Source organism: Bombus terrestris, chromosome 13 (assembly GCF_910591885.1).
Source record: "Bombus terrestris chromosome 13, iyBomTerr1.2, whole genome shotgun sequence".
NCBI classification, from domain to species: Eukaryota; Metazoa; Arthropoda; class Insecta; order Hymenoptera; family Apidae; genus Bombus; species Bombus terrestris.
In genome coordinates, this window is record NC_063281.1 from 11,235,661 (window position 1) to 11,307,749 (window position 72,089).

General features: G+C 43.6%; 2 protein-coding genes and 1 long non-coding RNA gene across 3 annotated transcripts in view; 2 read left to right on the top strand and 1 right to left on the bottom strand.

The window, feature by feature from the left end:
• Positions 1-1,477: 1,477 nt before the first annotated feature.
• Positions 1,478-3,367, top strand: LOC100650899 (transcription factor Sp3-like). Its single transcript, XM_020866168.2, has 2 exons — positions 1,478-2,002; positions 2,075-3,367. Exons 1-2 carry the CDS (start codon positions 1,943-1,945, stop codon positions 2,951-2,953), a joined length of 939 nt encoding a protein of 312 aa, XP_020721827.1. The 5' UTR covers positions 1,478-1,942; the 3' UTR covers positions 2,954-3,367.
• Positions 3,368-5,388: 2,021 nt separating this feature from the next.
• Positions 5,389-31,619, bottom strand: LOC125386160. The gene is made up of 2 exons (XR_007226055.1): positions 31,190-31,619; positions 5,389-5,605 (listed from the first exon to the last, which is right to left on the bottom strand). It is a non-coding gene; the product is annotated as an uncharacterized LOC125386160 (long non-coding RNA).
• Positions 31,620-71,390: 39,771 nt separating this feature from the next.
• Positions 71,391-72,089, top strand: part of LOC100650783 (transcription factor Sp9) — a 25,805-nt gene continuing 25,106 nt past the window's right edge. The window contains exon 1 of the mRNA XM_048411217.1: positions 71,391-71,920. Coding sequence (XP_048267174.1) covers positions 71,834-71,920 — 87 coding nt within the window. The 5' untranslated portion in view covers positions 71,391-71,833. The remainder of the gene's footprint in view (positions 71,921-72,089) is intronic.

Genomic DNA, 72,089 nt, shown 5'->3' on the forward strand with positions numbered 1-72,089 from the left:
GTGGTGGCTATCATTATATATACCTGGCAGTGATCAGTAACGCAAAAGTTTCATCGCGTGGTCCCGCCAATAATCTCTTTACGACCACCATAAACCGACACTTTGACCAGCTTGCGTAACTCACTTACAATTGATACGATGTATTGTGAATGCGGTCTTCCAACACTGACTAAGATCTCTTATAGATTTATGGTACGACGTATACCACAAAGCGCACCGAGATCTTAGGAAACTGGTCTTCGTTATCGCGCGCTTCCGTGCATCAGAGCGATCGTCGCGGGTCTCTCCACGCTTTGATACGTCTTTGCAAATCTCGTCCGCCTCCATTCAACGCGGTCAAAGAACCTTTAAATACCGTAAAAATTTTACTTCGACTCCTTTCATCTAACTGCAATGCTTCGACTTTCCTAACCACTCGATTCTACAGAATTTAATTATTACAATTACAATCCTTGCGTAAATTTCTCTGGGCGACAACCCTACGTTGCTCTCAATTATTGTTAAAACGGTACGAGCATGACGAACATGTTGAAAAGGAAATTAAAAAGTTGAATGATTTTGTGAATTACCTGAAGAAATATAATTTCTTTGCGCAAGTTTCTTTGCAATACAGCCCTACGCTGTTACCAATTGTCAATATGTAAATGTTAAAATGGCGAAAGGATAATGGATTTGATAAAAAGGTAATTGAAGAATTGAACGATTTCATCGAAATGTAATTGTTTTATATAAAGTAAGATACGACTTCTGTGTCCGACAATTTGCCATTATATAATTGCGACAACGTGCATCGCATTCGACACGGAGAGACGTCGGCACGCAGGACCGCTAATTAAGCCCAAATTCCTTATCCACTAATTAAACTTGAACGATTAAGCTTATTCCTCCTACCGTTTCTACCGATAATTATTACCCTGCAGATCGACTGCTCCTCGAATCTTGGGCGGTCGAAGCAATGATTTCACCTGGAGGTCGATTGCTATTTAAGCAGTGCAGTACGAAAAAAGCCTGAACGGTATTGGGACTACGTGAACGAATTCAAGAAACGTTTCTTTAGCAAACAAATTAGCGATTTTATTTAACAATATTTGATATAACACGGAATTTATTTTATAGGTATATAAAAATAAAACGGATAAATGCAAACAAACAAGATAAGATTGAAAGAATGGAATCAGGTTACGTAGAAAACATTTACAGTCTTTTTCGAGTTTGCCCATCAAGAATAAACAATTGTACGTGCCTACTGTAAGACATGGCGAACCGTAGAAACTAGATGGTCTCAAGAGAATACGGTAGGATTCACGAAGACTTTTCTCGGTGGCATAAGGCAGCCCCCAGGGACGACCACAAAAGGTGCGTAGCCTCGATCCTCGATCCTCTATCCGCAGGGTTGATTTATGAGCGAGTGGAGGGGAGGGCGCATGCGCACCAGGCTGCGAGATTCACTGGGGTCTATCCCCACCTCCATAGAAAACCCGGCAGAGCATTCAGCCTCCTCCCTTCTTCGTCAGTTCCTTGTCCACTCGGTTATTAAAACCGAGGCGACACGGCCGGCAACCGGCAATTATCTGGCGAGCCTTCGAAGCCGCGCACGCTTCGATCCGCCAGATACGGCGTTTCTCAGTTTTCTTTTCATTCTCATTTTCGTTTTTGTTCTACTCGAGCGTGGTGGCAGTGATCAAAATCACGGAAATACTTTGTGTTCTATTTCACCTCACGATTATCCAAAATTAGCAGAGGATTTTAATATCATTTCTAAGGAGTACCATGGATACCAGGAAGTGAAGTGATGGCACAAGTGATACGGTATCAACAGGTCCGCGACAACGCAATCGTGGAAATATAGCGTATCATATCGGTGAAATTCTAGTGTCAAACGTGAAGATTATTTTTGATTAGTTCTGTGAAACGTTTATTCAGAAGTGACCGCTCCTGCATCATGCTATCATCAAATTATTCGAGTATCCGCTTTCAACATTTAGGAACAAGAAGCGATACTGTAAACTGAATTTCTTTACCAGATACGGTTTTTATAAAGTGTTCAATTATTCATATTTTGTTTATGTTATAGATGTGTATGCCGACAATGGCGCCCATGTCCGGTCTCCCAATGCCGATGCACCAACCTGCTAGGATCGATTATAGAAGTTCAAATATTCGTTATCAACCGTACAATCCGACGTTCAGCAGTCATCACCATCAAACCAGCCAATCGGGCTACTGGTATTCTGGATCCATGAACCATGGTCAAATCACGGAGGCGTTAACGCCGCCGGCGTACACGATGGCAAATGTTGCTACCAGTACGACCTCGTGGCCGACAGAGACTCATCTTGCGCAACCTCAGCTCACGAATATCTCAGCGATACAACATTATTCACTGCCGCCGAGTCCATCGGATCTACCACCCAGTCCACAAAATCACTCTCCGCCTTATCAATGGCCTCTCACACCGCCGTCTGAACATGTCTTCCTGAGTACGGAGGATCCTGGAAAATCTGGCAGAAAATGTATTAGATGTAGATGTCCAAATTGTCAAACAGACGGCGCAGCTCAGGTTGGGGTCGACGGCAAGAAACAACACCTTTGTCACGTTTCAGGATGCGGTAAAGTGTATGGCAAAACTTCTCATCTAAAGGCGCATTTGAGATGGCATACCGGCGAACGACCTTTCGTCTGTCACTGGCTGTTCTGCGGCAAAAGGTTCACGAGGAGCGACGAACTGCAGCGTCACCTTCGAACGCATACTGGCGAAAAAAGATTCGTGTGTCCTGTATGCGACAAGAGGTTCATGCGGAGCGATCATTTGACAAAACATCTGAAAACACATGAAAACCAGAAAAAGAGAAGTTCCGCGAATAAAACGGAGTCAAATAAAGAGAATTCGTTGCCCGTTACAACTGAACAGAATTTGTATCCACCGGCAGGAGTACAATATGCTGCAATTTAGGATTATAGATTTGTACAATTATTGTACGTAGACGTTTGTTATCTATATAATTCCTACGTGGTAATGTAGGGAAAACTGGAAAGATGACTAATAGGACGGAGCAGGAGAAAAGGACGATTTCTGATACTTTCTATTAATCCACTTTTTCATAGTGTACATTTAGAATTGTATTGGGTTTATCACTTTAGTTAGTCATCTTTTCAGCTCTGTGTTACAATTGTGTCCTTCTTTGTAAATAATGTCATTTGATCAGTTCTTTACTGTTGTTGTAAATATTACCATAATAATTATTGTATATAGAAAAACGATATATTTTTGTACAGAACATATCGTAGATCTATATTTAAATTGTGTAATCGGAATAAAAAAAAAAAATAATATAATAACAATGGTTTGTACCTGATAATTTTAAATTCGACGATACCAATCGCTACCGCTGCACGATCTAAAGCGAAGCAATAGTAAATTTTATGCGGACTGAAGCCTCGATATACCGTGAAAATTCACATAATAACGAATCATCCCCTTGTCGTATATCAGGTTCCTCCTTGACATCTTCCTGCCATACGATACATCCCAAATCCCACCCAACGAGTATAATACGATGTAGGTACTTCAGAATCCAGCCCTTCGCAGTCCTCGATGATTTTCTACCTGACAAGTGGCCCAATGAAGAAAAAAAATCATTCCACGGAAACTACCCCAAATATATCGATCGACTCTACGTAACGAAGAGACCTATATTTTGTGTCTAGCAGAAAATACAATTTTTGGACGTGATGCGTGAGATCCGTGACAAGGCCTCGCGAGACTTTTCCCTTTCCAAAGTTTTCGAAGCAATTTCCTGGTATTTGGGGGAAATCCTTGAACCACGTACGGCACTGTAACGGGTTGTTTCATTCGTATTCCAACCAAGAGATGGCTGCACTGTGAATGGAAAAAGCCCGCGTAGCCCTATTAAAGGGGCGGCGCGCCGTAGCCCCGTAGCCCCGTTGCCCCGGCAAGGATTCATGGCTGGCACGTAGAGGTAGAGGCGAAAGAGGCAGACGCGATGATAGAGGTAGAAGTAGCGCGAGAGAGGGAAAGCTAGATGGCCAGAAGAGAAAGAGAGAGGCGGTTCAAGAGGTAGAAAAGCGAGACGGTGGCCGAAGGAGGGCGCATGAAGGGCGAAGGGGGGTCACGAAAATGGAATAAAACAAAAAGGAGGCAGCCGCGGAGCAAATTATAGGGAAAAATAGGGAGGGACGAGGCAGAGGAGGCAACACAAGCCCCGTGGTGTGGCACTCACGAAGGAAGACGATCAGGTGGATGGGTGGAAGGGTAGGAGGGGAGGAGGGGAGGAGGGGTGGCGCCACGGCAATTCCAGGCTCGCGTTCAACGTTCGCCGTGGAGTACCGCGGATAGCCGCGAAGTTAGTACGCAAGAGATTCAAACAGAGTCCAGAGTGACGAGACCCGTGTCTCCTGTTTACCGCCTTCTCAACCGGGCGACCACCACGAGGAACGGCAAAACCGCGCACCGATCGCCAAAGAAAGAGACACACACGCGAGCTGAACGGCTTGTCGAGAGCGTGACAAAGCTGCACAGTTTCCTCTAAGGAGAAGAGGGAGAGAGGAAGAGAGAGAGACAAGTACACGGTACGCAGCTCTCTCTTACGTGTTACGCGCGGTCAGTGCGAGAGGCTGCAACGTGCCGCGAGCATGCGTCTGCGACGGACGGCCCTTAAGGCGGACACGCACCACGCCGACTCGTCGCCGTCGTCGTCGTCGTCATTGTCCATACCCGTGAATGCTCGCTTTTCACCATCGCTACCGGACGAATGCACGCGCTAATCCCGTCGAGGGGGCGAAGAATGGACGAACAGGTTCGTAGCCGCGCGCATGTCACCGATCGAACCGAGATCGGTCCCGATTCTTAACCGATCTGTTTCGCGATTCTCGCACCGCTTCGCTGCTGTCTATCGAGCCACGATCGCGTGTATAGCTATCTGAATCGTTCAACCCTCACATTTGTCGTAAACCTTTCGAAACGCGGCCTCTATGTCGATCTATCGATATCTCGCAAACATGTCGGTAAATGTCAAACGAGCAGTGCTTCGTTATAAATTTTACGTGTTTGGTAACCCTGAACTGTACTTTATCCAATTTCCTCGCAATTCTGTTGTGGTGTTGACAGATTAGTGCACGAATTCTGAGAAATGTTCGGTGTCGTAGTCGCTGTATTTACTAAACTTCCAATAACACATCGTGAGGTTAAAATACACGCGTCGTAAACAAGAAGCCAGGCACACTTAGTTTTTACTGGCACGATATTACCTCTTCGTCGTTTTGAAGGGTGACGTGGAAAATTTCTCGTTCAATTGAACACAAGCAGTGGCACGATATATCAGTGACTCGTGGAAAGAATGTTTCCGTATTCTGTTAACCGGTTAGTGATTCAAGTTTGTGACATAGTGTTTTTTATTGCTCGGTGTGGACAGTGGCGCATAGACAGACCGTTCTGAAGAACAAACGTAATTACACGAAGATCAACGAAACCGCATCGACGCTTTCTGTCGTCATTTTTTGGATCCACGAGGTCAGTCGAACCGGCAAGCTGGACGCGGAGGTCGGAGGCGGCGGAAGCCGCAGGGGTATCAGCCCTCCAACACACCTAGGCAACATAAACGTGAGTTTCTATTTCAGCATTCACATATAGTCCTGTTCATAAGTATTGGGACACTTAAGCTAACCAAATATATACTTTACTATCTGAAATCTTTGAAGATTATTATAGATATTATCGATACTATTTGATATTATAGTAATCTGTTCAAACGTATTTATCAAAATACCAACTTTTTATCATCTATGTTTATCGCGTCTTTCCATCAGTAATTTAATCAATCTAAATACTCGAATTATCGATTCTCTTATCACGTTTATTATAGTGATTTTATAAATCAAATTCAGATGCTCGATATACTTAGAATTTCTTATTCGATTTAACTTGAATTTGAATATCCGTGGGATTTAGATCACAATATTGTGATGGCCAAGGAATATTTTATTCATCACTATCTCATGATAGTTACAAATTAGTGCTTGTAAATATAATTGCGTGTTTTAAATGATTATCTTGCACGAATATAAAAACCTGGCATTCTAATCTCTTCTCTAATAATCTGTATCAATTATAACGTCCTACACGATATCAGCAAGTGTCGTAATACTTATGAACGGGAATGTACATAATACATTTAATCTTTTTAAGCTGATATTTCTTGCATAAATTAGAATAAGTATGTCGAAATTTACAAATTGATTTTTTTTGGAATATATCGTATGGCTAAAAGATTATTGTGCCAAATTATTACTATGAACGTTAATATTAGTTCAGTCAGAAGATATACTCAAAAGATTATTACAATTTATTAGTTGCGTCCTAACATTTTTCGCTATTATGTAATCGTTTAAGACACGTGTACAGAGGTGGAATTGTTAAAACAAGCTTGCAATTACGGTGAACGTATTATAAAGCGGGTAACCTATCCGCGTAGGTACATCGATCATCCGTTTATCGACGATATTTACCCACGTACATATATTTTCTCTCGCTTTTACTTTAATCGCGCTTGTTATTCAAAATGATGTATAATAAATGACATTTGTACGTTCCTTTATCCCATTGTAATTCGTTAGACACTTTCTACATATGTATCGTGTCAATTCGTGACTTATGACAAATACAAGCTTGTAAAACCAAGAAAGAAAAGACGACGACGCGATGATTTAATGCCCTCATCGTTTAACGATTCAGCATAAAGGGTTATTTAATTACTTGATGACAGATAATTATCGAGAGGGAAATGCATACGATGACAATACCATGCAAAGGAATTATTTTCGTGTTTTCTTCCATTATTTATCCCTGTTAAAGCGTGAAACGTTACACTTTTGTTGGGACCAGGCACTCTCTCGAGATTTAATCGTTAGAGCGAAGATCGATATTGGCGGTATCGCCAAAGTTAATTCCACAGCTGCGGTTTGGTTGCACGAATTCGTCTGGAGAACCGCTAGACAATCCTGGCCGATATAGTAAACGTTACTATGTTGCTACACCCGTTTCACGCCCACCATACATCATGCGTTATACTCAGACCTACCTGTCGACGTATACGTTGCTTCAAAGGTGTTACACGTGTTCTTGATAAATTTCCATCGCAAGAGTTTCATGCAAGGTTATTTTCCCTGTAACGTCGCTTTTGTAAAATATAGCTTATTTGCAAATGTTATCATTGACTTAAATATAATGGCGATATAAAGTGGACGTGGATATCTACTGTTTTCTATATTTTAATAATTCATGACTAGGTACATAAACGAATTTTAGATATTTGAAGTAGAGTCGATTAGATACTAGCGCGACTAATTTAAAGGAAACCGGCTGGACTTTTACGCGAAGGAATAAATATATTCGAAGGGTTATGAAACTATCTGTAGATAGCGGAGAGTAGGCCATTCGGTCGAGTTGAAACGCGCGGCAGAGCAGACAGTCGTAGGGCAAGAAACACAGTGCCGGCACTTTGCTGACACACCTCCACACAAATCTAATTAATTTATATCCTGAGAGAGGCGCCACTAGGGATGCTAAGCCCGACAGGAAAAAGAGACGAGTAAAAGGAAAGGTACCCGTGGTATCGGCTCTCCCTTACGAGTTACAGGAATCAAAGATCTTACCTTTCTTACGGCCAAGAAATCCTTCTCTTAAATAATCTAGGCAATATATATCAACTTCTTTTATTTCGTGAATTAAAATTATGTTTATTCGTCGTATTCTTGTTTATTTAATCGCGAATGCTTAGCTTTTTCATTGTTGAGGTCGTATGTTACGAGGGGCGGAAAACTGTTAAGTTTTACAACTAGTAAGCTTATCATTACTATATAACCTTGTAATTAATACGTATTCGTTGTTGCAATTACATATCGGTAATTATTTAATAGAACATTGTGACGAATATAAAGCTTTGAGGTAATGTCATAATTATAGTTATATAGAACAAGCTGTAAATGTGTTGTAATGTTTTTAGTCGAAGCATCAATATGTCTTTTTTTTCTAACAAACGATAAATTATGATACTTACTTGAGAAACGCTAATATAAAGTGTGTTCTTATAATTGAGGGTTACGTTGCAAAAGACATAATAATTACATTCTTTCGGTTCTCCAATTGTTATGATAATAGGTAAAAGAAATACCTCAATGTAGCGCAATTGGCAAAGAAAACGATTTGTTAGATCCAGAAATATAATACCACGTATTTCTATACAAATAGGTGATGTCATAATTAAAACTATGACTAACGTTATGATTACATGTCAATGTTTTTGAAATTGTTTTTGAACCAACTATGCGTAAAACTCGTACAAGACGATTTTCTTTTTTAGACGGGCAAAGTTATTTTCTGTACAATTATTACAACACGTTGTAATTCTTATCGTAAAGGTTAATAACAGGGTCTAAATTTTACATTTTATGACACTTTAAAATTCCACGTTCCGCAAAAGAATTCATAGATTGTCGCTTTCAGAGATGGAAAAAAGGGAAGTATAATTATAATGTTGCACGACTAACGAGCTATCATTAATTGAGAGAACGAACGCGCAACTTTGAAGCATTTGACAACAACCGCATCGCTCTAAATAACTGTTGGTTACATTGTCAAGCTGGCAGGAATTATAGAATGGAACAGACGCGAAAAAGCACACGCCATAATACAGGACAGCGGGGTAATTAACCTGCCCCCCAGAAAATCTACACGCGTCGCGCACACGTACCACTCGAACCCTCATTAGCGGTTTACCCCGAGCGTCGCGTGAACTTTGCACCTGCAAATTGGCACCTCCCTGTTTTGCCGCGCGCGAAACGCCACCGGATCGCCACGATCCAACTGTGTGTGTATCCTCCATTTCGGCCTGCCCATTTCTCGAGTGACTAGCACGGTTGCCTACCGGCTAAAAAATCGGACTGTGGCACCAGATGCAGACGATCCACCTCGCGGATAACCACCGAGCAAATCGCCGCAGCTGTTACAGATTATGCAACACTGTCGAGAGAATAAAGACATCGAGTCCTCTTCTTTGACGGCGAAGACACGGGTAGTTTCGGTGGTCGTTATTGAAAAAACACGGTCTCCAAACGACGATCGAACACGATAACACCATAACGTTGAATTAGGGTCTTGCCGCCTAATCTGTTTACGTTGCATATTTAACACGGTTGCACGGAAATCAAAAATACGATTTATATTGCGGGAAATTTGTTATGGGAAAAGGTAATACACGGAGAATGTTATTACGACGTTACTTTTAATTCGAAAGAAACGAGAGGAAATGGTGAAAAGTTAATCAACCCCTCTACTCGTAATAGGATACGCGAGATTAATAATTTGCAGAGGGCTGATGAGCCTTCAAACATTTACGGCTCGGCAAGAGCACGTGGATGGAATAAAATAAGCGAATTATGCAGATGAGAATCCGATTCTGTCACTTTTGATTTACGGCCGCTTTGCTTCAAAGATACGCGAGGGACAGAGGAAAGGATCAGAAAAGAGATATCGCGGAGGAAGAAATTTCTCTACAGTAGGCAAATCCCTCCTCAACCACGAACTATTTGCGTTCCTCGGATAAGTGTACTATTAACTAACCTCGCGTTAATATCTACGTTTTCTACCTCATTATGATAATAGCGGGACCAGCGGCCCTCGAGGCCACGAAAAGGCATCACCGCGGCCTCCACGCCGCTTGTACCAAACGTGTACTTCACGTGTATTCCTCCTTTCATTACATATTGTACATGCACGAGTCTGAACATCGTTCGAAATATTTCTTATTCGAATATCTGATTGATAAATTGCAGAATTTATTCAACAAATTCTAATTACAAGGAATACGTTGCTCAGGACGATTAAGAAATTCGCAACACGAAGGAAAAGCAATCTGCCAGCTGTTTTCCATTTATCGTACCGCGGTGATAACCGAGTCGAATCGAGTAATCGAATCTTCGATCGAGTACCTTGTCGTTCTTCCCTAATTCCATAGATAGACGTCGATAAATCTATTCATTGAAGGATATTCAAAGCCGATACGAAAGCGTGGACGCGCGAAAGTAATTATCTTGCGAACGTTTTAACACACGAACATCCTTAAGAAGTAGCGATGTGATGAAGCTTTAATGTATCGGACGACGGAATATGGTTGACGTCGGATGCATTTGGATCGGAGTAACGTGTAAACAAGAGCACCTTCTAAAGCTTAGAACTTCTCGAGGTCACATCGAAACGTTTCGTGCCACGGGTTCGACTAATAATTTTCCGCGTATTTGGAACGGCGCGACTGTTCCACGGGAAGCGGATAACGCTACGCCGCGATTATTACACACGGTGCATGGAAACGAAAAGAGAGCGGTAAAAACGGCGCCTTCGTTGCCCCCGGCGAAGACTGGAAGCCGTTTCGTAATCGCGGCCTGGATCATTTTCTGCACGACTGCGCGGGAAATTAGATCACCTACCTCTCATCCCGGTAGCGAGAGATCTAGGCAGGTTTCATCGCACGATACAGGAAGAGCTTCTTCTTCTTCTTTGTCCTCCCATTTCTCCTCGTCTTTCACCTCTCATCGACAGCTTGTCGCTGATAATTTAGCTATTAGTCACGATTTTTCCCTACCTTCCTCACCGAGGATAAATCCCCCTTCGTGCTGATACGTTTTTGCGTTGTATCGCTTAATTTCTTATTCCTTTTTTCCCTATGCAACTCCTTTATCCTCTATGCGTTTCTCGACCGTTATACTTACTTGTTCCGTTATCGACGTTCATCGAGCAGCTTGTTGCTCCTCGTTGATGCCCCGGGATTATCGTGGCGCTTAACTGTTTCCCAACAATATTACAAAATGAAGATACATATAACGGAGCGGCTGCTAAACTTAGACAGGAGCCAAGTATAATATATTACAGTACCTGGCCATTGAATTAGGGCCGCATACAGAAATCCTATATTCCAACTGACATGTGTCATATACACACACCATGTTACAATGGCAAATGGTAATTGATCGTTTGAATTATTGTTAAGTACGTAGATAAGTATGTATTGTTCTGGAAATCTGCGGCGAAAGTTAAAAATGGTTTCGTTAGAATCGGATTTTTCGATAAGAAATTTCTTCAAATAGTTTCTACAGGTTTCTGCATTCCGAAGTATTCGATTTCTTCTCTATGTTTGCCGAATAAGTCTCGTAAAGATCATAACGAAAGAATAATATAAGAATAAGAAGAACGATAACGTGACAATACTATAATCGACGAATGAGACAAGAGGTGGACATCGCAGCTGTTATTCAAAATTTCCCAGGTAAATACTTTTCTACCAAATATCAAGTCACACGTATCAGTCGATTACGCAAAATCTCCGAAGGGATTAACCGCGAGTGTATCCTATGAAGGATTGAACAAAACGTCTCAAGCGTAGGAACTCGCCCTCTTCTCCCGTTCTTTCGTTCCCTTCTTCTTAACTTTCTCCCTCCGTTGGATCGTCCTCGTCCTCTTCTTCTCTGCTTCTCGGCTCTGACTTTGCTTTTGGCTTGGGCCGGGTGTAATCGGTTCCCCGAAGCCAGGGCTCATTATCGACCCGTCGGCCTAGCAATTACCTGCGAAGCCTCTTTCGACTTCGTGTGTGCCAGCCAGCACAGTTTCCGACTCTCCACGAGGCCTTCCGAGATCCTTCCAGGATCTTTCGAGCGTAGAACAGAGAGAAAGAGAGAGGTAAACCGTAGAAGAGAGAACGGAAAGCAGAGAATATCCAGAGATACGGCAGTCTGCTTCGATGTTGCTGCTGTTGTTGCTTCGCGAAACGGCCAACGTTACTATAATCTCGACAGAGATTACGACGATAAACGACCGATGATAATTACTGGACGTGCCAGTAGTGCGCGATAATTGTTGAGGCAGCCAAGTTCGCACCAGTTACGAGGAAGAATCCACGTTAAGCAACGTGGATCGGAGAATTTCCTTTTTTCCATAACGACGAAGCTTTTCTGACTTTATAATTGTCACGGGAATGATGATGTTTTCAGCGTCCGAATGAAAAGAATGTTAATCTTATTACTGAGCTTATTACTCAGTGCAATCTTTTATTCGCTTTAATAATTAAAATTGTATCGTAGAACCGTGTATTGAATTATTGCAAGAAACGAGTATATTTTTGTCGGTTACGTTTTGCCTGACCAGTTGACCGGTTGCTTCAACAAAGTAGCATATGCACACAGACACATATACATATCGCAAACAAGTAACGATAGTCATGGTAATTACGGGAAGACCTAATTTTACAATTTTATCGTGACGGCAAAAACATACTTCATCTATTTACCCATTTTCTTTTTCTCAACCGCTCTCGCATGGTACTAGAAGTATTGGAGTGCGAGAGTGTAGTTTTTTGTCGCATACAACACCTCGAGTTTCTTGCTTAGCCTATAGTCAATTGGAATTCAATGTAACATCGGGGAATAATTTTTAAAAGTATCGCGGAACCTGTTCGCGTCTGTCGATTCGATCCATCGTGTTCCCACGACTAGGAGCAGAAAGGAAATTACCGGTGGAGACCGATAGACGAGAGGAAAAACAAGTACACACAAAATATAATCGTTAGGTGATTATGACGCACATGTCGCACAATTGTATTCGTGGAGGAAACAGGAAAATCAGGATAGTGCAAACTGTCGTGAAACGCGATATCTGATTACAGTCCCTTATTAGCTAGGTTTCATAAAAATCGCAATCCACGCACATTGCTCTTTTCTTTCGCTTTCGCCGACTCATGTAATCGCCGAATGACACAAAGACGAATTTACGGAATTTTCTTGAAAGACGCGCATCTGCGAACGAGCCAGCTCGAAAATTGGCCGAGTTCGCGAACGCGGCGAGTCCAGTTCGTGGAAAAGCGTTAAGTGTATCTCGTGAGACCGCGACCTTAACGAAGAGGACGGGCCACGACAAGAAGCAATTTCGCAGATGGTGGCCCGTCAGTAGCACGGTCGCTTTGCCCCAGCGAAAGTAAGTATTTATGTACAAACGTTCAATTGTTACGTCAGGTTTGACGAACAAGGAAAGTTTTTGGAAATCGTCGTTAAACAACGGGAAAATAAAATAGTGATCGAACGTAACACTCATCCCTGAAATGTCGTGGCCGTTTCTTATTAAGAAACCAGCTACCAAGTTGCATCGAAATTAGAAGATCAACAAAAATGCATTTACATTCATTTTTCGCATTACTCTTCTTTAATTGGAATTGAATCGAGAAATCGTATCTTTCACGGGAAAAAATTTTCTAAGGAATAGAGTTCCATTGAAAATGGAGTAAAAAATCTCAACAGGGTTGCTTTTGGCGCCTGATAATACAAACCCGCGGTTCATCGACTCCCGTGTAAGGGGATCGGTGTAAAATAAATAAAATCGACGAACGATCGCGCCACCATATCAATTTGTGTCATCGGACTCTGCAATGTTCCATGAATTATCGATCGTCTGCTTCCTTCGCGAACGGTATTAAACCGATGAGACTGAAAAGCATGTCGATCATTTTCCAACAACGAACCCATGGTGGAAAGATTATCCTCTTCCCGTCGTTAATGCGGTTTTACGTTGAATCCGACCAACAACCGATAGACGATCTTTCGACGAGCGTGCGTAGATGGAAGAAGTAGAAAGTTATTCGGACCAGAGAGTGGAAGAGTCGAAAGAAATACGGTTCGACAGGTTCTGTTTTCTCGACGATGTTATGCAATTTTACGACCGACATTCCTTTTTACGAGCGGTAGACTCTCCGTACGCGTTTGCATCCGCGACAACTTGGCCATTTCGCCTGCTCGAATTAATTAACGCAACGGCCACGTGCAAATTAGCGACGCTACTGTTCGAAATCGAGCAAAGTCTCTGTGCAGAGCGGTGGAAAGTAATTAGGTGTCATTACCGCATCCCGGTAACGGGTATACGGCCTGGAGAGAGTCTGGATTCAGAGTTTTGTGAAGTGATTATTTTTATTGTCATTTCCGGCTGGTTTCTTGGAAATCTCGGAAACGGCACGTAAGCTCGTACATACACGAGAACCGTGAGCTTCTTCGCCATCTCTGACCTCTTTCTCTTTTTTTTCCACCGCTTCTTCTTCTCATTCTTCTCTCGTTTATCTCGATTTTCCATTCACTTTGAAGCGATCCACTCGAAACGTAATTAGCTTAACCCGCTCGAGGTCCATTTAGTCTAATCTTTTTCATCGATAATGGCGATAGTTACGCAACAATTCGACATAATTACGTCCGATTCAATTAATGACGCATTACCCATCGGTGGTGGTTAAGTATCGCGACTCATACCGCGGACACGACAGCCGGTAATTTTCGCGCAGTACATCAACATCTGCCAGTTTTTAATATCGTTCGGCACAGTATATCATCGTTTTGTTTAAGCCGTGTTCTCTTGGTACTTGGCTTAACGCTCGCGGTACGCCCGAAGCACCGTAAGAAAAGTGGCAGTACGCGTAACCGCAATAAAACTCGCATTACGCTCCGCGTAATACGTGCATAAAGTATTCGCGTGTGCAGTAACGCGTATAAAATGCTGAAGTTGTTCGCGTTCTCCGGGGCAACCTCGTTCCCGGCACGGACGTAATAGATTTATTTCGGAGAAACTGGCGTCCGCGTCCCCGTTGCGTCGATGGCTATCGTTCTTTCTTGCCCCGATAAAATTAAGAACGGCTAAAATTCGAAATTGCGGAGCTAGCGTGTCGAAGGTAATTTACCGCTTTCTATTCGATCCAATTTGTCGGTACAAATGGCAGTGATACGACTTCCGTAATCGCTTGGAGAACACCGCACACGCGTAAAACGTGGGTGTGGAAGGCGCCAGCAGCTCTTGCTACAGCTGGATCGTGTTTCTGGCGTGGCGATACCGGTATCCCTTCATTCCTGAGTAATCGTCAGGCCCAAGGCACGCTATCCGCCATTTTCTAAATACGTTGGCCGAATATCGAATGTACGGGAATCGTGGGTCTGTCGAAACCTCGTGTTTCCTTTAAAATACGTGCCACCTTTTCCAAGATTGCCCTTTCCTTTCTAGACCTCGGTTAGTATTTTAATAATATATCTAATCAAAAGTCGCGAATACTTATAAATCTATACCTAAATAAATGATAAATACTCGAACATTTAGATACGTAATAAGCAGCATTTTGGAAAATAAGGGTATGTGGCAACACTTATCGCAGCCACTGTATAGTTTATTTTCGCCGCAGCCAAACAGTCGTTTATTATTAGCTTGATGTCTCGTTACGAAGATGCATTCCGGGAAGACTTGCAACCGTCGGGTTGCAGCCTTTGGATTTCTGGAATTCAGAGGTTGTCGCTCCGAGCTAATTGGTTAACGCAATGAATTTATTGAACAAAGCGGCGACGTAGCATATCTTCAACCGAGTCTGACATCCCCTTTCCGGAAACGGGAGAGATTAGCGCCTCGAACGTCTTCCGCGTAATCGCGCTGGCTAACGCAAAACAAAGACGATCTTAGCCTCTTAACGATCTCGTACAACAACCCAGTTGAAATTACGGGAAACGGCCAGGGAGAGAAAATCAGAAAGTCGTCTGGCAGATATTATCACGGATCGTGAGCTCGTCAGCGATTATCCGTCTCTTAAGAAAGGATCACTTGGCGAAACCAGCGTTAAAACGTCTCTACTCGGTCGATCGAAGAGGCTCGAGCGGACTTGCCGAGCTTTCTCATAACCAAAGGATTCGTTGCTTCAGGTGGACGTAATAACGAGGATAGGCTGATGCAGGACAGTTCGCCGGCCAGAGCATACGTGCATCAGTTAGGAAAGCTTAATCACCGTCGAGGGATCTCAAATAGCACTGACTACGTTTTAATTACTCGCCGCATCGCGGGGAATGTAGAATGACATCAAGATGCCCGGGGTGACGAGGAGTACGAGAGAAAGGGAGGGCGCGAAGGAGCGTTGACCGCATGTAAAAAGAGCTTCGCCAGTTTTTCAGTCCGCCCCTCTCTTAATCACGACCCAATGCAAATACGAACGACGCAGCGCTCGCGGCGCCGATAACAGCGCAGATAACAACACTGGATAACCAGGTGATCGCTCTTTCGAACGTTCTAACTTTATTAGCTAGAATTGATTGTCGAGTGCGTGTCGCGAACTTTGTACCCACCTTCGTAACCGGCAAAAACACATGGAGTTGTTAGCGTGTTTCCGGAGATTTCATAGTACGGCAACAAGTGTCCCTATCGCGTTATTTGACCAAGAATTTCAGCGTTTGAGCAACTCGTCGAACGAGGGATCTTTCGTGATCACCGTGTTCTTCTTTAGTTCCTTTTCTTTTCCTTTCTTTTTACAGAAAGAAACCTTCTTCCGTCTAGCTAAACTTAGCTCGCGAGGAATAATTCACCTAAACGTGAGCACCGTTTAAACATTCGCCAACACGAAATTCGTCGCTCTGTCTAAAAAATCTACCTGATCGCGTGTTCATCTATCGCGAGGACCTTGAAACGATTCAAATTAAACCGACGGAGAGGTCTAAATCCTTTCGTGTGACTTTTTCAATCCGTTCATGTTCGCTGGCTATTTCCTTCTTCCACGAAACTCGTACAAGTCGGAAATTATCCCACGATTATCCACCGACCTATCACGGATCGTTTAAAAATTCTTTTGACAAATTTCTTCGGCCATGGCGAAACCTATTTTCTCAGAAAAAAGATAAGTTTCCCATTAATTCGAGACAAAACGTGTTTGATTAATTATCAGGCATCGGCTGTACAGACCGCTTTCACGCGAACCATCTCAAAAGGCCACCTCTCTTGGGCATTCGTAGCGTTTCCTAAAAGCGAGCGTTAGGATCGTTACTTCGCAGCCCGCACGACTAGCTTCGGAAGAGAAGTTCCCACGTAGTCCACGTCCGAACCTTCGCCGTTCCAGAGATCGTCGGCATGAAAACGGGGATAATTGTGGCTTCGTAAATACCGCTACTTAATACCCAGCGTGCTGCTCGTACACGCGTACATAGATTGTACAGCTAGTTGTAGCGCGCATATTAGCTCCTCCGTTGGTTCGTGGCAACGTCAGTCCGTTTAGAAATCGTTCCTCTCTTCGCGCAACATGTAGAAAACGAGGTAATTGTACGCGGCAGTTGTGTACGTTGTAGATATCCACTTCCGCCGCAGATCTGGCTCGGTGCAATTTCACGCCATTGCAGTCACCGATTTCCTTACTAAATCTTTGTTTCCTATTTCGATAAGCTTGCTTAATAAAAAGCTTCCGATATGCAGCTCGTCATCAGGTGCCGAGCGTTTATGCAAATTTCTATTTTTCCCGGAGAATCGAAGAAATGGAATCCAAACGTAGAATATGAGATGCGTTAAATATTATATAACTTTGGGTAATAACTTTACGTATTTTTTAAATGAAACAATGATCCGTTTCATTCATTAAATATCATAAAAGACGTTATACTTAGAATATTTCATATACATTTATGATTCGCTCGTATCTTGTGCACTTTGCATACCTAAATCTGTCACGAATGCATTAACAGGCTGTATCGGATTACATCGCAGTCTATTTATAAATGAAGGCAGACTTCACTTGTATAAGTGATTTTTTTATCAAATAAATATGCGATAAATCGAAGTGACTTTACGTTATTGTTTTAGTATATGGTAGGTCTGAACTGGAATCATTAACGTAATCCGTCTAATAATCTTTTAAGTCTATCTCATTTTTTCCAAGTAAATATAGTATTTATCTTAATTACTTATAAGAGTTATAAACATAATGGAGTGGTATTTGATAGAAACAATGTGAATGTCGAACCTATTATTTCCAATCATTTGTCATTCTTTTTGTTCGCAAACACACAGGAAGTGTCAACTGGTTATATTGAATCAATTGTAAAATCGGATAAAAAGGACTGTTGATTGCAGTCATTACGCAAATTGACCTGACGATTCATGGCCGAACTGATTTCTCGACGCTACGCACGTTCCTGTAAGATCGATCGGTCGTGTATCGAGCTTTGTGCCGTTCGCGCGACACGTACGCACGATGATTATAATCGCGCTCGTCAGATCGATCACGATACCGAATGCACCAGGATCGTCGTATCCTACATTGAAATCGAAATCGTTGGAGAAGGCTTGGCCTAATCGGAGTCGCGAATGTGTTAAATTCACGTAGAGTTTTCGAAGACCTGCCCGCTGCGGTATAAGTAAAAAATGTACGACTGTATTTTAATTGGAAATGTCATATGGATCTATGGAGCTTAATTGTGGTTAATTATACCGCAAATTACAACACGCGTAATTAAGAATAATGAGATCTTATTTCGTCTTATTTGCCCGAGGAAACAGGTTTGCAAACACGGGCACTTCGGACAAGCGAAAAAGAAAAAAAGGAACGTTAAATATTTTAATGTATGCCTCTGTTTGCTTGCAGTAAAAATGTTGCACTTTCTGTATTTTGACTATCTTTCGCTGATAATAATTCATTTTTGCAATCGGTTTACCCTTCAGAAATACATCCACGTGTGTTCAATATGAATACGTCTGCTCATTGTTGAGCAATTCAAATGTAACTTCGTCGAATAATTAGCTAGTAAATTTAAACATTTTAAGATAATAAACGAATACAATTGCGATAACCGAAGCACGCGAACGCAACAATGTTCGTAGACTCGTGCATGTCATTGACAACAGTTGAAGCACAGTGGATCAAACGAGTATTTGTACAACCAGGTTCTAGCTACTTTCAAGAAAAATATCTAACAGTACAGACCTACGGCGAGTGATTCTCCAAGCGCGAACAAAAATATCGAAAGGATTCAACTAGAAACTGATCGAGTCTATGCGAGGAAGACTAGAAACCATTATACAAGTTAAGAGGATGCAGACCAAATATTAATTGCAATGGGGTAATCAAAACTATCAATGGAAACAGTTATTTATTCGAAAAAAGACTAGGAGTATATATACTTTTTTCACCCACTGTACTTTGCAGCGGAGATATGCGTAATTTGTTTGCCCGATAATTTATGTGCCGGCGCTTGTTTTACGTAAAAACTGAACATGCAAATGATGCGAGATAGAAGTTCCGTCTGGGGAAACGCTTATTTATTATTCTAATATTCTATGTATTATAATATATTATATATATAAGATAGATATATATATTATAGAGAGAGGGAAGGAAATGCGATCAGTTTAATTACACAATTGCAGGGTTAATCGACCTAGCTCTGGAGATTAATCGCTCGGAAACTTGTTCGTCCGTACAGTAACAGTTTAGAAATAACGAAAAGAATATATATTAGAATTAGGAAGTTTCGTAGCTAGTATCAGCCTACGATCTCTCGGTGAAAACTTAATTGAGAATGCTCGTCTCAAAATGTTTCACGATAAGCCGAACCATAATTAATTGTCGATTTCTGCGGAGAGCCGTAGCTTTATCGCCACTGAGAACTGGTTTACGCAGTCATTTTTTTTCGACCAACGAATATATACTTGGAGAAACGGGAATGCGAACGAACGGTCACTCTTCGCGGCGAACCACATGAGATTACCTTGTTCTTGATTAATGTAATCTCTGTTTGCTCGCTTCAATTCGATCGAATGTGAGAACAAAACGCGTCTCGAGGAAATCGACCGTTCCTCTACATTCATCGGTTCGCTAGGTCCGTTTTATCAAGCTCGGCTGGAAATCGAGTAAGCGGAAAAGAACGCAGAAATAAGGAAAACAGGGATGTCGAATCCCTTTCGAGACGTTTAGCTGGCAGGCTTCCGCGTAACACAGCTACCAACGAATCGTGACTCTTTGCGAGGAGCCGACAGAAAATAACGTTATTATATGTCTTAAAGTCTCGTATACACATAGACCAGCGAAAACTTAAATTCAGCACGCGATCCACGGATTTCTTACCATGGCGCCACGACCTTGAGTCATGGCGCCAAAGACGCTTAGGGAGGTATGGCCTCTCAACGTTGGAAATACTTATTTTTATTGCTTGTTCGTTTCCTTTTCTTTTCTATTTTATCCGTCTTTTTTACCTTTACACAATCATCGTTTTATAGTAAATAGAACACCAGTTTTTAGCTAGATTTTTTTATCGATGGATTATATAAAAGATCTCTGCGTGCAGGAACACACAGGAAAGACGAGCACGTTAGCGGATGTTGTTCGGAGTTAACAGGAAAGGAAACAGAACTTTGAAGCAAAGCTCGTGTGATCTTTTAACCGTGTCTTTTTTTTCTCTTTTTTGAGGTTAACAAGTAAATAGGGTATTTACCGGTGTTCGTAATTACCTACGACTACCTCATCGTTACTTTCAAACGCTTAGGGCTGTAAAAACTTTGTACGACGTGTAATTTAATTTTCCGTCAATTTGTCTTTGACATGGATCGAATGATTGAGATAAATGACGAAGGATCGGAAAGTAAATATTGCGACACGTAAAAAGATAGATGCCAGCGTAACTAATGTGTAGCATCATTAATCTTGACGATTATGTCTTGAACTCCTGAACTTCGGTATGTGTATGAGGCTGTACAATAGCTTCAAGATTCACGCGTAACAATCAAAAGACACGCGTCTTAAAAATCGTGTATTATCTCATAATAATGATCCCACGATGATAGAGAATCATAGACAATGTGGAGATGAAAAACTGAAAATCAAAATTGAGATGAAAGAAAGCTTGAATGAAGAAGTTGTTTAAAATTAACAGGAAATTAAAATTATAATAACTCAATGAAAAAGATGGTTGTTGAATTAATTCCACGTAAATCTGCGACACTATACTATTATTTTCTTTATATATAGGGCTTGATGTTTGGATAATCGCTTCAATATCGTAATTACGATCGCAACTTGTTATTAGCTTGATATAACTAGCCTGGATCAGAATTGCAAAACGTTTTCGAATAATTATATCTACTCATTGTAGAGTGTTTATCTTCCTATTCCTCCGGCGGCGGATACAATTATTTGTTAATGTGCCATGATAACGATGTTAAGCGTGTTAACGTCCCCGAAATTGCCATGGTCATTGGCTAAGGGAACAGTTCTCATTTGCAATGATAAATTGGCCGATCGAAGTTCGCGTTTACTTGGAAGCAGTTCACACACGAGATTTTTCAAACGAGATTGCTTCGGTTGTGTAACCGAACATTTCCAAAAAAAGTTACATAAAACTCCGGTTTTATCTGGTCTCCGTAGTCTGATCGATTCGACGTACCGCTTGTAGAATAAAATACGAGGGCGATAAATGTTCGGTTAATGAAATTCATGAGGATAAAGTGGACTGCCGTGGCGGAGCTGCTGTACATCACTTAAGGATTCAAGTGCATTTTCATTTTTTTTTTCTTTTCGCCAATTCGATCGCGTGCTCCCCTCTGGAATAAGCGTGTTCGCTCGCCACCGTGAAAAGGGACATTTATTACGTCGTTTCTGCACTTTTGCTCTTCCTACGATTTCTCTTCGGCTAGTTACAGCCAGACGACGGTTTTCTACTTCTATGACCCACTATTTTCCTTCGCTCCTTCCTTTCTAACGTGTACAACGATCTTAAAATAGGGTGCACCAGAAAGAGGACGGTTGGGTCTCATGGTCGGATCTCGAGATACGGGTAAACTCGACGATTGGAAAGCAACGCTGGAAAACGATAATATAAAACGGTTATCCGACGTCGCGTGAAAGACTTGCGAATTACAGAAACACTGCGTCAGCATCCGAGCGCACGATTTTCCAGAACGTCCGCATCGATTCCTGCGGTCACGTCGCTCACAGTTCTCTCCAACCATTCCCGTTTTCAACCCTCCTTCTCTCCACCCCACGGAATCGAGTCCTCCTTCGTTGCCAGCTCTTCCTCTCTCACATCCACCCTCGAATCCCGCGGCATTTACCGACAGTGCCACTCAGGGAAACCAAGATGGTTACCGCGTCAGCACTTCAACGTCGTTTCATCCCTCGTTCGTCGTTGTACCTCCATTCTCGGTATACCAGGGGTGACACGGTATGTGCTTTAACATCCAGTGGTTTCGTCGACATTATTCTTTCGAAGATTGGATTAAAAATAATAAAAACGTATGATCTGGAAACAATGTTAACTCTACTAGGGTCCTCGAATTTTTGTATTTCAATCTTCCTCTGATTTTATAGCAGCAAACACTAAGGGTATCTTAACCTTTGATATAAAATTGAAACGACGAATCGTGTTTCGTAAGTTATCCGAACGGAAGATACTTTTTAACGTTAGGAAAATATAATTAGGCGGGAAATGTTTAAAAGAATGTAGCAGTTTTAGTTCGTGGTCTAACAATTGAGTCTCAATTAGCACCTTCGTTCACGATTATGGCCTCTAATTACGCGTTCGTCCGTTCTTTCAGCAGCTCGTTCTTCTTATAATTGTAATTAAATATCCAGAAAATGTTCGAGTTCCGTTCGGTTGCCGCGATAAAAGGCAAGAATTCTATAAAAAAAAAATTGTAATCGTTCGTAATCGCGGACTTGCACGCCTCGGCGTGGGGCGAGCCTACGATTTTCCATCGTTCGCCGATCCTTCGTCGATGATTCGAAGGAGAGAGAGAAGGAGAGAGGAAGGAAAGGCGCGGAAGAAACGTTTAGACTAACTCTTCGTCGAACGAACGGATAATAATCCGTGTGCCATGTACATTCTCCGTTACTGCTGCATCCACGCTACAGCCAATTAATCCGGCAATCACGAGCGGTTCTCCGCTCCACTCCACCTGCTTTATTTGCCATTAAGAAGGAACGTATACCACGCAGGCCGCGCCATTGCGTCCAACGCGAAGGAAGGGAAGAACGATGAAGAAGATGGAGGGTAAGCAGGTCGATTCTCGATCCGACTGATTCGATGTGGGCGTCGACTTTGCGAATGCGTTCCGACGACGTACGAGCGCACGATATTGCTGGAAATTCGGTAACGTTCTCGTATTCCACCATCGTGATAGCAGCAATGATACGACTAGCGTTCAAGTACGTCTCTTTCCCTTTTATTTTCTCAAGATTTTCCGCTCGTATAGAATATTGGCTTCGTTTGCGTTCTTATTTTCTTCGTTCTTCCCATACTCGTTCTTCCTTCCTTTTCTCTGCTTCTCTTTCTTGTTGTTCGAGTCTTCTGCGTCTTATCCACGTCCGTTTTGCGAGCCTTCCACCTTGGTGGCCGACTCGGTGCGCACACAGATGTATCGTACCGTAATATGAAGTACGAGTCGAACGTGTTCTCGAGACTCGTCCCATCCCTTCTTTTTGCCTTTGATTTTCTCTTCGTAAAATCTTGTACCTCCGAGGATTGGCTTGCTTAAGAGAACAGAGAGATGGTATTAAAAGGCTCGCATTCGCATCGGTATTCTGCGATTTCCTGTTAAGCTGATTAACCAAAGGCATCAATCATTCGACTCTTACACAGCTGGTAATTAATTTTAAAGAACGTAAAATATTTTCGAGAGTCTCGCCTTCCTGTGAAATTTAATTCTTGTACGTTCTTCAGGTCACTTGCGACGATCTTTAGAATAAGAATAGCATTCGTCTGTCGTAGAATTTCTTATGATTCAAGAAAATATTGAAAGTTTCTTTGCAAGTATCGACCATTACGATAGAACTTTGATTTTCTCCACTTTCGATATAACGAATAACAGATCTTACGTAAGCTAAGACAAAGAGTCAAATTGGGAATCGAAAGGAAGTCGGACAAAGAATTGAGCCTCCAGCGAGGCACAAAGTCGTGACATTTTTTTCGTGCAAGGTGCATCTTCCGCATGTGTCGATGCAACGTGACTCCGGCTCGTGCTCGCCAACGAGGGGAATAGCAGTTCCCTCTCTCGAACTATAAACTCCGTCACTATTTTGATTCCCAGCATTTGGCATGATCGTACGCGCGTCCGTGGTCCCCTCATGCAATATTGATGACCCGCCGCGGATCAAATGCCCCATGATAGCCCCCACCTACCATCTCCCTAACCGGTATCCTGATTGCGAAGCGGGTCAGAGCCACTGATTTTCAATGGATGGGAGCCGAATTTAAACTATGATTATACCCCCCGCGTCGTCTAAGTACGGGCCTCGAGGTCGGCCTAATGAAGCTTCTCCGAATTAGCGCTGCGTAAATTGCGCACACTTTTCAACAGGCTTAGATAACGACACGTGCCGCTATCACGAAATTAGCTACACATGAAAGTCGCGATAATTATCGTTAGTTAGGTAACTCGTAATTATTCCATATACTGTGATCCGATATATACTGACACGAATTTTTCATTCTTTGCTTATAAGTATGTGCATTTGTAAAGTGACTTTTCTTGGATTCGGCACGACCAAAATGAACTCTTTCAAGCTATTGGAAATTTATCGTGACACGTTCTGCTTCGAGGTAAAGACAAAGAATTATTGGATATTTCCGCTACCAACTGAAAGTCACTCTTTTCTAACCTGGTTTAAGGAGGGAAAAATTTCCAAACCTTTGCCCCGCGTTATCAAGCGTGCCGGTGTCTGCGTGTTTCCGCGTTTTGGACTTTCTTTGTAAATAGCTCGCGGTGCGCAGCACGCATTTCGAAAAGGCAGAGCCCGTCTCAGATCGAAAATGAGGTTGGTTTTGATATCGCTGTCGATAAGACGGAGAGGCAAAGGAAAAGGCAGTATCTCGCGGTTAATATGGCGCTCCAAATTTTGTCGTATTTGACTTTAACGCTATGGAAACGCTTCAAGTACTATGCGAATACGATTAAAATGATAGTTAAAAGACGCAGTTATATTTTCTAGTTAGCTGAAATCTACTTATTATTTTATTCGCACTATATAAATCTGTTATAAATTCTCTAAAAGATACAACGAGCCAGTGTTCTAATATTCTATGGTCGGTAGTGCGTGAACGTCTTAAAACATACTTCATACGACTTTCACAATAACCCGATAGTTGGGTCCGTTTCTCGCGAAACACACCTCTTATCGACGAAAATCTCTTATTATAGGAGACTCGATAGCCGAACGAGATTCTCAATTTTCACTTTAGCGTGGCCAGGTTTAAATGCTGTTTAATTACCTGTCACAAGCACGTAGCTCGAATGAAAAATATACACGAGCAAAATTAATACGGCAATTAATCTTGCCCGTGTCAGACGCGAAAATTATGATCGCTTTATGTAGCGCTATGTCCGGCTGACAAGAACCCGCCGTAATGTCAGGGTTACTACATTTTTCCGCAAATGGAAAAAGAAACGAGCCACGGATTTAGCTCAGTCTTCGGGATGAGATAAGTTTTTTGCAAAGATACGCTATGTACGATATGAACCAGCAACGAGAAACGGGACACTCATCCTTACCGTAATATTCCGACGTCACTTCCAGAGGGTGTCCCTTTAATAATTTATTAGCAAGCCTGGTAACGGAACAGGGAGTCCCTGATTGTGTCGTGTCGTCTGTCCCCGGCATTGTCGGGCCAACTCGCCGCGGGTGGTCCTTGACACGATCCCGGTACTTGGATGCTGTAGCTGTTATTAATACCTGAACTGCCGATCAATTATTTATGATACGATCGTTGTCAAATTACTTCTTCCGATGACTTGCCAAAAATTTCTTTCTTCTTTTGTTCCATGTTTAACGTTAGAAGAGTCCTTTAGTATTAAAGAACTCATATGCTCATATAAATGCGTTGCTCATAGTTAGTCGGAATTAAAATGATACCACGAGGATCAATAAGTACACGAACATCACAAGAGGAACACGTAATAAATATATTTTTCTCTACTTTGTCACTTCAATGTCACTGTTTATAATTAAACAGAATTTTAATATCACATATTTGCATATGTCTGGGAATTCCAAAAATTGCAATGAAACAACCTGTTAAGAATGTCTTTTAAAAATGATTTATAAGTTGAAGGAGTTTTATGAAAGGCAAAGGTAAGAAATATTTTAACGTACGCATAGTTCTAATAAATCAAGTATGTAGAGAACCTTGGCGACGTGAAATGGCTCGATAACGTATTTACTGAATGTTAAAGATACTTTTCTATGGATTTAATTTAAAGCTTGCTCGTCTAGAAAAGATAAGGAGAATGTGATTTTGCAACGTTTTTCAACCATGGCCTTCTTATGTAAATCATATTTCTGTTTCAATGCAAGTGAATATCATCAATCATCGATATTACTAAAGACATTTCCATGTTTGTATTAGCTACGACAGTAGAAAATTATCGGATATTTTTACTAACACGATAATTCTAGCGATAAAAGGCGTATTTCGAAATCGTGAACGCTGTACACGAGAATTACTTGAAGTTTCTTTAATGTACACCGGACATAGGTGAAATATTATCAGTTCGCAGGAACGATCATTGTATAGTAGATTCCAATTGCATCATCGATTATTAATGTCGCAGGAGACGCATTAATTATTTCCGCCCGTATCTCTCGAGTCGATCGCACACACGAACGTTCATTATTCGAAGCTATCAATTACGTGTATCCGTAAAAAAATGTTGCTATTAATCGGCCAACGATTCGGCCGTTAGTTATCCGGCGGTGTTTCCTCTTTTAAAATGTTAGACGACTCGATACACATACCTCTACGCGATATCTCTTTCACGCGATTTTCGCGGCCTACGCGATCGAATTTTTCTCGTCCATACATCGTGTACATCGATTTGCGTTACTATCTCGATAAATCATTTCCACGGACGTTTATCTAAATATTAATTAAATGGTCGTTGGCCACGGCCAGATATTTAAATAAAGCGGAATGTTTTCGCAAACGTTCGCGCTTATCGATTGATAGGGACGATGGCGCATAGACGTGTTACGATAAGGATCCTGGCTAAGGATAAGAAAGACGAAGATCTTCGGTCGTAAATCGAGTTTCGTCGTGCAAGTGGCGCGCCTCCCATCGTCGTTCGCGATCGGGCCGCGTGCGAATTAATCCACCGACGGGCCGTACGTGTTCCACGGCGAAAACGTGTGTGCGTGAGTGATACATGCGTATTTCGGGCCGCGTATATAATAACAGGTTGCCAGTACGGGGCCCTCTCCTAACCCCTCGCGGCCTCTCAACCAGTGATGTATGCGCTAATTGTGAGGCCCTTCGCTCCGGCTCGAACTCTTCCCCACTGTGTTTCTCTTCTTTTCTTCTTTTCTTCCCCACTACGCGATTCCTCAAGAAGGTTAATATCGGCTCCGATTCAATTTGAGAGCAGGAAAAGACGCGCGGTGGACTGCTCGATCGCGTGGCTGTCGTTGGTGCGCGAGTGATCGATTCCATCTTGCAGATGAAGATCGTTCGTTGGCCGGTTGTATCTTTTCGATGTCGTCCACGTTGAACGCTCGTTGCGTAAATTTATTTCCAAGGGGACGTCAGATAAGACGGGTACTCGTTCTTCCTTTCGCCCAAAGGGTTTCGACATCTGCCAGCGCCAGCTACATTGGCAGAATGTATCGGCCGGCCCGAAGCAGGCAATTAAGTAATTAAACAAATCTGTCGAAGGCGTTATGAATGAGTGGACGCACGCCCGTGAGCGTCTTTGTAGGTTGAAAAGGTAGAAACATCGCGTACCATGGCGTACGATATTTTTATCCAACGACTCTCTGTTACGTCTTTGTATACAGCTGCCAAGCAACTAGCGGCGAGTATATATTCGTTCGATGGGAAAGGCAGGATTTTTGTCAAGCTGCAGCTGTAATTCAGTGGAGGTGACAGACAAACTACGCGGCCATAAAACACGAAAGCGAATCTCGGGTAGAAAAAAAGGAATCAAAAACTAGGCTCTGTTTTACGACGCGTGTCGCACTCGCCATGTCAATTTCGTTGGCGCGCAATCAAGCGCAGACCAAGCATTAACATTGCTCTCACTCCCAAGTTTAATCAAACGCTAACCAGCGGAGATTTAATCTACCACAGACTCCCCCGGGTTTTCCCTACCCACAAAGCGTTTCCTCGTTCACCACGATCCTGAAAGCCTCGCGGCGTCATTGGTATCGTCGTTCCTCGTACATTCTCTCTCTCTCTTTCTCTCTTCTCTCTCCTCGCCTGTTCGATTCGTCGACGTAGGTAATATAATCACAACACTCGGGGTGGCCTCGTTATTTATAGGCACTCTATTTGCGCCAATGGAGCTCGAATTTGGCGACGATATTGACTCCGGTTGCGATTAAGGGACGAGTCGTAAGCACTCGATCCCTAATCTACTCTTTCAGTCTCTCTCTTTCTCTGCCACCCTAATGTATCCCCAGGGGATGTTAAACGTCGCTTTTCTTAACGTTTGGTTTAGGAGCGAAACAAAGTCACCGGTTTGTCGATCGGTGGTTACAGGGTCGAGGAAACCTCGCGTTAATTGATCGGTCTCAAATGGGATTTCCGTTTCGCGGATCGTGATAAGGGACTATCAAACAATTTGCGGGATAGATAAGGCCAGCGTCAGCGAAACGAGCGGTCGAATAAATGCACGAGAAAGTTTGAAGCGAGGAGTATCGAGGATGAAAGAAAATTAACGGTGATACGATCGACACGAAGAGCAAAGTTCGCTTCCTTTCGTTTGTACGGCCCACAAAAGTTTCGCGACCCACGTATCGCCAACTTTACACGCCCACGTAATACCCCGTGTCAACGGCGACCAGGTTGCCGCAAGGAAAAAAAATGCATGCGTCACGTGTGACTTCCGGCCGCGATCAACAATTGCAGTTTGCAGATAATACGTTACGAGACTTTGTCCTCGAGTAAAAATGACTAAGCTCGAACACTGACAGTTCTAGCTACTTGTAGTTGCGACAAGCGGTGAAAAGTATCGTGGACAAGGAGACATATTGCGTATGTTTCGAAACGGGCCTTTGCTTTAATGTTCCAAACTTTGTAGTTACTTTATCCGACTATCCTACGGAAATATTTATTCAACCCCTTAATTTTCACGTTCGTGACACATAAAAATAATACGCAGAAACGATCAATCTGCGAAGAGTCATGATATTCGTATATTCGTTACTTGTTTGCGCCGAGACGTATGAAAAGCACGCGGAACAAACGCGAGTCCATTTTTGCTGATCTTTCGACGTTCTCTTAATCGATGTCTAAGAAATAAACGATATTAATCTGAAATAGTCGAAGAGAAAAAATAACCTGATAATTCTGAAAATAGGTGCAAAAATCCATTTGATAGTTTCATAGAAAACAAATAATATACAATAATAAATTTTTCTCGATACGTACAAAATATTTAATCCTCGAAGGGATAAAGACTACGCGAAGGATGAAGCTCGATAGCCGAACATCGTGCAATCATATTCGAGATATCGTTTTTCGTTGCAACAACATTGCCGCAACAATTTTGGAATCGAAGCGCACGCGGTTCTAGCGTCATGCGATTTCCATCGGGAATCACAAATTTACAATCTGCCCGATAGCCATACGATCGTCGCAACATCGTTGATGACACGTTGCTGCGTTTCCTCGACGCTCGGAATATCGTGCAACATGCGTTTATGTGCAATAAAACTGGCCAACTGCAGACACCGCGCATCGAGCTGTCATCGCAAAACGAATGCATTTATTTTTTATATTCGACCTATTCTGAAACGACCGAAATAATTTCGTATTCCGCAAGAGAAAAATTGTCGAAACGTGTACGTGGCTTTTGAAACATTCCGGGCCGTGTCGAACACGAGGGCAACCTGGGTGGTGGTTGTGGTAGGTTTTCGTTGAAAAAATTTCTCGAGTTCCTCAGAGCGGTAGATCGGTATCTCTGTCAAGATAATTACCAAAGGTTGCGGTGGCGGTACGAGGATCCGACCAAAGATACAAATTTTGGCGCGTGGACTTCTCGTTCTTCCACAGGTTTCCAACCCCGGTATTGTATTTGGGGTGGAAGTGGGATAAAAGGGTGCCGCCTTGCTTCGACATACACCTGCGAATGTTCCTCAGAGTCGAACTAAACCTAACAAGCCTGCTAATCGATCTGAAGAATAAAAATATTTCATTTGCTATTAATAATACTACGTTGCTGAACTAACACGATGAAAAGAACAATTTCAAGTGGTTCATTCCCACTTTCACACATTTCACAGTTCGCGGTAAGATCTTTTTGTACAAATGAGATCCTGTGTTCATAAAACACTTACTCTTTGTCCGAACTTAGAAGTGAACGTATCGCGAGTAGATTTTACCAGTTTGACCGCGACAAAGTCAAGGCGAGATACAACTGGGATGCATCAAATGACGGGTTGATAAAAAGAAAAGTTTGTCTGAATACAAAGGGTTAAGTTTCAGCATTGACGAACATTTCGTAAGCAACGAAGGGAATAATATATTCCGTGTTGAACTCTGTGTCTAATTGACACTTTGTTCTTGGAAGCGTATGGTAATACATGCACATTTAAATCCTGAATCGTATTTAGGCCTGAAGTAGGCTAAAAAGTCTGTAGTTTAGTTCGTCATACACCTGCTAGTATTTCTCAGACTCGAACCAAGTTGTCATAGTAGTCGACTTCCAGGGTATATCGAGTCTCATTTGGTATTCCACGCTGCACGATAGTGTAGCCACTAAAGGATACGGCTAGTACGCGAATATAGAACGATTAACAGAAACTGGCAAAGTTATCCACGAGAAAATGGAAGATTTACTTTCGCTATGTTTTACTCTTCGCTGAATCGTACCGGCGATATTTTCCACGACTACGATCGTAGCGTCTTCCGAGAAACGAGTTAACCGAGCATATCGCAGTGTCCGAGTATTTTTACAAGCGAGAGCACTAATTTGCATTTTAATCGCTAGCAACGAGCAGAGGCGATGCGAAAATGTTACCTGTCACCTTGCAGAGAAATTTTAATAGAGCGCGTGGTACAGGATCGATATTATCGCCGGCGGTCTCCTCTCGATTGAGACATCGTCGATGATCTCGATCCAGCGTCCGATCGATTTGTAGCGATGGGACAGTTTCATTTCTCGTCGACGCAACAGTACCAATAGGAGCCCTGCCCAAGAAGGTGGAGCTCCACTTGGCGCGAACTTGCCAATTACGCAATTAAATTGTCATATATCCAGCTCGTTGGCGTCATTACAGTGCGAGCGAACTCGGTCGAATCAATCGTACACCGCCGAACATATTACGCAATTACTAGAATTCAATGTGTTTGAAATTCGAGGGACAAATGTACTTACATTTCTCTTGTCAGCTTTACAATTTTGTCCGCTGTACGATTATCTACAACGATTGCACGCACCATGTATCATCGAAATTGGCATCGGACACTTTGAGAATGTATCTGGTCGGACGGTGCTGGGGCACGAGAGGAAAAAATCCCAGGCGATTGGTTGTTGGAGCGAGAGTCGCGTTGCTTGGGAATTAAAGGCTTAATTCCAGTAATCTTCGTGTCAGACTGGCTTCTGATCCAGGCCGGATGGCCCGAAGAGTACCGATGCTGGATACCCGCGGAGTCCGACGGTGCTTAGCTAGCCAGTAGGTGCACACACCGAATAATAATACACGAGTCGGAGAGAAATAAGGGGCGAAGGAGCCATACCGACCGAGTAGGGCAAAAGAGGAGGGCAAAGAAGGAGGAGGTAGAGAAGGAGGAGGAGGAGGAGGAGGAGGAGGAGGAGAGATTCGATAATTACTACCGGGAGTCGTGGAGGCGGCCATGGAATCCTCCTCCCGCAACGAGCGCAAACGCGCAATTATTCCCCATCGCCATCCGACGGGATCTCTGATTCCGAGTTTCCTGCCCCGGTATAACGTGCACGCGCGTACGGATAAGGAGCTCCCTGTATTTGATCTTACGTAGCACTCGTTTTCCGCCTTCGCTCGCTCACTCGATCGGCCGAAGATAAATCTCGATACGATTGCGAGATATTCCATCGTTTCAGCACGCTGGAATAAGCTACGTTTAGACGAGGCAGGTAGATTTTGATATCTTTAAATCGAACCTTGAACTTTGCATAGAATAAATGCTGTTTGTTGTACATTATGGGGCGTTGTTAGTCTTTAATATAATAACGAAGGAGCGAGAGAATATTGTGTACTTTAAGAAATATCGCATCGTTTTATCGCGGTAGGGTGAGATATGGTAATTTAACCAGTTAGCTGTTACGACCACTTTGAAAATTTTGAATAGCGCGTACCTGTCGCAGAAAAGCAAGCAACGAGTATACTCGTTAAATACAGAGTATGTGCGGCTGTTATAAAATACAATTAAATTGTAGCGAAGTGACAGTTTAGTTTTTTCATTTTATTACTGACAGCTTATAACACAAAATATTTCCTTTTCTTCGTGACGAGTATAGTCGTCGAAACAGCTAACTGGTTAAGTTAGCTGAACTTCGATATACTTGGTTGAAATATCCTGTCTAGCACTTTTTTCCATCAACTCTGTGTATTCTTTTTATCTTTTAAATAATGATATAATATTAAACTGTTACAAAATAATAAGCAAATATCTTAAATTGAACGACGATATTCTGACACTCTTTTGCTTGCCTGTGAAAGAAAAAACATGGACAAGAGTCATATTTCTTAGGAATCCTTCAAGTACAAGGGAAATTGCTTGAATTATTTTTAAATTATTTCAAATATCCTACTGACACAAATAACATTATCTTAGCCTATCCTTCTATGGCTCAATCGAGTTTTAATCGCCTTCCACCGTTAGGTCGGGTAATTTCCAATCGCATCCTTTAAATACTCGGATAAATTTCACTGCCAATGAAAAAGGAAAATTTCTCCCATGGCATATCTTTACGGCCTAGCGTGCGTGTTCGTCGACAGTTTCTCTTCTTCTTGGTCACGGTCTGACGCTTCTAATCGTCGCTGAATGAAGTTAACGCGTTCTCTCAGGATCTTCAACGACTCGAAACCGCAAGATTCGCTCGAGTATCAAACATCTTCAAGCATCCGCTCCCACTTCGCTGTAAAATACGATCAACAAAATATCTAATTGCTCGGTGGAAACGGCGCTGAAAGTGCGCGTGACGTTCCGCCGATGTTTCCCGGCAACGAACCGTGGCGATTTTTCTTTAGCACGTATTTCTGGCACCGGGGTGCATCCACCCTTTGGACATGTTTGCGATGCAAGACGACCGACATCGGCGTCTTTGCTTCGCGTCATGGACGAACGAGTGCGGTCGCGATGGGCGTGGTGGCCCGCAGTCAGAGAACCGTGACGCATCGAGCACACGCTATTCACGCGCACGCACGCACGCGTACACACGAGCACGGGCACGAGCATGACACGGGACACGTTTTATATATACGCATCCGTGGCGCGTGCGTCCACTTCGCGTTCGTTTGTCGCTTTTCCAAGATCGTACACGGTGTACGCCTAAATTCGTGTATATTCGTGGTATAATCGAAGTCAGAAGGACTCTTCGGCTTGAAAGTTAAATGGAAATCGAATTAAATCGAAGTTAAATGAAAATCGGATTGTACGAAGAATAAAGTCGCGCTGGGGGCTCTGATCGCGAGAAAATCGAGTTTAAAGACTTGCCAGACGTATGCGTTGGGTTGTAAATGGTTCTAGATTATCTTAGAATAACCGAAAATATAAGAAGATATGAAAGCTAGATCGTCCGAAAAGTTTCTGTCGTTTTATAAGGAAATAATGGATGCACAACATTTTCCGTTTTATATTATTTTATCGAATTGCCGTATGATCCATTTTGTTCTATCAAAGTAAAGATCACAACGTTCGACAGATTAGGTTTCGTGTTTGTATAAAAATGCATCGTTGTAAAAGATGCGTCTGTAAAAGAAAGACACTTTTCGGACAACCTAATACTTCAGTACCTCTTTAAGTATACGAACAGTTTAAACGAATTGATTTGTGCTAATTTCACGATTTCACGTGTATATTTCCAACATTTGACGCTCTTTTTTTTAAATCGGAATACGTACTACGAAATATGTATTTACATGGCGTCATGAAATCTGGACATAATGTCACTGTATGCTACAGGTTCACATTGTGCAATACGATCTTTGTAGGACGGATAGAATTTTTCGAAAAATTGCAGTTAATTTGCATCCCTCAGGCGAGAAAAGAAAGTCTCTTGACGCGTACTCAGGTTAGACACGGACAATTAGAGGTAGTTTGTCGAGGCGATCGTGTGGAAGCTACACGCGTACCAAAGTAATTCGCGATCCGAGTGAGCTCGATGACCGGTGATTTGCACTCAACCTTGGCAATTCTCTTTTAAAATCGCCGAGTGATGATGACGCGTGACGAACTTAATAAATTCAGTCGTTGTCAGGGCAAAAAGCGTCATTACCGATCGCACGTAAATCCTTGGACGCATTAAAGATAAAACCGCGAGATTTGCCAGATTTTTGGTCATCTCGTGGACATTTTCTCTGTAGAAGGGAACGCTTCCCTGATAACGATGCCTCTTCGCGTTACTTCCATATGCGTATCGCCGTGATCGTCTCTGGACGTGTTTGCAGTAATTGTCCCACTGACACGAAAAGCAATTTCTGTAGTAACGGTACAAGAACGTAGTGTCGATTCGTTCGTTTCGTGACGTAAGCTCGTTAGTGAGTCCCTAACGTGCATGCCCCACTAGTGGCAGAATAATTATGGAAAATTATCGTCCCACGCTGGACTGGAGATGCTCGTGAGGCATGAAAAAAAAAATACCAGCTATCGTAAATCACGTAAATCGCTGCATCAAAGGAATACCACAACCCTCCTCAAATTAAACGAATAAATCCGTTACTTCTGCTTGGGAATCTGCTTGGAGTACAATTTTATTTCGACGACTTTTTATGAAAAAATTCCAATCCTATGTACCGTACCCACTCGCTTAGATTAAGCGAAAACGCTTTATTCGAAACTGTTACTTGCGATCCTGCATATCCGGTTCGAAAAGCCATGAAAAACCAAGAACCCACGCAGTGAAGTACGCGAGAATCGAGATCTTTATCGAACGAACGTCTCGACGACCGTACAAGCCCACGTTGTATCATCGAAGACTCTTCTCTTCAACTATGACTCGACTTGCGTGGAACACGCGTGTCTATTCAACTTACACAGGTGCTTTCAACCCGTCAAGCGACTGTAAATCTTTCGACACACCTTGTTTCGTAAATTAATCTATAGAAATTCCAGTCCCTTTTTAGATATTAAAAACACTTGGCAATTCTCTTTTAAAATCGCCGAGTGATGGTGACGCGAGTGATGAAACACTTCTTAATCTTCGTGCAGATCAATTCTTTATTTAATTCTTTGCTTGATTCAAAATATTTCTTCAAACTTTTACTCTCATCCTCTTCTAATCAAGTCGTTTAATTTCAAATGGTATAAACCACCTGAACCACTCAAACGACTTTTATTCAAGTACCTAAATTCAAGTACCTTGACCGATCTAAACGAAGTTTCATGGTCCGAAAGCGTACTGACATTTATAATGTTGAAAACCGCGAATTTCTTCCCGTTTTGTCCAAAGACGAAGGTTTTTCTTCTCGCTTACCGTCGATGATGGTCGATCTTTAAAAGGGTGTTCGACACCCGCGGAGTCCAGCGACGTACCACTCCCAGGGTTGACCGGGCTCTGTGTCAGTCGTAAGTAATGACAATGCGATGACTGGCTGAGCGCTAAACACCTGCATTCACCACCTTATCTCGCGGATCCCGCTGTTAGGACAGGTTTTCGCTATCGTTAGCCGTCCTCGATGATAGTCGGTGTTCGTCCGGGACCATCGCTTTGGGTGGTCTCCCGGTCAATGGTACGCAACTTTGACGCGTCTCACGCGTCCTCCTCTGCCATTGTAAACGACGTGTCTCACTGTCGACCAAGCTTACGACTCATCCCACGTTGAACGAACCGAAATTCGAATCCTGCTCCTTTCTTCCTTTTTCCCTCAACTTCGAGTGATCGCTTCTTCGATCATTACTCGTCGGACAGCCATCTGCAACAACGTAGCGTAACTCTAACTGAAATTTAATCGAGGTTTTTTTGAGAACATCTTGAAAACTAAGGCACGCAGTTGTAGCAGTTGTACCTATCTATTAAAACTAAAACTCGATTTAATTGTGCTGCACTCACAGAAACCGAATTTTAGTTACTGCCTTATTAAACGAACTTCTGGAATATTAATTAGCCTTCCTTATCCGAACGTCAACTCCTATTAGGTTTCTACTTTTATTAGCATATGAAACGTCGTTTCTTTGGAGTTTGAATTTGCCGATATTATTTTTATGATTCAGCTTCGTCCTATCGTTAATTATCAAGCGTATCGAAAAAGGAGATTATAAGTCGGTATATTCGATGTTAAGAAGATTTAGGCTTATGGTGACATTAATGCACAATCAGAATATTCGTGCGATTACGCGAACACAGCTTTGGGAAGAGGTAAGGTAATTTTGTTAACGTGAAATTTGCATTTAGGAAAGGTTAACACTTTTTTAATGCGCGAATTATCTTAAAGCGATGTATAAATAAGAAAATTACAACAATAGCTTCGTTCTAAAACATTTTGAATTCTAAGGTTGCTAATTTTTTTGAAAGATATAAATCTACGATATTTTGGAGAAATTACGAGCAATTAAAATTTTATTACATAAAACATTTTACATGCACCGACCTAATATTACATGAAATGAAAAATCACTTCATCGATCATCATCCAGAATCATCGAGCTCCTACCATATGAATTCTAGTTACGTTAAACTCTAGCGAATTGTTTCTCGGTTCTGATCGGTTCGGATAAATAAGCTTTTGTCGTGTAAGAAAAAATTGCACAAATTGTCAAGCTGAACAATACGTTCCAAAGCCATCGAAATCGGCGAAGTGTACTTTATTCCGAATAATTGCTGCTTCTTCTTTCACTGGATCTTGGATTCGCGGCAGGAAAACTAATTGTGACAATTCGTCCTTAGGCTGATGCAAAAGGGAGGGAACGAGGTTCTCGAGGTACCCTCTCGTATTTACGGCATTCAGCCAAAAGTTTGGAGACCCTCGAAGGCTCGGCTTTAATAGCGACACGTTTTCGCGAAAACGGAAGTAATTAACGGTGTTCCTTCGTTGAAGCGTCCCCTGTCGCGGGATTGACGATCGATATCAGCGACGATTCTGAATTCCGGCTCTCCCTTGTCGTCCCCCATGACGACGACACGCACACCTTCATCTTATTGATCTGACATCTACGTCCGTGTTAATTATACTGCGCGTTATCGTTCGGCCAATATCGTTGCTCCAGAAACAATTTGTTAGAGGACAATATTATACTTTTAAATTATATGTAGGAAGCACGCCGTCTCGATGTTACTAAGGAAGCCGTGCATGCAAGAAAAATGCAACAAAATCTTGTCCCTTTATCATGGGAGTTTTATAAAAGATGTTTCTTCGAGTTGTGTCGTTCGTTTTTCGATTATTATCATTATCATTGGTCGACTCGTTAATCATCGATCTTATTTTTAACATTAAGGTTGTTAGAAAGAATTCCAGCAATTCGTTGAATATTTCTTACACGTACTCTACGCGCTTTTGCGTTTCCAAATTTTTGATAAATTCGCAAAAATCCTCCACCGACCAAATATTTGCTCGTCGTTAAACCGAGAAAGCGTATGGAAATTCATATTTTTTACATCACGTCGAATACTTTACTATGCACGCCTTATTTATTTTCGCGTGTTATATATTTCATACATTTATGCACCTTTAAATTACCCGTAAATACATAAATGTCCGTAAAGTATTCGTCGTCAATTACGAAGGAACTACGACGAAATAATTCACCCGTATCGATGAAATTTGACGAGCAAAGATACGTTCACCTTGCGTTTCCTTGGTTAATTGAGAGTTTTTAAGCGGAGAAACGTCACTACGTAAGATTTAATGGCGTCAGTTTTTGGAGAATCGACGCGTGCGAACGTCGCAGGTGCAGTCGATTCGGCAAGCAAATGGTACGTACGTACGTAGCCGCGAGGACGACGACCATCGTCCGAGTTCACTTCCTGGGCCCGTTGAATATTTATCGACGTTCGTCTTGTTTGTAGTTCGTCGTAGTGGCTTGCTTGAATTTAAATATCGTAGCTTTCCGCGTGTGTGCGAGTCCTCCTTCTTCACCTCCATTTTTCCTCGACTGGTACTCGCCAGCTAGTATTATTTATAGGCACGGCGTGCGTGTGCCGTTCGCCAAGAAACGTTCCGGCTCTCTTCGAGTAAAAGAAAAATCGCGAAAACATCGTGTGCCTGAATAACAAGCTGACAAGTCCAGCTATGTTTAGAAATCTCTTCGTGCAATGTAACGTATCGTCGGTGCACGTGACTTATAATACATACGTCGTCTTTATTTATTTGCCATCGAGCGTAATACAGACAACGCAAATGAAACCATCGCGACGTCGATAAATTTGAATTTTTATTTTACTCCTTTCTATTCCATCCGCTGTTTCATATTCTCGCAAAGTGAAAAAAGATTTGATCGCTTGAGCGACCTCAGAAGATACCCCGATAAATTTATTTCTGCAAAACCGAACGAGATTTAAACAAATAGGACCCTTCCGAACTGAATTACTCGATTATCCAATTCGACTAACCGATCGTGAAATTACTGGATATTGGCAAAATACATTATCGTAAATCGCCGTAAAATCTGCACGTACTTAGCAAACTCGATACGAACGTTTCAACAATTTCGTCCACGTTTTCCTCGCTTTTCGAGGGTCATGGAAATCATTTACCGTAAAAGCACCGCCGCATCGACCCTCCATCCTGAAAGCTCTTGAACAAAGCTCCGAAACGCTCGCAGAAACGCTGCCCTTTAAACCGGCGAGGAAGCGCTCGGTCCTTTAACGACTAAAATTCCAACGGAAGGAATTGGTTCACTGACGCATCCGTTTTCTACTCCTGGAGAAATAACGAGATAGAACATGGTCGCGTAAACCGCGGGATTATTGCGCGGAATTTATCCCGGGAGGAGCGTTGGCGCGGCGCACCAGCTAAAAATTTACCACGCGCAGACTACCCTTGGCGCAGTTTCGCTTCTACCTTCCCCCAGCTGGGTAACGAGACGAGACGAGTCGGCACGCAGCAGCTCGAGAAAGGCATCGTGAATCGAGGCAAAGGCAAGGGTACACGCAACGGAGTTTCTTCTCCCGCGGGAAGGCGTGGTCGGGAGACGCGCGACGTCCATTTGTCTCGTGCGCCTCCCGCACCAGGAACGCCCTCGCATCCCACGGGCATCGATCACGTCTTCCTCTTACCAGCCGCATCGTACCGCGCCTGTGTACACTTTACGCGCACCTACCTTCCTACGTGTACGTACACGTACGAGTACTAGAACGTTCGCCATCCCTCTCGGCCCCGCTTCCCTCGCCAGCACAACGAGAGACCCCGACACATTCTGCCCTTCCATCCATTCGTCCGTCCACGACCGAGGAACCCAGCTTTCGCTACACTTTGCTCGGCATTTGCAGAGAAAAATACCGTGAAGCGATCTTACTTGAACCACTGCCGGCTCGATAGCCCCGTTAAGCGTTTTAGCTTTCGAGCGAGTAACAGACGATTCTTCGGCCAACTTATTTTCATTTTTTAGCTACCAACGTTACTCTGGCGCAACGCTAATTTTAAGGATAAAGCGTAGAGAGGAAAGGAAGGATATAAGAAAGTCAGGCCTTTGGTGTTATCGAGCACTGGAATTATTAAATTCATTTTACTTTGATGATTTTACTTTTAACACGTTGCACTCCTATGTCGAGCGTAACTCGACATCAGTTTTTATCTCAGCTCCTTCGTCGAGTCCCACTCGACATTCTTTCAGTCTCAGCTTTTTTTATGAAACGTGCGAAAGAAAAGCAGGATTGTATTCTGGAAATTGTTTCAAGATATATCACACACTTAAAAATTACAAAATACGACAATAGTGTGAATAAAACTGGTATTTAAGTGAATTTGTTTCTTCCTTTATTTATTTTAAATTGTCTTATTTTGTAGTTAAAGTAAATTTCAAATGAAACACTTAAAAGCGTTGATAGCTGTTGGTAACGAAATTAAAATAAAATTCGGAGTGCAAAGAGTTAACACATTGCTTAACGATTAGTGAAATTATCGTGTGCCTTGAATTATATTTGTTTAAATTATTATTGAAATCAATGTCTACTTAAAATTAGTAATAAGAAAAATGTTTGCATTTCCTTCGGAATACTAATTTAACGTAATTTCTGTTTCAGCCGGTGAGTAAATCAGCCTTGCCACAGCCTGTGTCGTTGCCAGTATGTATAGGTTTTAAAATATCTCTCTATTAATACGGAATCAAGTTAGATTTCAATCGATAATATAAACACGCGAGAGATTATCGTTCGCAATTACTTCTTGTCACGCCAATTAGTAGACTCGTTGATCGTTGATCGCGTTTCCGGCGTGCAAGGTACGAAAACTATGGTATTCAGGTATGCAAAACGTCGGCACATATTTATACATACGTGCCGGTCCGTGAATATTCATGCCTGTACGAATGATATAGCATGGTTCGCCGGTTAAGCGCCATCGCGAGCCACTCGAACGAGACCCAGCGAAATTGCGTTATCGCAGAAATCGCAACGCATCCGGGAAGATACACGACGAGTTCGTCTAAGAAGAAAAAGAAAAACGCGCTACAAAGTAGAATTGGCGAATTGATGGAGAAAGAAAAGGAGATGGAAAAAAATTGAGAAGGGTTGAGAAGGGTTAGACCCGTGGATCAATCGTTTCCAACACGAAGCGTCGCGTTGTCTTTTTTTTTTTTTCATCGTTCACGACGAGAAGGATTTCCCGGGAACTACTTTCAACCTGACCACTGATTTGTCGGCGTAAAATATTCAACGTCGCGTCTTATGCAGACTCCTTAGCGTCGAGTCGAAGAATTCTACAGAGGAACGCGTTGGAAAATTGTCTCGCACGCAATATTTCGCGGAAATACTTACAACATAATTACAGCCGCGAGCGATGCAGGATGTCGCAGTTTGCGATTGCGTGCGAACCACGCGGCTCTTCGGCTTTTTGCGGAACTCGTCGAACAAACCAAATTCTATTCGTCTTCTCGTAAAACGCAAACCACGTTAAGTGATCGAATATCAATCGTTTCATCGAATGAGCGACCGAAAATCAATCATTTCCTTGGTGTCGTTAGATGTTTTCAAAAAAAGTATTGCGACAAGTAGACACTAAATAATCTCAACTTTCCTTTAAATATTACTTCAAACTTTATATGCATTCTGGACATTTGTGTATTTTTTAACTTACCATAAATGTATAAGAATCCGCAGTTTAGTAGCAAGACTTGGTCATTGGATGGACTTATAATCACATCGACAGTCCTCTGTTACCTCGACGAATTAATCTCAGCGTTTGTTCACGATATTCTGGTCTTCCAGGTTAACGTCTTCGCGAACGATGTCGGATTTTTATGATTCCGGTATATGCAACTACGCAAACAGTATCTCCGAACGAGTCGATCTCTTCTCCGGATCATACCATAAATTAAATCGATCAGCATTGATAATGTAACTTCCTTCGTCCATCTTTTTCCTTATGTATTTATATTCTTTTTTATTTTCTCTTCTTCGTCGTACGTTTCTTATTCATCGTTGCAACTCCTTCGCCTCCTTGTACCCGCACAGAGCTTGCACCTGTGATTTGTCGAATAGGCGAATAGATCTTCAGATTTCTGAAAAGTCTGATGGAAAGAAGCGGAAGAGAGCTTATGGAGAAGAAACTGGATCTCATAGCGCGACCTCGATTTGGTCGATCGACTCGCGATTTCGGTAATCGAACGACGACGATTAACAATCGCACGGTCACGCATGCCTACACGCACGAAATTTATGCGTCGGTATTTTTCTCTCTTTCCTCGTCGCACACACGTCAAGTCCGCGCCGGCAAAGCATGGACGGGATGTTGCATATGCATGCCCCGATTGATATGAATGCATCGCTGCATACTAAACGGCCTCGCTGCTATCTGATCCCATTTTCCTTTCGGCTGCGAAAGGTCTCTGCTCGGTCGTCGGTTCGATCGCGACGCTCCGAGCCGCCTTCCACGCGGAAACGCACCGTGCGAATCTCTAATTATCGCTCATTCCCTCGTTCATTAACGCCCGGTTATTACCACGACCACGATGTGCGACGTACCTCCGAACAAAAGTCGATTTCCAAGTTTTGGATCACGTTGCTGGCACCGATGGCCGATCAAGATGGAATTCGGTGAACATCCTGGGTACAGGTAATGGTAAAACGTACACAGCTTCGTTTACAAGTGTTGGAACACATCTTGCTGTCGTAATAATTGGCTCGAATTACGAAAGAAACGAGTAACCGATCGTAATTCCACAATCGTAGAGAATAAAAACGAAGAATAAAGATCATCGTTCGTAAGATTTATCAGAGGAGCATGACGAATTAACGAACGATTAGTCGAAGCGGAAATTTCGCAACGCAGATCCACCGCTGCTGCCAATAATACTTGCAAAGTTTCATCCGGATCGGCAACCGATACCTTTCGGAAGCGGAGCCGGAGTTCTTTTCTGGCGTCGAACTTTCTTCGCTTTCCATCTCGACCGGTCTTTAATTTCGAAATATCGTTATCGACCGACGAAAGGCGCGTAGATCGAACTGGAAATAGAGCCGAGAGGGCGGCCATTATGGATATATTGGTCGGGCGAGCGAACCGCCGATTTTATCTGCGGAATTTCGAGGTCCGTCCCGAGCTGCGTGGGAGGATAATGTTTCCCCTTCTCGCGCCTTTCGCTTTTTACCTCCTCCCTGCAGCTTGTCTCGTTTCTTTTTCTACTTTTTTCCCCTCTTCTCTGTGTTCTTCGTCTTCCGTGCTATCTGCCCGGCTCGTAAACCGGACGATCTTGCATGTACCAGTGACGTCACGAGTCTCTCTCTCTCCCGCCATTCTTCTTTCACCGACTCGCGGTCTATCGGCATCGACCTCCGGGCAGATTCGCTTAAACGCCGCTATTAGTCGAATAGACTCTTATCGTAATACGTTAAATCGTCGGGACTCGTTCTTGCTCTCGAGAACATTCCCCTTTTTCTCGTCCCGTATCGATTGCGTAAAGAGGATTTCGCGACAGGTTACATACACGTAGGAAAGAAGACGAGCAAACGAATCGGCAACGAGTTAAAAACGGCAGCTGTATCAGCCAATAGAGTTTAAGGATGGATCGTGATCGGTGGAAACAGCTGCGTCCTAGCAGCCTCCTTATCGGTTGACCATCGACGATAACGACGAGCTCCGTTCCCGATGCCAGCTCGTACGACAGTCGCTAACAGCATCGTGCCTCGTGTAATTCACCGGCTAGACGACCGGAGAACACCTTTTTGCTCGATACAACGATATTACGACTCGTTCGTACCTGGTCTGTTGGTTGCACGCATAGTGCTCGCATCGGCCAACCTCGGCGCATTCACCCTCCGCCGCTTTTATCGTATCTAATTATCGAAGGAATTATCCGATATCATTGTCGAATCACACGCAGCTAACCCTTATTGCGATTATAATTATCTGTGACCATTTCTTCTCGATTATAGTCTCTATCCGTGTGTCTATCCGCGCTCTTTTTTACCTCTGCTTTTGCCACGCTGGTTTTATCGTATTCGGCTGGCATTCCGTGTTCTCGAGCAATCGGCGGTATGACTGGCGATGAAACCGCGGCGGAAATCGTCTTCACACAGTGACACGTTGAGTGATTGATAACGTACATCCGTGAGATCGATAATTGAGATGCTAAAGCAGCCGAGCCACGCCGGCCACTTTATCCAAGCCGCATCTCGTACGGTTATAGAAGCTATAGGAGTTAATGGGCAGGCATATCTATCGAGAAGATCGATACCTAATTGGGTCGACTCTCGCGGGGATGTAACTGCCATGTACTTTCACGTATCGGCTCTAATTATCGTGGAAATTGAGCGGTATCATTGACACGTACGATACGCTCGCCCCGATATTCCTACGGTTATGATGGTAATTGTGGTTTTCCACGGTAGGTGTTGAGTCCGATCTTTGGATCGTTGACGTTGAAAGAAAAGTAACTTGTTATGGGGGTTAATTACGAACGTGTGGTATTTAAGCTACATGATGGCTTTCGACATATCTTGACGCGCATCTCGCTTCTCATGGCACGCACTTCGATACACACGCCATCTCAAAGTCGACAAACCATCGTCGATTGTGTCTATACTGCATTTATTATATTCTTATAGATATATTTATCGTGTAAGGACTCTGAACCCGATATTACGTAAAATTATTGTATCGAAGTGAACGTTAATACGATATCCGAGCAAGAGTATCAGAGTATAAGAATGATTATTAATTAGAACTAATTAAAAATTTAATCGGGAAGAATCTATGATATCGGTAATTTCATTTGCGTGATTATACAAATTGCAGGATCATAGGATCTGAAAAGCCCAAGATCGAGCTTGAACGCGTCAATGCCGAGTATCGAAGTATTTTCCTTCGTCAACGAGCGTACGCGATTTTGTTCTTAGACTGAAACCTAACGTTGAAAAGTTCGCCTCTGACGTATAATTTCGTGGGCCGTTCAAACGTCGAAACTCATGCTGGTGCCACGAGGGAGATATATGACTGAGCACCCTCGTCACTGAAAAAAATCTTGCGCTAGACTCGGCCGTCCGAGACTCGAAAGAGTTTTCGGCCCTTGGGGCCAGACGCGATCGTCTCGCGTGCACCATAATAGGCAACTTCGACGAGGTGTTATTAAAGTATCTTTTAATTGTTCCTTCATTCTGCACGTGGGAACCGGCCGAGACAGTCTGAAAGTCGTTTCTTTACGTCGGACCGTCAGCCCGTCTCGTTGCATACAGTTCGCAGTTTCACGAATGCAAGCTCCAATTAGATATTTGTTTCGAGGAACAAAAAGATGGTTGAAACGATCACGCCATCGAACGATTTCGAATGTATCGCGTATACTTACTATACATTGTATCTGGCGAAAGATCGACGAATCTCGGCAGCTTTGGGAGCAAGGAACGAGAAAGAAAAGACAGCGAGGAATCGAGCGGAGAATGAATGGACTTGGTAACGTTATACGTGGACCGGTAATTATGACTCCTCTAATCACCGACAATTACCGCAGTTACCGGCCTCGCGGCGTTATCTCGACCGGTCCATCTCCGGCTCGGCGTTTCGCTCTCGAGACGAGGAAGAGGAACGAGCGAACGAAGAAAAACGAAGAGAACGCGGTACAGTTCGGTTGCTGTGCAGTCCATCATGGAAAGAGAGAAAATATTTGAAAAATGTCTATTATTCACGACAATTACCGGTAATTAATAACGATTACTGGTAAACGTCCTCCTAAAATCATTCGTCATATTCGTCGTCGTTGCAACTAATTTATGACGGTTTGTCATTTTCTCGGTTGAGTAATTGACATTCAAATTGGATCCATTAATTGTACAAATAGAAGTGAAAATGCATACCTACATGGAGGATATCGGGGAAAAAGGAGATAAAGAATTGATAAAATAGGAAACAAAAGATTCCATGAATTACCCTTTCTTATTTCCGTGACCGGTAATTAGTTAGTGGCCGTGGAGGGGGCGAGGTGGAAAGGAAACGAGACTTTCTTCTGAAACAAAGTCTACGACCGACCGATAATGAAAGCGCTTTAATCTGCGTTTTATCGATTACTCGCTCGATCTATGAAAAAGTGGTCGAGTCTTTCCTCGATTAGCAAGCTATACTTTAGTCAGGGATAACTTTTTCTTCGAATAATTAACGAATGGTCGATAGTGAATCGACATTTACGACGACATTTTACAAGTTAAAAACGCAGAATTACAAGCAACGAGTTGATTAGAAAATTATTTTATTACTTCGTAAGTGAATTTCACTGATCCGATTACACTACTTGATGGTGATTATGAAATTACGATACAGATATCTATGTATAAACCTCAATTTATTATAATAATAAATGCAAGACGATTGAGATGTTGTAACATTTCTGAACGCGGTTATATCATCTTCCCGGCAAATCGTACAACTGCAAAATTCCCGGGAAAACGTTCTCGCAATCAGGATTCCCTTTCAATGGTCTGATTTTCTCGATGACCGATCCGCGCTTCGAAAAGCCTCTACTGGAAGTAACGCGATTGAATTCGTGTACGATAGCTCGAGGGCTTTTACCCACGATGGCTATCCATAATCCTGTAACGCGATCGTTCCCATAGAAAAGTGTTCGTTCGTTTGGAAACATTGCTGTCATCGAGCTCTCGTTACCAGTCTCGTAACGTACGCTTTAAAATTCTCAATCAGCGTATTACCAAAGATTTCGAGGAACTTTTTACAACGAAAATTGATCGAGAAGATAATAAGCAGTGTTTGGTATTATAATTACTGCGTGTTAATTAGGCCTGCCGTCGAAATTGTTATATCTTCTCCGATAACATATCCTTCGAAATTCTTATTCGACGTATTATCAAACCCTCCGTGAAACTTTCTATAAGTAAATTGATCAAAGATACAACGGACGATCTTTGGCAATGGACGACTCGATAGCACGTTAATTAGACTCGCTGTCAACATCGTTATATTTTCGCGAATAACGTACGCTTTAATATTCCCGATCGATGTATCGCCAAAGATTTCGAGGGGCTTTTTGGTAAATAAATTGATCAAGAAAACGATAAAGAGTATTTGCTAACGAAAGACTCGATGGCACGTTAATTAGACGCGCTGTCAAGATCGTTATATTTTCGCGAATAACGTACGCTTTAATATTCCCGATCGATGTATCGCCAAAGATTTCGAGGGGCTTTTTGGTAAATAAATTGATCAAGAAAACGATAGAGATTCTCTGCTAACGAAAGACTCGATGGCACGTTAATTAGACGCGTTGTCAAGATCGTTATATTTTCGCGAATAACGCACGCTTTAATATTCCCGATCGATGTATCACCAAAGATTTCGAGAAGCTTTTTTGTAAATAAGTTGATCAAGGAAACAATAGAGAGTCTCTGTTGGCGAAAGACTCGATGGCATGTTAATTAGACGCGCTGTCAAAATTGTTATATTTTCGCCAGTCATTGCGCCTCACGCAGCAGCGTTACATCGGTCGAGGAGATATCAGATCGCCACGCTCCGATGTCGGCTATGTAATTCGCTCGGGCGTGCAGGCCCGTCTGGTTTCGAGCAAGAAGAAGGGCGCAGGGGGACACGGGGATATTCAAATGCCGCCACTCTTGTATGGAAATACGCGAGATGTAAAGATGACGGTAAGATACGCGAGTCCCGTCGCGGAGATATTACCAGCTGCTAACGCGTCGACTAAATCACCGACCATAATACGATAGCCGACGGAGTTCACCACTTTCGCCTTGCCGACCACTTAACCTCGTGCGTATTAATTCCTATAATAGTGTCCGTAAACACACGTTTTAATGAAAATCTTCCTCGGGTTCATTAGAATTGCCCGGTTTCGCGTGATTTTCACGCCTTTCGTTTCACGCTCGTCTGTCGTTGCGGTCGGCGATGAGATCAAAGTCAATACGAGGGGGAAAAACACGATAAATCACATTTCCTACCTTTTATAGGCAGGCATTACAGTTGTGAGATACAGTAGCAGTTTCAACATTATCTTTTTATTCTCTTTCGGGATCTGATTATTGTTATTCGATGTCACGTGAAAATTGAAAAGATTATTCTTTGGAATTTTACAAATATCGTAATGATACGAAATATCTCGTAGAATGCTCGCAGTGTATCGGAGCTATTCGACGAGCATTCAGGCGTATAGTCTATTTAAAACTATCGCTTCTTTTTCTCGAGATACTCATAAAAGATTCATAGAATCTGATCAATCGATCTATAAACCTTCTTTTGCTCCAACTCGTCACAAGTTATAACGAGTTTCAAGTATCAACATCAGGTAGCTTTACACGTGGCCGAGTAAACGATTCGTTCCGTTCTTTGTTCTCCCTCTTTCGCTTAAATTATCCAGATCTGGCAATTTTTCTTCCTCCATTCCCCGAACCCTGACATCGTCTAGCGAAAAAAGAAGTATTCGAGTCCGACTGAATCTCGACGAGCCCGTAACGAAACCACGACGCTGATTATAAAACCATCGCACAATATGGTCTTGATGAAGCCGGCTTTTCCCGCAGTCGTTCATGTGAGCTCGTTCCACGAACACCCTTACCCCTATTCAGCGTATAGCTACGCGGACGCGTGAGTTATTTCTGTTGGCCCCCTTTTCCTTGCCGTTGACGGCGACCAGCATCGGGATAGCGTGGTTGTATATAGATGTCGCCGCTGATGACAGAGCAAAGGCAATAATTATTGCAGTGCGCGAATCGCGATTACAGGGCAGCTGGTTCGCTCGCACGAGCAGAGTCGATCCGGGCTCGGCGCGACGCGATGTAGCGACTCGTTTCGTTCAGCGACATCGGTGCATCCAAGCATCGCGGATGCTAGATAGGCTGTGCGATCCACCTACGTACACATATCGACGGAAACTGTGCACGAAAGCGCCCACGTATACCGTCATTTGCACGTCGATATCGATGTTTATGTATCGATATATCTTGACCTGTCTGGAAGTCGATTCCCCTAGAGCGTACCGCGTCTCTCCTTGGCGTCGCCGTTACTTTCGCTTCTCCTTCCCCGTAGCCATAAATTTGCCAGTCGTATAAAACGTTTCGGAGAGTTCCTTCGAGGATCCGGACTTTTCCCGTGGACACGAACAGGGACGCGATCTGCGCGTCGAACCGCGTTCGTGCATTACACTTTGCAATCGTTGTTAGCCTTTCTGTCCTTTCGTCGACGGTCGACCTACTATATGTAGGTTGTAGCCACTAGGTTGTCCTAAAAGTTTCTTTCGTTTCGTATGGTGATAATAGATGAAGAACAATTTCTGTTTTATATTATTTTATTAAATTAGGTATGATCTATTTCGTTCTATTTCTATTATCATGTTCGTGTTCGATAAACTAATATAAAACAGCAAACATTGTGCGTCTATTATTTCCTTACAAAACGAAAGAAACTTTTCGGACAAGCTAATACAACGGGGGACCAAAATATTCGAATAGTCGATACGTTGGAATAAAAGGAACGATATTTTCAAGTATATGTGACTGTCTATCGTATGAAACGCTTACGGTAATAAGTGTATGTACATAAGCAAATACAGGTATTTATACAAATATAAGTAAATATACAAGCAAATTAATTAATTATGTTACTTTGCAATTTATAGCAAGACAGGATTCGCGTTACGATGACATCTTTATCGATATATAAATAATCAAATAATATAAGTAACGTCCGTTCATTAACATTTATTACTATAAGTGCCGGTATGTACGATTACATCGTTTGAATACATTTAATAACGTAAAAACGTATAGTTGTTTTTATTTCTGGCCATAAGATTTATGTATCGGCGATCTTACCTTCGTTCGTCTTTCTTCTCCATTTTTGCAGCGAGTGAAGATAAAGATCGTGCGATTTGCTTGAAATCTGAAAAGCGCGCACAGCTCAAACTCTAAACAGGGCAAACTCGGTATCTAACACGATAATTATCGCACGCGCAACGCTATCGACAGAATAATTACCAGGGCATACAGTATAAATTCTGTAATGAGTGTAAACATCAATATTTATAACGCGGTTGCTAGCTCAATTTCCCACAATGTTATAACGAATACGATGAAGATACGTCGATAACCGACTTCTCCACTTTATTCCATTGCACGTAATTACGCTCTTACTCACCGACCATAAAATCCCGATCACGTGATCGTGTTGCGGACATCCGTTTTATATTTTCTTTTCTCTCTTTCCAACTCCCTCGGTCTTCTTTCTCCTCTCTCCATCTCACCATCTTTTTCTCCCGTTCTGCAAGCACAAGATCTACCAAAGAAGGTTTTACACAGCCTTCCTTGGTATCAGGAAACCAACAAGATACGTACGCGTAAGGTGTTGCGAGAGATCACCGATCTCCCGTACCTTTCTCCATTGTCTTTACCCGAATCTTTAAAATTCTGCCGATTTTTCATCTGTTTGTAAACGAGACACGAAATTGGTATCGCGTTTCGTTTCGTCTCGTTTCGTAAGACCTAAATTTCATCTTCTCGATAGAAATAAGGAGAAAGGCAATGATCTATTAAACGACTATTCGAGGGGTTTAGAAGGCAGACGATTCTTGCCAATTTTTCCAACTTTATCGATAGCGATGCATTTTAGTAATAAGAAACGGCACTCACAAGATGACGTGGTCGTGAACAACGATCTACCTCTTAATTGATCGTCCAATGAAAATTAAGTGATTGTAGAAAAATAAACTTACTGTAGATCCACAACTTCGTGCTTTAATTACGTGTAATTCTTCTGCCATGCAATTACAGACACAGTTATTAGCTTTTCTATAATTGGATATTATAGTAGAGTCTCCATTATCAGAACTGCCATTAACGATTCGATCGATTATCGGAGCATCGGTTGACTTCCATCCAACGTTATAACGAGCATCGAGTATTTTATTTCATAGCGATAGATTTTTTACAATATTTATTTCAAGCTACGAACCAACTGAAAAAAAAGCTCTTTTACTGCCACGTGATAATTAATGAATCAATGGAATAAGAAAATCGTTCGATAAAACGATAATTCGAAATAAATTTCGAATACGGTTCTTTACGACAATATCAATATTTATAAAATAGTTGGAAATAAATCACCTCCTCTCGTCTAAAAACTAAGTTGCTCTGTTATCCGAAAAGTTTGATTATCCGAACAGCGTGCGTCATTAGTTGGCATAATCAAGATTCTACTATACTTACCTCGGAACGTTACAATGCCCGAATGTCACAACTAGTAGCAAAGTCAACGATAAGCGTCACGAAATCTAGAAATTTTTCTACGGCGCAGGATCCCTGGAAACGAGGTTAGAAAAGATTCTCCGCGATCGTTCGACGACATGGTATTCGCGTTCCTGGCGCCGTGTCAGTCCACTCAGGCTCCATATTCTGTCGGACACGGCAGACACCTCGGCTAATTGTATAAATTATGTATGCGGCTTGGACCTTTGCCGACTCGTGTCGAGAAAATACCGTGTCTCGTGTTCTCCTCGTCGTCGGTGGTATTCTCGTGGTCGTGAACGACCAAGCCAGACGTTCGACGAGAAACCAAGGGGGAATGAATTCTCTGGAAGAAAGGGGATGTTGCACAGGGGGTACCGATTTACGAGCTTGCGCATCCGCTTTGCGCGAGCATTATTGAGATTAACAGGCGTCCATACGGTTGCTCTCTCTCTCTCTCTCTCTCTCTCTTTCTGTCTCTCACCACCGAAATGGTTTCTCAATCGTCGGGCAACTCGGAGCCAATCCGCTCGGAAAACTGAGCGAGAAAATGCAGACAGTTTCCTGAATCGCTATAGAATGACTTATCTAGACCACCCAGCACGGAGTAAATAAATTAAAATAAATTAGTTAGAATGATAAATTGTGAAATTATATAATTACGTCTTGCCAACTTATCTTTAAATAACATTGACTGTTGTTCGAACGTAGAAGTCGATCCATTTCGATAAAACGTCTATAATTATACCAAAGACGCGTGAAAAATGTTCATCCAATCTGTTAAGTAGATCTTAATACATTGGAAAAGGTTGGAAGGAAATTATAGTTTTTCGTGTCATTGTAACATCATGATCGAGTGCGTAATACACGTTCTTCAATCAGATACTATCTTATTAATTGTTAAGGACATAGAATTCTACATACACATACACACATACTATTAAAACTATGCTGTTCTAAAAAATGCAACAAAAAATATCGATTCTTTCCTAATATACATCACCCCTGCAGAGTCGCCCCCTTAAAGAAGAAGCGGATCGGTTGTTCTCGACGAGAGAAATCCGAGCGTTATACGAAATACCGCGGATGTTAATAACCACGAGATAGAATCGCACGCACGCGTGTGTTCGTTGAAATTCACGACGCGAAATAATAACACGCGCGCGGCCACAACGAGGGAAATTTATCCTCGAATTACCAGCAGCGAATCTATTGACAGCCCCTGAACGGCGATCGAACACGAACGGTCGCAGTTGCCCTGGACAAAACATGAACCACGCTACCGGCCGAAGTGGATGATTTATCATGGAACCGTGTGTAGCGGGAAAATGATACAAAATGATGCCGACGATTCTCCGTCTTTCTCTCGATCGGATTTTTTTTCTCTATCGAAGAGGAGCGATCGAGTATCGACGCGCGTCGCATATCTATAAGACTGTCGAACGTACGTGTCCAAGAAAAGACAGGACGCGACGCTCGCAAAACGCAGGAATCTGTTTTCCAGCGTGATATCTCCGTGATAAATCTGACGTCAGACTACAAATGAATTTAAATGACGAGTATTCGTATGCGCATTGTTAAATGGTCCGCATAGTTGGAGAGACTGTAAGACGCGCTTATTTTCGCCTATTCATCGGACGGGCTACGAGGTAGTACGATCTTGGATCACGTTACGGGCTTCGCTGGCCAGCCCCCTGGTATGGTTATTATCGAGATGACAAATAAAGCATTTTATACGCAACGCGATAATTCATCGCGGCCACGGTCATGGAATGTGGCGAGATGTTAAATCGATAAAGCGTTTCGCGGCGAAGAAAAGGAGCGGGCGAAAAGTACGGACAGGGGAAGGGAAAGAATTATGAGAGTTATTATCGAGTTCGTCGAACAGTGTTATTTGTCCAAGCCAAACTGCCGGATCTTGTACTTTCGGCTTTCTCGAGGAAAAGTACATTGTCGATGTTGCACGCGTGCTTATTTTAAGAATCTGTCGACCGTTGCGACCGATTAATATTTAACGCTTTCACGAGGTCAGTTTGTCGCATTTCTATCGAAGTAGATCTCTGTGTTTTATTTTGCTCGGGTAGTTTCATAAAAACGAACATTCGCTCGCGCTTTTATCAATCTAGCCATTTTATACTCTCGGTGAAAAGAAACGAGGCACAACACAATGACGTAGAATTTACGTATAAAACTATTCGTCATTACCATACGATGCACTTAAGAAATAAAGCTATGCACGTAGACTGTGAATTGAAGATTGATATTGTTGCGCTAAGAATCGTGGTAAGGTCCGAAAATTTCGCTGGTATATGATCGTTGTAACGAAGGAATCAGAGAAAAGAAATGGAACGTTCGTGCGGCGATAATCCATAACGGAGGCAGGTGGTTTCTTAGAAATCTCTATAAAATATGTGCTGCGCGCGTGTGTCGTACGCGCATTTACGTAAGCGTCGGACATGCGAAGAGGGAATTGCAAATCGGTGAACGAGGGGAGATTTACGGATCGCGTTTATGCAAACAATAATGCGCCTTGGCTATATAACCGGTCTGAACAGAGGTACGCCGGTGTTCGAGTCGGCTGGCAAAGGATATCGACGTACAAGAATTGGTGCTGTTAAAGCTCGAACGTCGGAGGTTAGGTCGTTCCCTCAATGATTCACCGGATAATGGAGACGAATGCGGCCATAACTCCTCGTCTTCGTGCAACGTGTGTACTGAAAAGCCACACTGTTCCTTGCCTATTGGCCCGGTACCGTTTACCAGCGTCCGAGTTAACACGGTTTGCGATCACTTTGCTCTAACCTTTTCGTTATTTCTTATTTTCCACTCATGGACATGTTGCGCAATCCGAGCAGCCCGAGTACGGCAATACGAGACTCGTTTTCACACAGCCACGTTCCTAAATTGCCACGAAACGAAGTGGCAAACGATAAAATTGGAGCGGTTAACAGGGTCGCGAAGTGGAGACCGAAGCACGCTGAATAATTGTCCGTTCTTGGCACGAGCGATGATGTTAATAGGCGCGAGTAACCGTGTGTATTCCGTGGCGTTTGCAGTTCGCACCTACATGCACGTACATAGTTCGAAGTTTCCCTTTCCACATGGAACTCGGTAATTACCGCGCGCGCTACGGTGTAATAACGAGTTACGCCCGGGACACCCGCTATTGGGTCGCGAGTAAATACTATAATAATATGACTAATGGCGCGTTATGAATTACAAACCGGATAATGAATAAAGTATATATACGCGTTCGCGCTTTCCTCCTCTTTCCCCCTCCTGCTCCTCCTCCTCCTCCCCTGATTGTCCTTTTTCTTGTACCCGTTTCAGCGGTATACCTGTTGCCCGTTATTGGCTTCCATTACGTGCACACACGTGGTTGCGTCTACTCGCGAGAACGCAGAGAAACCAAACAGTGGTGGGGGGTTGCAGAAAGGGATAAAAGGGGGATAAGAAGGAAACGAAAAAGGAACACAGAAGAAGGAGAGTACAGAGAGACTTTCGTCGAATCGTTATCGAAGGTCTACCAGACAGATGAGAGGAACTGATCGCGGACTGGCCACGTTTACCAGGAGGATAATCGAGCGCAATTTCTTGCCTCTTTGCTTTGGAGCGGTTTCACACCTCGGTCGCTCTTTCTTCTTCCGTTCCGACGTTCCTTCTCGGTCGGCCGCAAACCTCATCGAGAGCTCGCGCGGCTTCGAGGTAAAAGGTTAACTTGATAACCACGCGGTAACCGCGGCCTAACCGCTGGCAAGCCCAGCCGGACCATAGCTCGGACCTCGGCCGCAAGTCGAACGCGAGCCAACACGTACGAGCAACTACCGTAAGAACCCTCTCTGTAAGCTACGTCGTGTTTTCCCTTCGCTACTTAGAACCCGTGATTGCGGTCGCAACGACTTACCATGCCACTTTAAACGGCTGCATATTTCTCCATAATCGCACGGTCTGCGTCTTACCCCGAACAATCCTTGGCACGAGATATCACTTAGCTAGTCAGCTGTGACGCGGCTCTCTGAGAATAAAAATTCGCGGAAACGAAATTTTGGAGATTTTGCTATTTGTAGAGAACGTTCTGCGAAGGTATCGTGGCTCCTAGTAACTCGCTCCATCGTGAGTTTTGTACAACGTATAATATCGATGAGATCCGTGTTCCAGCAGAAAGAGAATCTTCTTCGTTTGACCTGTACTTGAGAAAATTGTACAATTTGCTTCGAAATAGTCGCACGAACTTGAACGATCGTCAGATAATACTGGAAATACAATTAGTTTGTTATATCACATAGTTGCGACAATGATAAACAACAAAATAATCGTGATTGAATTCGACATCCTGTCCAGAAGAAACGAGTGCCCAGATACTTTCTAAACGATGTTATACGCCTATTATAATTTATAAGTTCGCTTTCAGATACAGAATATTGTACGAAACATCGAAATGGAGAAAGATTAGAAGTTTACACGTTGGTTCGCGCGTTAATGTAATCCAGATATTATCGAGGTCTGACCCGCAGGGGGTGAGTTGACCGGCATCGATCGAAAGAGGGACACCCTATCGAAGATCGACAGCCGAGTTTACTTCTCGCTTTCCACTTAGCGCCTACATGACCGTACATCCTATTGCATTAGCAACCTATTTGTAAAGATCGAAACCACCCGCGGTCCAACAATGCCGCGAAGGTGTGTTCGACCGGGAGGTGATCTTTCGCAGCATGCGCCTTCCCAGCGGGTGATCGCTTGTTCCTTTCGTCTCGGTGACTCTACAATACGACGTGCCATCTTTCCGTTCTCCCGATGCTTGTAACCGTTCTTCGACTTTGTAACTTCACGCCGTTGATTCTCATTCGACCCGAAGAATTCAATCTATCTATCTAATCTGCGCTGCTTTTCAACAACCTGCACCTCAAAAATAATACGTACTGCCATAGAATTTTCACTTTTTACATTCGTAATCGTGTCATCGTGATTCCGTTGATCAAATTTTCATTCCACTTTGAAACTGTTTAAAGCTCAGTGAGCGAACGAAATTGTATTCCATTGTACGATCGAACCAATCGATATTATTGAATCGAATCGATATTGTCAATGTTATTGGCCAGAAATCGCAACTCATCAGTATCGACCAACTCTCCTCCATAACCAAATCTAATTTTGCAAATTATAAGTCGTCCGATTATCAAAATTGCACAGCTTTAAAAGAAAGGTCTGTAACCTATAACCCGTAACTTATCGATTCACTAACATCGTTAATTACTAAATTATTGTGCAAGAAAATGCAGATTCGGTTCTGTTCGTATTATTATTTATGAATTTCCAATGATCCCGGTATTTTCTGCACTTGGCTTATCCTTCCTTTTTCTCTTTCTCTGCGTCGCTTATTCTCACAACAGCCAAGCTCCTCTTTGGCGAGAACGGTTGTACGTGGGTACGTGCAGTAATCAATTAATTTACCGCAGTGCAGTACGCAGGCATCCTCCGACTCACCCTTGTACTCCGGCTCGTCGTCCGCGTTGATCCACGTTTACTTTGTGAGCGGGTATCCGTGTAGGCCGACACCAGCACCTAGCACGGATATTAGTCGAGATTGAGTCTGGAGAGCCGAGACGGATCACGAGGATCCATTAGCCTTTATACGCGCGTAGATGTTACATCGAGATAAGGATGCCATACCTTTTCGATCGGTCGAACGTCACGATAATTAGAAAATTAAATTGTCTGCTTGATTCGGGATGCTGGACCAGTCTTTCGAGAAAGGACCCGTGCACCTGCTAATTTATATTTCATCGCAAATCTTTTTTCGTGGATAACGTACGCCAGCATGTAACACAGCGTTCAACTAAATTTACGCTTTAACCTACCTACGTACACGGAACAAAAAATACTCGTTTTTGAAACTCGAATCACGATTGCAAGCTCACGAGGGTTGTATTTTATCTTTACGCTGCGACGCTTCGCTATAGTCGATCGCTACCAGTTTGGTAAAAAATTGGATTTTCCTTTTGTCAGTAAGAAATGGAAAAATAACCGAGAATCTGTGAGAAGGATCTGTGTTCTTTTAGGATTGAGATTGAAAAGTAGTTGGGGAAATTAATTACGCAGCGTGAGAGTTAAAGTACCGGCTCAGGTATACGTAGCTTTGTTCAGGATCGACGTAATCAAATCACGCGCGTGCAAATTACACGTGCAGTGAATGACGTGTGGAACATGGTGATGTGCAGAGCGTCTTATCGCTAACCACGATACCTCTGGACGACACGAATCAATAAATGCTTGCCACGCTTTAATCGGACAGAATTCCTCGTGCCGAGATCTCTTCGAGAAAATACCCCCCAAGAACGAGATTCTTCTTGGGAAAAAATTAACCACCAAGTCGAAGGAATAAGTATTATAAATCGAAGGAATAAGTATCGTAAGTCGAAGAGATTTCTTACCTTGTTCTTTTTTTCGTGCCGCTATCGTGAAAGAGGAGAGCTCGTAGATTTACTACAAATGCAAAGAGAGTCGGTTGGAAAGCGGGGAGACTTGGCGATATCTTAGCCGGTCCACAGATAGGCTTGAAAGATAACCCGAGGGCTGGTGGGTGGTTGATTTAATGCCGAGGCAACGGACGAACGTGGGGTAACCTCGAAGCGAGGGACGAACGGGCGGGGGTGACTCTCTGATATTTTAATACGACGGGGGAGCGTGATGCTCGGTCATCCATCTAACGCCACGAGAGCTGTTAGTGCGTGTGCACGCTCGATTTTGCATACACGGAAATCACGATGCATTCCGGTGGTAACGTGCACGAGGAAGAAACCGCCGGCCTCGTCTGGAACAGGAAGGAAGACAGTTTGTTACTATTATCTTCGTTCCTGTCTATACACTCGTACGTAATTGTGCTGCTTGATGAAAACAGGAAATGTTTGACAAATTCCGAACCAGGTGTATTCATCGGAAACACGAAGATTGTTAAACGTCGCGTTATCATTCGTATGAGAAATTTCATAAAATAAGTTGGCGAGAGAGAAACTTTAAGGAATTGAATTACGTTTTTAATTAATGAAACGAGGGATTAAAATTAATGGAAAATTAATAACATAACATTGAGGAAAACAGCGCCAGTTTTAACAAAAATGTATTTTTATATTTATTATATAGCGACTCGTCTTTTGCTTTTATAATATGGATCTTTCTGTCGTGAGAACTACAACCTCCATAATTTAATATCGTTTTACGAATACGCAAGATCTTTGTTCTTCGACTTGGTACCATTATTTTCTCGTACAGTCGTCAACGTAAAAACTTCCAGCAAGACAACTTGGAAACCATAGAAACATCGCTTAAGCTTTCCACGAAAGGCAAACGTGTCCCTTGTTGCGTTCAAACGCGGCTCATCCAAACGATTCGACCATCGCGTTGGCAAAGCCGACTGTGAAAGGAGCGTGCGAACCAAGTAGGCAATCAGGGTAGATGCTCGTAGATCGCGTCTAGGCAGAAGGGCATTTTTTCTCGATTAGGTTCCCACATATTACCAAGCCACCCCCGCGACGTCGACGTGGACGTCTCGGGTCTCGCTTCGTACATCCTTGTGCTCTGTTCGCTCGCGCTGGCTTAAGCAACGTTTCGACGTTGTTTTTTGTGTCTGGCGGGCCCTTCGCTGGTCAGGTCCATGGTCCGCCACGATTTAGTGGCCTTAATTGCAGGGTTCAGCTATTTAATTACCGGGTTTGGGGCCCTGCCGCGGCCGTCCCTGGCCCCCTACACGCCCGGTCAAAATGCGAGTACATTCATACGCGAGCACACGTAGATGCGTTTTGGTCAAGTCCACCCACAAAGAGAGAGACCAAATCCTTTCTTCCGACGCGAAACCAGATTCGCGACACAAGTGGGAGATTTACTCTCCGATCAATCCGCACCTTTCACCCTTCCTCGAGGGTTTACGAGTTATGTTACGAAAATGTACTCGTCCTCTATACATCGTTTTCGATCAGGTACTGGCTTCGGTATATCCATTGACCAGCCACCATCTTTCTTTACACCCACGTATCACTTTACGTGCCCCACTCGTCGCCCGTCTTCCTACCACGAAGCTGCATCACGGCATATATCACCTTTGCTCGCACCTCGGCCCACCTTCTCGCAAACCTCGCCGCTGTTAAGATGCCAGGAGTCTGCGCCATTTTGGTACATCGTTCTGAACCCAAACGAATCTGTTAAAATGGTTCTTCGTTACTTTCCTTTCGAAGAAGAAGTAAGAATTTCTTACGAGTCGATTTTTAGATCTTGATGAAAATAAATTTTTGTAATCGAACCAAAAATGTCGCAAGAAACCATAGAGTGGAGTGTACGTTCTTGCACGAAATGCCTGGCGTGAATTCATACGAATAGAGCTCGTTCGATTCTCACCTTGAAATATCTCAATTTCCATAGATCCTGCGAATCGGTTTTTATATCCTGATGCGATACCGATGGATTATGATGACCGAAGGAAAAAGAATCACACGAGATCGTCGTCGATCGCGTCGTAGGCGAAATGACCGGTGTAAATTCATGTGAATGAAGCCTGATTCCTCCTGACCCCGGAATCTTTCAATCCTCCCTAATAACAGGCTACAAATCGGCAAGAAACATAGGGCAACTCTCAGCTCTCTGCACGGCGCTACCAAATGATTGATAAGTCCATAAAGCATTCGCTGCATCCTGTTTCTCCGGTGGTTTCCATTCGGTGTTGTCGATGGTGGCGGAGCTGTTGATGCCCAAAGAACGTGCACAGGGTTAAGGACGTGCGTGCCACGATTTTTTGGCCGCGGGTGACGCGGTGACGAGATGATGACCGACCCCGAAGTTGGAATCATCGTGATTACCCCGCCCGCGTAACCCGTAATGCGGACCAAACCACCGGAGCAACTGCCACCGTGCCATGTACTCGTTTCTCTCTCTTTTCTTTTTTTTTTCCTTCCCTGATCCTTGCCATTCGACCGAGTACCATACCTATTTCCGATCTGTGCCCGCTAATTTATATTATTAACCCGACAGCAACTGATCACCTCCATTTCTCACCGCGAGCCATGCTACAGTCCCGGATTATTTTCGACGTCGGCAGATAAGGACTAGATTTCTCTCCTGGCGTGAACGAATTAATAGGACTTCGTCTGCCTGTTGCAAACACCGATTAATCTCACCCCATTTCGTTATTTTTTACATCGACATATCGAGATTCGTTATGAAAAGCGATGTTAAAAAAGCGTTTCGATGAAAACCTTCATTCGTCTAGGAAGGATACGTTTGTCTTTGACGCGATTGAAAATACGACGCTTCGTTTCCCTCCGCGAAGAACAGCGTATTCATACGTTTCGAAAGAAAGAAGCAGGTCGCTTCACCGTAGAAACGAACATATTTGACCAACGATATAACCTGTTACTTTTCGTTTGCAAGACGGTGAAACATGCTACATCTTTTTCCTGGATAGCTGAAATATGCCACGTTTCGCAACTTCGCGTCTATCCAAACGACGTATTTTACGTTCAATACCAAGTACCCCCGTTTCCCTATCTCCGGCTTTTTTCTCATGTTCTTAGCAAAACGAATGTTTCCCTTTCCGGACGACAGAAAAGAGGGTTCGATCGATGTATTCCGGAAGCACTCTAACGCGCAATGCTCCCTGAAACCGGTCGCATTCTCGATCGACTGTTATTTTCCTGGAATCGTTTGTACCCACGAATGCCGAATAAAATCGGTAGATCGTCATAGACAGCAAGGGTGGAGAGGTTGGTGCACGAGAGCTGGACATTGAGCGAGTCGATTAACCGGCGCGCACCGACGAGAGCCCTTCCCGCCCTTGGGAACGCGCGAGAGTTTTAATTGTAGGCCGCGGCCACCATAGGGGGAGGCTATTATTCTTTCTCTCTCGTCGGTAACGCGCTGTCCCGAACGCCGATCCGTTTCTCTAAGACTCGAAGAAAAGAGAAGAGAAACGAGAAAGGGAGAAAGATATAATAACAGAGCGCTAGAGCCCGCTCGCGCACGAAAAGAACGACCATCCGTTCTTTTCGTCCGTCCGTCCATCCGTCTGGCAGTTTCATATCCGAGGGAACACACGAGTCTCCACCGGCACAATTTTTCATCGTGGATCCCGTGTGCCGCGATTCTACGCCGATACGCCTCTTTCCGTCTACTCTCGTGCCATCCCCCGGCCCCTCATTCATCATCCCTTAACGCGATCGGCGTTTACGTGGTTTCGGAAAACCTCGTTGGCGCCACCTGGCCGAATATCGATAGATCGACCTACCTCCAACCGGGAACGTTTACAGGGGGCCAGACTATACAACCACCCTCGATCAATCGTGCCCTTAATTAGTCCAACATAATTCATTCGTTAAACGAGCTAAAACGATGGTTTTAGGGGGTAAACCGATCTTCGATTTCTTCGAACGTTAAATATCTTCCAATAGGGGAATGTAGAATTTGTAGGCGTCATCGTTCCGCTGAATCGAACGAAGAACGCCCTCTGGTGATGCAACCGTACAACCACCCTCGATCAATCGCACCCTTAAGTAGGCCAACGTTAACGTACTCGTTAAACAGGCTGGGGTTTCAGAAATCATTTAGGCTTCGGTGAAGCGCGTTTACTACGATATTCCGCCATCGTAAAGCATCAGATTTATAATGTACATGCACTCGTACATCATTGCGTAAGTATACATTTACCGATATTTCTTAACAATCTATTAAACTATGTATCAATTAATCTATCGATAAATGTATCTTCTTCTCTTTTTCTTAACTGGTTTAAAATATCGAAAATTGAACGCGAATCGGCCGTGAAATATCTCGACGAGGAAATCTAAAATTACCGAACGATTAAGGGGCGTCGGTACTTTGTGACGTCCGATGGCATTGAAAGGGAAGAGGAGGGTGGTGGTATCGTGTGCACGAGAGGCGCAAAATAAAAGTCCGACAATCGACTCAGTTTAAAGAGCGTCGAAATCCCTTCAACTATCCCGCTCAGGGAGACGGAAGACTTTGTCGGCGAGGGAAGCCGCGGTGTCAGCGAAGCAATCCTTTCGGTCCTTCCATAACATTCTAGCCGGTGGTGAATGGAGATCACACGCGGTTCCCACTGTATCGAGTTACAAGCGAAGGGAGACGAAGAAAGAGCAAGAAGCACTTTGGCATTATGCGTCTGAGGGAGAATACGAATCCATTCACCGGCAATCATCCGTTCACCCAAGCGTTCTTGCTCGCCGTCTCGTTCATTCAGTCCTTGTCGCTGTTAAACTAGCTCGAGTAATTCACACTGAAACGGGGAACATCGCTCGTCCGAATCATGGAAGAAAGAAAGAGGGAAAAAACGTAGTGCTTACTTTCGAAGCGATTTCCAGGCAAACGATCCTCGATCGAGTTGAATAATCGCGAACGATCGATCGAGCGTTAGCCGAGCCTACGAATGGAGAAAGTCGAGTCGTAGATCGCGGATTAAATGTCGCGTTACAATACGTGGCGTTTAAACGAGCTATTCTTCGATCGTTCAACGTCTTTATCTTCTTTTTCTTCGGGTGCAAAGATCGTAGTACCGGTAGAAATCCCTGTAACGAGGGAGATACAGTTCCGAACTTCGTATTATGTAGATCCCAGAACGCAGGAAGTTACAATTAAATGGAACAATTCGTCTTGTTTTTAAGCGATAAAGACGTAATCCTCGTAGAATAAAGCGAAGTGGCAGGTAAAATCCAAATCCGAATACCATGGCCATCGCTTAGAATCGAGTTTCACGGATATCGCTTTTCGGGGGTTGCTACGGTTTCTTCGTTGGTTGAATTCTTTTCGATCTTTAGAATTTGTACGTCCTTTATCTGCAAATGTTTCTTTCGATAATTATTTGCTTAAGAAAGAACCGCGTTATACAAAGTGCTGTATGAAGAGCGATCGATTTTTAATTAAAGAAAAGGATCTGGTAGGGTTACGTAAAGATAACTAAGAACGATCGGAACTGGAGTACGACGGAGAATGGTCGTGTTCGTGGCACGATAAATTCTTGGCGAGTACGCAATATCATTAGCGTGTACGATAATAGGTTCGATCCTGAGGCTATGATCGTTATATCGGTACGCTGGCGGAGATCGAACGCTAAAAAACGGCGCGCATCGACGCGCTAACGTAAACCACGAGCATTACGGATAGATAGAGCAGACTATCCTGCTATTACGTTACGCTGCGAGTTACTTTATCGCATTAATCTCGTGTACGTGCTCGCGGGTTTTTCTGAAAGTTTCTCACCTGCTTTTTAATTGAAGCGATAACTCAACGAGGACCGCATATATCAGGGCTTCGTTGTTTAACTTGCACGACCGATAGCCGGCTATTTTCTAAACGCGCAAAATTGAATTAACCGCGCGAACGACACGCAGCGACAAATACAGCCACGGCGTTTCGATAATTGAACTTTAATTGCCAGCTTTCGCCAATGAGTAATCGCGTCTCGCGTACGCGATACGTTTAACGCATGCTTCCACGACCCTTAAACAGACGATATCTCATTAACGAGATTGCCGCGATTACTTTCCACCGGCTTATTCGAGGAATTCCATTAACGCGCGCGCGCCAACTCCTCGTATGAGAAATGTCGGAGCCGGAGCGTTGAACGCGGCAACCCCATCGTTGCGCGTATACCGTCCCTGGAAGATTACCATTGACTCCGTAAAATCGAAAAACCTGTTCCACGACCGTAACGATATACTAATATCTCGGACCTAGTCGTCGTTATCTGCCCATTCGCCTCCCACGCGCGTGACCCCGAACGAGTATCGGCACGGGCACGAATGGTACAAGAATAAAACAAAGGGGGTACTGGCGAAAGGCGAACCGGCCGAAGGGGTGGCGGGTGTATGGAGGTGGAGGACGCGGAGTAAAAACAACGGCTACAAAGATAAAAGCGAAAGCTAGAAGAGGAGGATATAAGACGATGGGACGAAGGAACGGAGTCGAAGCTGAGAAACTGAGAAAGAAGAAGAAGAAGAGGAAGACGATGACGACGAAGAAGAAGAAGAAGAAGAAGCAGCGGTGGTCGCGGCGGTGAACCACGTGATCGCAGCGCGTTTTAATTGGTCGGGAGTGCGGTCTGCGGTGCGATGGAGGGAGGACGAGAGACAGACAGGGAGAGAAAAAGAGGGAAAGGGGGAACGGAGAGGGTTCGTTAGGGTTGCCACAAGGATTAGACAATCGCGAGGTTGTACGAGGAGGACCGTTGCGAGGGCGGGCGCTGCTTCTGCCCCACCAGTAACACCTTCCAGGATGGGTACACACACTTGTGGGAATTCCTGCGGGACGTGGCCCGACCACTGGCGTTTCACGCACACTGTCGACCTCGTTGCACACGCATTCGCGTATCCATACGGACACCTATTCGTGTTAAAAGACGAGAACGGTGCCGCGGTGGAAGAGAAACCGAGAAGGAAGAGGAACGGTAAACAGGGAAAGAAGGAGAGAGGATCCGCCTCCGTAGACTCGTTCTCCTCTTCTACGTGGGGGACGAAAAAGCTCAGTTATAATTGTTGCACGCCGCGAGCTGCACCTCCAGTCCCTCCGTCTAATTGTAACCTCCTTCCGCATCGCACCGGACGCATCGCAACGACCACGCGAAACGTCCGCGTTTCCTGCGTCCTCGACCGACCTCCTTGTCGACTGACCTCCTCTGGTTGCCTTCTGTGGCCAACAGCCACAGAAATTACTGTGATTACCAGGATATACGAGGGGCTACGGCAACCTTCGAACGGACTACCGATGCCGTGGAGCGCTTCTGCCGCACGATCGACCTCCACCGACACCAGATTCCCTCGATACTCGAAGGATCTGTAACGGCAGCTTCTCCTTCGTAACAATCTTGAACCAATTTCGCAGCGATCCGTCGTGAAAACATGATCATTGATCTGTGTGCTCGAAACGCTCGTTCGCAGTTAGTCCGTGAGATCCTCTGACTCGACATTTAAATGTCACTTTGTGCATGGTGCGCCGCGGTATCGTCGGTCGATTAAAAGACAGAGGTTTCGTGTAACCATAGTGTACAGACTCGTTGATATATATTTTTATATCTATCGGAACACAGTTTGTCAAGACTGAGGGTGTTTAAACATGAATTGCGCGTATCAGTATTCGCATCCTGCTCATCCGCAGAACGTCATGACCATACCACCGACGGCTGTCCAACAACCTCAACATTCCACGGATACCGAATATCTAGAGGTAAAGTTTGTCAATAATTATTTGTAAAAATTAGCGTTGTCGAGACTATGGTGGATCAAAGTAGTTTGCGCTTTCTGTCAAGCTGCCAGTAAAGTTTGACAGAATCTATCAGCAGCATCTGCTCCCTTCTGCGACGACATCCTGGGCGTTCCAACAACACCCTCCCGTTAATTGTTCATCTCCCAGTAGCGAAAGAGGCCAATGCGAAGCCTCACGCACCCCCGAGTCTCCTTAACGCGTTGCCAATTCATCAGCGCTCGTTGAGAATTCAATTTGCGCGATTGCCAATCGGATCTCGCAATTGAATTTCGCGATCCACGGTCGGGGTCATGGAAAAATTTGGCCAAACATGGAGAATATGTATAGCAAACGCTTCGTTGCTTACGCAGACTCGCTTGTCAGCGATTGTACAAAATGACGCGACGCTCGCGCTCTGCCACGTGGAAACGTGATTCGAAAGCTCTCATTAACGAGCGTAACGATGTTCGCAGCAATAATAAATCGGAGTTGATCGGTTCGCGTGAAAGGTTGCGGAAAAAAGTCTACTTTCACGAGGCTAAAGGCTTCACGAACGAACCAACGAACGAACGAATCGTCGCGGAAGAGAGAGGCGCACGAGAAGGAGAAAGAGAGACGTAGCTGGGGGATATTAATATAAGGGCTCGATACGTAATTATAGTGATTACCGTATTGCCAGGGGGCGGACGAGGGCGTCCCTCAGTTTGCACGTCATTTTGCAATCTCAACTTCCAACGAACATGCGCGCGAATTTGTCGGCGATCCTCCATCAGGCTAATTGTTTCCCCCTTTTTGCGCTAATTCTTCACGCTCTCTTCGCTCCTTTTGTTCAAAGTACCGCGTGTTCCGGAAGAAAGCCACCGTCGCCACCTTACGCTTTAAATACTCGTCATCATTCGGTGACATGTCTCTGTTTCGCGCGAATCCTGTCTGTTCAGGCTAAGATAAGATAAGTTTGTCTACTCGGTAGAATATTTCGCTACGATATTTGGAAATTTGACAAATTCTGTTATGAGAATCTCCGAGAGATTTCTGTCTGAAAGTAAACTATCCCATTGGTTTTTAGTCGCTTGGTAAACAATGAAATGTATAGTTACATTGACAGTTCGACGATCATAATTTTCTACTCACTAATTTCGATTCGTCGAAAGATAAGAAGTTTGTTCAGTCAGTGTTAACAGGATGATTACATCTGTAATCGTCATAATTCAATGATGCGTGTATCGTATTTTATCTTTGCAAGATATTTTGTGGCTTACTTTATTAATTCTTGCACGATAGCTTCTCGCGCATTCAAATAAATCTACCATATGGTTATAGGAATCATTTCCTCGTTTCTGGCATCTTTTCTTTCTGTGTTCTAACGTACGCAATATTTGTTCGTTCTTTCGTTACTAAATGAAAGATCGATAGTCGCGTAATATAGAACAAATTTGATTATTCTGTAGAAAATACAAGACTAAACTTTTACAATGTCGAAGCTCACTTTGCCGTATCACTGGAACGTGGTGTCGTTCATTATCATTACGATAGCACTCCTCAAATGATCTATAATTATTAGTTTCTTTAGCAATTACGCTAATCCTTTCGTATATTGTCAATTGCGACTGTTTTAAAATTAAACAACGTTTTACGCTATTTTCAGAACAACGTAATTTGAACTTAATGGCTATGTCGTCAAGCATAATGTTACTTCGACAATTCGCCTATTACGATTATTCGCGTATAAGTAGTCGATTCCAGCGCTAGTTCTGTTATTCTTCCGAACGTTCGTGAAAGCGGCGCGAGTTCCTTGTTTGCGGATTACGCGCCGACAGAAAACCGAGTACCGCATGAGTTACGGAGGATCGGCTTCTCTCCTCCATGTGGAACACCCCATAAATCTGGCCAAGAGCGTCTCTCTATTCCGGACCACGATACACACGGAACCGCGAGTTGTACGCCAGCCTCGGCCCGGCCAACGAGTCCGTAAATCAGTCCTAGACAAGTTTCTCTTCGCCTTGTTTCACGGCAAAACTAGCTGCTCGACCTTAAAAGCCTCAAAGAGACGCTGCCGAGCGCCTCCTCTTCCAGCCGTTCGTTCGCAGAGACGAATCGTCGACAACGGTCAAAACAAGCCACGCCAGTATTTATTTGTTCGTGGCCGGTGTATCGTTATAATTCTTTTCGACGATTACACTATGACACGTCTGAGAATAACTTTCGATCGATCAATTTTATAGATTTCTCATTCAAATTTGGATGTCTTAAGAGGTGAAGATTCTCGACGACGTTGTACGTGTAAAGGGACCCTCGGACGATCTGTACGTATCGTCGATGTAACGCCAAGTCGAAACTGACCGTATGGTGGAAATATTTATTGACAAAGTTGAAATATTGCCGTGCGTTAGGTTTGATACAGACAGCCAAGTGTCTCGCGTTCTAGCGATCCGCTTAAATACAAATTATCATTCCGCTTAAATCGAGCGTACAAATGCAAGAAAACGTACGCGGCGTAAGCATCGATAATGAAGTCTTTGTCTCCGATGTTTGGCATAAGCAGGATCGTGAAAATGCGTGCACAGAGAGTTAACAATCGCGTGCAGCAAACGAAACATTGTAAGGCTATATGGTTGAAAGAATGTTTGCACGTTATCAACGCTCTTCCATTACATACTTCACGCGAGTGTTTGATTTATGAAACGAGCATTGGAACAGGTTGACACCGTGTGCCCGTGCTAAAATACTGCTTTTTAACTGCACTCGTTGCCCAACGCGCGAACTATCATTACACCCTACGAGTTAAATATTTTCAAAGTCACATTGAAAACAGTCCGCAATTATTACGCTCTTTTCCCATTATCACGAACGCGATAAATTACGAGCGTGTTGTATACGCGATGGTTTCATGCCGACGGTTTAAATCGCCTTTTTTACCAACATAATCGGCTGCTTCTTCTCGTCAAAACCCGATAGCGATAGACTAAACAGGATACGGGGGTCGTAGTGGTTATTAAGCACAAAGCACCTTTTCGTGGGCCAAGCAGCCTGCTACGTAGCTGCTACAACGATAGCTGCACGACTCTGGCTCTAGTCTGCTTTGGTGAATCTTCATTTTCGACGGTCCCAGCCGCTATATGCGAAGCTGGTTCCTTGGTAATTATTAGTCCATCAGCATCTCCCGATGGCCACATGGCCGTATAAGAGGCAAAAGGCGAGCTGGTTCCAACGCGGACCATCTTAGCATCGCGAGGCCGCCCTGTCATTATCCGCCCCCGTCAGGCCCGTGGGCCCCATTTCCCTTTCAACCCTGTTCGCCTTCGTCTCTGTGCCAATCAGCGATCCGTCATTTCATAGACCCGATATCGTTCGATCGTTACCGAGAAAATCAATCGTCGCTCGTTGATCCACTTTTCCCATCCGATCTTTCTTCTTCCTGCTTTCTCGTCTCTATTTCGCCTCTGTCTGTCTTTCTCTAAAAAAATCGTCGACTTACGTTCGCGTGTACGTGATCGGACTACTCGCGATGCTTAAGCTAATAAATAAGGTGGCTGGTTTTTATACAAAAATCTAAAAACGTGCATGCTGGAAACGAAGGGAAGAGAAACATCGATCAGAGAAACAAAAAAAAACAACTGAACACCCCTCGAGGAGAATCTCGCACCCTCATTTGCACGATCCAATGCCGTTTCCTCTTTCAAAGGACGTTAACGCCCGATTCTGCTCCGGTTCATTGTAAAACATCCCTTTTCTCGCTTCCCATAACAGTTGCCGTTATCCTGTGACCTCGAGAGCGGGTGGGGTAGATCGCACCTTTTGTTGCCCGATTGCACGCGATCTACGCATCATCGTCTCCTCGAATCGGTGGGGGATGACCTCCGATAATGCCTCGCGTTCCGCGAAATATTTGTTCGTCGATTAGAACTTGTATCGATCCTCGTAGTCCTCGCGAGCAACCAGGTAGAAAATTAAGATTCGAAAGGAACGTTTCTACGTTTTACCGCTAAACGCGAGGATTCGGAAAGAATGTGAAAGTCGAGAATTGGACGCGAAGATTCGGAATCGAAAGCAAGGGCACAAAATTGGATACGAGCATTCGGAATAAAACGCGTGAATTTAGAACCGAAGATTCGAAATTTAACGCGATTCGACGCCATTTCATAATATTTGAATAAAAAGGCAACGCTTGGAATACAAAGCCACATTGCTTTTTCTCACGATCTACGTTGCGCATTTTACCTCAGTAATTTATTAATCAACCGATCGAAAATTGCATCTACTGTCGGAAAAAGTGAATCCAAATTTCGGTGTATTATATCGTCTTCACAAAACCGTACGAAAACACGACGATTATCAACGACTAATGTAAAAATAATTTCGCACGCAAGATAGAAAAAGATTCGGTCCCGAAAGGGTTAAACGTAAATCGTATTTATCCAAACGTCGCTATTATTATTATGTAAAATTAAAATAACAATTACTAAGCGCACATATTCGTCGTTAGGCCATAGCCAAACTGGGAATCGTTAAGAATAGTTTTCTCTCGACGTATATATCTACTTAGGTTATTCGGAAGATTAGGAAATCGATGATCCTTGCGAGACGTCAGCTATAAATTAACCGCGGAAGTCACGAACATGGTTTAGAAAATACCTTGCTTGTCCCAGCGACGAACGACGAGGAGCAGTTATGAATGGACCGCGATTAGACGGTCGCTTCGCCACAGTGGCGCCTCGATTCTCTTCCATTATGGAAAATTAGGACCTAATACGATCCCAACGCGTCTGTTTCTACGCTAACCATTGGCGTAGTTTCTCTACGTTAGACCGTATCAATTTGTAATCGTATCAACCTGCATTATGCATAATGACGTGACTAAGCTAGCTACTAAAAAGATGATCGAATACGCCACTGGGACCAGCAGTCATAATAGAGCCGCGTTCCTTGTTCGCTAAAATTTTATCCAGTATACAACGGGTTGCTTTATACGAGCAAGTCGATAGCATTTGAAATTCAAACTCCTCGATTAAAATCACATTAGACGCTCGTAAGACGGTATTCTCGTGATCTTCTTGCGTTCCCTTTTCATGGATCTCGCCAACAACGTCATAATGCTCCGAATCTAACCGCGGCTCGCTCAAATCGTCGCAAATGTCGTTGTAGATTAAGCGATAATTTATTTCACCGGGCAAAAAGTCGATCAAGATCCGCGCACTTCTTGAGCAACGTTGCTACCGTAAGCTGAACGAGACGCGTTCACACAGACGTCCGTATTCTCTTTGTCTACGATACGACGTTCGCGGAGCGATGCCTCGTCGATATGCGCTGTCAGTCATAACTATTACAGTTAAACCAACCACTTTGTCACGTTCATCCAATTCGAACAAACTTTATTCTACTCGAACCTATTTGACAATCTTCCGGTAATTTCTTCTCTTGACAATTTCTTTAATTTACGCGATTAGCGTGCGATTTTCAAAGATACGAATAGCTTATATCTGCAAGCTTATTTACTTATCGCAGCAGGATAACGTAAGTGATGGTAAATCATCGGACAAATTTTAGAAGTATTCTTTATCAATCAATATGGTTTCTGAGTAACTCTCGATTATTCTTACACTCGTAGCTGGTAGCGCACAGTTTTGAAAACGAAGATGCGAAAATTAGCGAAAGCGCAGTTTCGATCTGTGAAAGTTCGGAGATGAGAAAATACCAGGCCCGACGAATACAGGGAAGCGTGACAAATCGGAAAAACGTACGGTTTCCGCAAACGCGTGGATTCGATTTGTATATCAATTACGCAGCCCCGGTCGATGAACTTTGCTGGTTTCGTTGGTATCAGATAGTGGCATGTTGGTATTTAAATACCGGCGACGTGCATACCGTTACGTCAAACATCGAGGCTCGAGTTAATACGACAACTTCGGGTCACGTAAGCCTCCGCTTGGAACAGCGGACGAGCGTAAGAGAAAGAGCGAGAAAGGGAGGCAAAGGTAGGGACAAACGTGGAAAGTCCGTGGTGGATAGAGGTGAAACGCCGAGAGGGCACCACCAAAGTCGTCGTACGCGTGCCTCCTCTTCGTGGCGATGCGGTGCGCGCGCATTTCACGGTTAAATTATCGAGGGGAGGGTTACGGATTGGCGGCGGCGGCGGTTGGAGAGACAGAGAAAGAGAGAATGCCTCGGATGGAACACGAGGAAGAAGGACGACGAGAGAGCTGGAGGCAGAGAAATAGGGAAAGAGAGAGAAGAGGAAAGAGTGGGAGGAAAATCGGTGGGGATAAATAAAGCGAAGAGGAAGCGGACACGGCACGGAGGCGGTCAGGGGCGGTAACTGGTTTTCCCTGGGTTCCGCCCAGCAAGCTCTGCCCCTTTTTTGCCCGGGGGCCGAAGTCCTGCTCGCTTCCCTACTACCATTCCCCTGTCTGGTCGGGGCAAAGCCGATCGGATAGCCGGCAGTCTGTCACGGGGCGAAGAACGGGAACCACGTTAACCGGTTTGCCCGACGCACCACGACGTTTCCGATCCACTCGCTTTTTTATCCAGCCGACGGCCGCGGACACTGCCTCCGAGGCCTGCGACTTTTCCAATCTTCCTTTCAACCAACGAATTCCAGTTTCGAATCATCGAACCGTCGGTGAACGCAAGTGAAGTGTGCACATTGGACAGAGAGAGACTCGATATTTGAGAAAAAGATAACCGCGTCGTTCGTCGAACTCGCCGAAGAACAGCAGACAGGATTCCGCGAATTGACGAGTATAGACGTTGATACGCGTCAACGAGATGTTGACTGACATGACACCGGCTGCGGCTGGCCAACTTTATCCGCAGCTACAGTCGATCGCCAAGTCACCGGTGCACGGACATGTGGTGAGTCCTCGTTCATCAATTTCATCGAGTTTCTTGCGTAGATAGTTGCTCGTTCGCGAAGCTTCCTGCCACGATCGTTGTGTTTAAATCAACGTTATTATTCCGAAATTCTTTCGCCACGATTGGTAAGAAGCGGCGCAACCATCGAGACTTTTGGAGCTCTCGATCG

Bases quoted from the DNA above. Each gene is read 5' to 3' on its own strand.
- LOC100650899 (XM_020866168.2), top strand. From the start codon at position 1,943: ATGCTATCATCAAATTATTCGAGTATCCGCTTTCAACATTTAGGAACA. The intron at 2,003-2,074 runs GTAAACTGAATT...TTTATGTTATAG, and splicing joins TAGGAACAAGAAGCGATACT to ATGTGTATGCCGACAATGGC.